The following is a 72089-nucleotide window of genomic DNA, read 5'->3' as shown; positions in this document are numbered from 1 at the left end:
ATATCACCCTCTCCAAAGCAACCAAACTCCTTTGACAAAAGCAGTAATTTTACCTTGCAGAGCACTGAAGTTGCTGGTCTGTCACTGCCTTCATCTGTTAGTTTGTTTGTGTTACTGTGTGACTTCTGTGTCTTAACAGGTTAATCTGGATTTACTTTTGTCATATGATAAAACAAACAAAATAACTGATGGAGGCAGGAACTTCTGTGATCTGCGAGGCAAAATTGCTAATTTCAAGAATGGAGTTTGGATGCTTGTGAGAGAGCAGTATTTGGCTTGTGTAATGGTGGCTTTCTGGAAGAAAAGGCTGTCTGATGGTAAAGTAAAGTGGTGAAAATATTTAGTAAATATAGTGAACAGATTTTGTGGTGTGGAACTTTCTTGGCGAGCATTTTCTTCAATGCTAGGATGTGTTTTGAATCCATCCTTCTGAGGATCCCGACAGGTCTTTCCGTCTTGATATAAATAGTTTAGAATATTTCTCACACTGCCTGAAAGGTGGTGTCACATTCAACACGTCATGTGTCATCAGTTTGGGACAAGACACATTTTTGCTGCTTTTCAAAAGCGGCATACGGCAGCACACACGCTGGTATTAATATATGTTGCCTCAAACAGTATCACTGCTCATGTGGATGTCTTCATTGTCAGAAAAGGAAAAAACTGAAAGCTTGTATTATGTTCCTACAACCTCCAAATCAAGGTCTTCCACAGGGACGCCTCCTTTGTATGACTGAACTTGAGATAATGCAGGGTGTCATGTAAAATGAAATTACATGCAGCACGCCGTTCTCTCCCCCTGCACAGAGCAGCGCGGCTTGTTCTCAGACTGTAACCTTCATATTGTAGGTGTGAGACGAAAGCTTAGCAAAGCATGGCCAATTCTCGGCGGTTACGCCTGTGGTTGGTGACTGTGCGAGCGAGGGTGTTTTTAAATTCAGTCCTCCCTGGCGTGCGCGGCTGTGTTTGTCGTAGACCTTTCAGGATTAGCCGTCCGCAAACACAAATCCTCCCAACAATGACTCACGCACGTCTCAATACGTCGTCAGGATGTGCCACAGAAACTCTGTTTAGCCTACATTTTTTACCCAACCTGTCTGTTCTGCAGCTAAAACTCTGAATGACACTGTTACGTAACGCCGCTCTGCTCTCCCAGTAATCTGACTGTGAGTCTTCTTCTGGCAAAAACTGCACCCACAGGAGTCCATGTCAGCGCTGTGATCCGCATTCGGATGTTTAAATGTCTGTTTAGATGCAAAATGTTTGAGGAAACAGCTGATCTCCAGGTTAGGCAGCAGTCATTCTTGCCAGAGTGCTCAGATTTTTGTTTTTACTCCGTTTTTTTGTCACTAGCAGCTCCAGTAATAACTTTCTTTACTTAAAGGGATAGTTCAGATTATTTGAAGTGAGATTGTTTGAGGTTGTTATCCATAGTTAGTATATTATCTACCCCAAAATCCTTTTTATATGTCTAAAAATCCAGAGTGCTATGAGGCCTGCCAGAAACAGTTTGTTTCCAAAATTAAAAAAATAAAATTACATATTTTTGCATGCAATAAGAAAAGTAAGAATCTACTTAGAACCTAATTATGTTAGCACGTTAATCACATGCATCCAGGGGCATTTCCAGATTTTTTTCGACCGGGGTGGCACAACTGGGGCATTTAGTTCTGCAGGGGTGGCATGGAGTATGTATCAGACTAGCATTCATTTACATTTGTCATATCTATTTTACTTACTAAATTAAAGGTTATTTTTTTATTTAAAAGATAAATAGTCCTAATAAATATTTATAGAATAAAGAAAAACAAATTGTACCTCCATCCTACCTCCATAGCAATACACTGAAAATTTTTAAGTTTTATTTAAATTATTTATCCATTTATTCACCCAACTGGTGTGTTTTTTTTTGCTTTTCTGAGTTGCATAACACAACTAACAACAACAAGTATGTGTCATAGATAAATCCATATCCAGTCCATACAATAAATTAACAGAGAGCCAATCATACTTGCAGATAATGGGGTGGCCAATCAGATTTCAGGGGTGGCTGGTGCCCCTCCAGGCCCTCCTTTCTAGAAACAGCCCTGCCTGTGTCATAAATACACATCTGACATTTGTAACAAATGGACTCACGCAATAGATTGAGGCAGTGTTAGACCAACAGCTCCCAAGTTATAGGAGGTTAAATGACTGATTTTGCCTATGGAGTTTGGTTAAGCAAGGACTATCTCTTTAGGCCAGTTACTCATGTTATTATTTTCTTAAAATTCCTCACAATACTTCCACTTCTCCACAATTACTTTCACGTTTTTCAGGAAGTCTCTATAAACAAGACTCGAATGAGGAAAATGGCAACTCGCAAGCAGCTTTTGGTGCAAACCAGAAAAAAGATAATCTATTCATTTTAAACATGTGTCACCCTCTGCGGTGGCTCACTGCTGTGTTATCCTGCGCTGCACTTTCCAGGAATCACCTGTCAATCAAACAGTGTAGGCGGCACTGTTTTGTCCTCTTACATACATTTTCTCTTGTTGACATTTGAGTTTTCTTAGCTGTATTTTTCTCTCAGCTAGCGGGGGCCATCACTGCTTATGCTAAGTACCCTGTTCTTCTTCTTCTGCTTACTCCAAACAAACTGAAAACACATCATGTTCCCGGGAAAGACTTGCCAGACACAGAGTGTTTGGACCGGCGAGTGGAAAAGCTTTCATGAACTTGCTATAGGCCGAGCTGCAGGCGGCGGACGGCAACAAATATTTGCACAAATCTGTTTTTGGGACAAACCGAGCCTCATACAAAGAAACCATGTGAAAATGTCACAGAGCAGGATTTCAAGTCGCAACAGTGATTCTGCCTGGAAATTTTTTTGCAGTATTTATCTAGTTTTTTTGTCTAGTGGTAGAAAGGTAGCAGTATTACTCATATGCAAGTAAAAATCCTGCATTAAAATTTTATTTGATGAAGGTAGAGAAGTATAATCAACAAAAAAAGATAGAAATGCTGTAAATATACTCATGACTTTCAGAGTTACATGATGATATATTGTATATACTGTTACACAAATTCAACACAGCCCTGTTTTCAGTTTTGTGAGGACATAATCCAGTTTATTTAGACTAAAAAGTCATTTTCTTAACCCAAATAATCTGGGATTATTACCCTGATGCATGGTCAAAGTGGTCAAAGTAGGTCTTATTTTAGTATCTGAGTATGTGTTGGGTAATTGAGTGTAAAAACTTGTACAAGAGCTGCATCAGAAATAAACATAGAGGGCAAAAACAGCTACATACTACACTGATCGGGCCCTGATGAATGAAATTCGATAGGGCAATATGATCTTCATCAGACTCTGTCAGGTCTAAGCACCACAGACGAGACACAAACACACTCAGGTGTTTGCAGTCGGCTTGATTAAGAATCAATCTGCTCAATCAGAGCAAAGCGGTCTGACGCTGTCTTAAGGTCAATGTGTGCTTCTGCAAAAAGGGCTATAATAGAGAAACAGAAGAAGAAAAACCCTTGAATGCACTAAATCACAAAAATGTATGCTGAGTCACGGAAATAATCTGAAAGAAAACAATTACCACACTTTTAATCTATAATAATGTCTTACTTTCTATGCTTGTGTGTAAAATCCTAATGTGCAAATAAACCGGGAACTATAGCTGGCAGATAAAGAGCAAAAACTACCATCGTAACCAGTGGAGGAAGAGGAGGAGTAGCAACACTGTACTGTAAAATTAGCAGGGGCGTAAATACAGACGGTGCAGACGGTGTGGTTGCACTGGGGTGGGGGGGCGGCCTATAGAGAGTGAGCACTCAAAATTATCGTTTTGGTTGGAGAACTGCCCCTTGCCCGTAGTCACCACTTCAGAAATAGACTTTTGTTCAAAGAAGAACTGATATTTAATTAAAAATGCTGATATATACCCTTGAAAAGGTGAGACTCTGTTGTGGTTTCAATTTCCGTTTGGTAAAATATTCAGAAGCAAACTACAACAAAGTTATCTTCATATTCTACATAAACTTTAAAACTATAAATAAACTATAAAAAATATTAATTATTTCACATTTTCTTGGTATTTTTGTCATATACAGACATGCAATGATGATTGCTATCGTCCAATACCAAGTCTAACCATGGTTCTGATAGCTTTCTCTTTGACCTCTCTACTTTTTGCAGTTTACTCTAAGTTTTGGGGATTGTTGTGGTCTAAAGTGCCAGCGGCTTTTCAAGAAAAAAAAAAAAGTGATCCACGTTGCAGTGTTTTTAATAATGAAATTGCAGGAGGGAAAAAAGTTGCAAATTTTTGCATATTTCATTAAAAATCAAAGGACATTTTGACATTTCAGGGAGAATAAAACCACACTAGATTCCGAGTGTTCTGAGTAACCTTACCGAAAAGCCTCAGGATAACAAAAATTTTAACAAAATATGTTTTATTTGTCAGTGAAGAAGTGCACCTGGAGGGTATTCCACAAAGAAGCAAAATCTTTTTGGAGCTCAAACAGTGTTGATAAATGTCAAAAAACAGTGCCAAACATTGTGTTCTTTTCAGCACCTGTGACAAAATAAAAATCCCAAAAAAATAGTACAAGGACCCTAGGAGATGCACATGTATGATGTTTGCGTAGAGGACTGCTATGATTGCTAGAATTTGTGGAAAGCTACAGTGATTGGTCAAATTTGTTGGAAAGTTGCGGTAATTGGACAAAATTGCATGATCTTGCAGAATTCACAGGGACTGGTTGAAATTGCGGGAATTGTTGCAAACTTCCTGGAAGGACTCGCCTTCTAAATACAGTAACCTAAGTAAGCCATTCGACTGTAATATCCAACCCACTGTTATACAATGTAGGCCTAATGGTGTGTGTGTAAGTGTGCTTCATAACAGCGTGTACTAGGGTCCATCATAACTACCGTACATCATCGAAAACTACTCCATTACAAGTAAAAAGTACAAAAACTAAAGCAAAAGTAAAGGAACGTAACACTGTGTAAGCAGCATTTTACTGTAACTTAGCTGTCAAATAAATGTAGTATAGTAGATATATACAGTAGCATCAAATGGAAATACTCACTGCAAGTACAAGTACCTCAAAATTGTACTCAGTGACCTTCCTCTGCTGGTTTTTGCATCTTGTTATTGTAATAATTTAATAAAGTTTGGCTGCTTTGTTTTGAAGAGAGCACCCATCTGATTCTAATGTCTGTTTCTCTCTTTGTCTCTTCCTCTTTCAGGAGAGCCACAGTCCCCTGGCAACACACACACACACACACACACACACACACACACACACATAGATACACACACACACTAAACTTTGGTCCTCCTATGACACCCCTCCTCCTTGTCCCCCATCCTCCCCCTGATGCACAACCTCTGGAGGTAAGGGCCTTAGCTTGTGCTTATATGTGTGTGTGTGTGTGTGTGTGTGTGTGTGTGTGTACGGTCTCTCTCCCCCAGCAAAAGCGGACACGCCGTCTCCCCAGCTTCCGTTTTCCTCTGCACGCCCGCTGCTGGAGTATTCACGCTCCAGGCTGTTTTCTTTGAGAGAGAGACGGAGTATAAAAATATGCAAATGCTATTGTTGAAGCGCAGAACGAAAGGAGGGGAGTGGGGTGGGGGGGTGGGGGGGCACTCCTTTTACACCCCCTCACCTCCCTGCTGCCGCCGCTACCACCCTTCCACCTCCATCCATCCATCCTCTACATGGAGAGAGGTCTGACCACGGAGAGAGGAAGAGACAACAGGGGCAGGATATTAAAAATATGCTGAAAGGCCACCATTGTCTGTTTCAGCTGAGGCCTTTTTCTCTGGACCCAATGTCAGAATACACACACACACACACGCACGCACGACGACAGAGACATGCAGCTATTGAAATAATGAAATCCATCACACAAACCACAAGGCCAGACGTACAAATGTCCCTAAGAGAGGCAGAGAGAGCAAGGCAGAGGCCTTTATTATGGACTGTATCCTGTATATAAATGAGCATTTACATCTCTGCTGACATATTTTAAAGGGATATTTCAGATTATCTTAAGTGGAGTTGTATGAGGTACTTATCCATAGTCACAGTATTGCCTAATGTAGATGGTGGTTTGCACACCAACAGGTTCTAGAAGCAACAGGAGTACCTTAAAACCTCAACAATTAATATCAGTTTACACGTACACTATCTTAAGCCACTTTACCTTGCTGTCAGACAGCCTTTTTAGGCAAGAAACAGCTGTTACATATGGCAAATATCACTCTGTCCAATCCAACCAAACTCCATTTAAAAAATCAGTAATTTTACCTCACAGAGCACAGGAGTTGCTGGTCTACTGCTGCCTTGATTGGTTAGTTAGTTTGTGTTATTCTGTGACTTTGGTGAACCCAAACTAACAACCAGCGACTCCCATATTCTGTGAGGTAAAATGACTGTTTTTGCCAATGGAAAGGTTGAGTGAGAGAGAGAAATTTTTGACTTATACAACGGCAGTTTCCGGGCAGAAAAGGCTGTGGTGAAAATATTCAAAATATAGTACTATTAATTTTTTTTTTTTTCACAGTAGCCACACTGAAATGAAATAGTGATGTAAACATAAGTGTTACTAATTACATAATTGAGGTCCCGTTCCATTTAGTGCAGCAGAACATGTGAAAAAGGTCTATAATTAGCCAAATTTAATGTAAGTATCAAAAATAATAATTATTTTCCACCACTGGCTGAGAAGTTGTCTAGACTTCTAACTATAGGTGTACTAGGAAAAAGTCAGTATACAAGTAGTAAACAAAAAGTGTTGCTTGATGTACGCGGCTGTTCCACAATCCAGAGGACACAACTGTCCCTTCATGCAGGAGTTTTGTCCTGCTGTTGTTTCTGTACACCAACTGTAGTATATACTGTATTCAATTAGTATGTTATATGGAACTAGAACTCAGCAACAAGCAGAGATATAAACAAAAATCCACAAAGAGAAACGAGTCTGTTAGCTGTGCAATGTAATGCACACCTTTAACACATATCTTAAGATGACAGGGTACACAAGTTCACTGTAAACTTGTTGTGAGGCTGATTCCAGTTCCTGAATTTTGCGCATCGACCAATACCGAGCATCTATCTGATACCGGTGCGTTAGAAAACCCTAGTTCAGTGATTTCCAAAATGTGGGGCGCGGCCCACTGGTGGGCCATGAAGGCCGCGCAGGTGGGCCTTGAGAGATCATGAGAAATAAATAAGTTTTTATAATATTAAAATTACCAAAGTGATCAGAACTAATAAATCAAAGCCATGGGATTTAAATTATGTGTTACTCTTCAACAGGTCATACAGCATATTTGGTGACCTCTCGTCAGTAGTGATTGTGATTAAAGGTGTGGGCGGGCTGCAGAGGATTTTCAGATTTCAACTTGGCCGTGGCATTTTTAAGTTTGGGAATGGCTGCCTTAGTTCATAACTATTTCCTATCTAGCAATGGTCTGATACAAATTTTCCCTCCAGATACTGCTAAAGATACCTGAACCTTGTGTACTTTGCCATATTGAGTTAAAAAAATATTAATAGCGTTCTAAAATTTGGCGTACAGGACACTGCTGGGAAGTAGCAAAGTCCCATCTTATGAAGGTCTTATGAATTATATGATATCAGATCGGTGCACTCGTACACTCGCTCATTCCTAATCCAGCATTTTAGGCTGCATCAGAGGCATTTCCAACAATCTGTATTCTATGGATCAGTATTTCATCTACAGAAAACACGAGAAAATAAATGAGACAATAAGACACGTATACAAAAGTAGAAACTTAGACATAGAGACAGACACGCTCACTCAGAGAATAAGAGTGTAGGCCTGTGATAGTGGGAAGCCCATTTGTAAAGCCCTCACGCTCTCAGGAAGACTTTTTGAAGTGATTATGAAGACAGTTCAGATCAAAGGATTTGACAAGTCTGAGTGCGCGCCAAATATGAGGCCGGGTAATCACACTCAAGCCCCTCCATACAAGATGGCAGTGGTCCCCCCAGCTGCTTTGCAAATGTAATGTGACACTTACGGATAAACAGATTATCAAGGAATGGGAAGGGTGGGGTTGGGTGAAGGGACCAAAAAAAAAGGAGGAAAAAAAAAATCTCCACAACTTGTAGAAATTAGAGAGGCAGATATAGTTTATTTAATGAACTCTGGGGACGGGCAGCGTCAGAGAAACGATGATTAATTCTCCGGCGCAGATACAGGTCTAAACGATATAATTTGGGAATATTAGTGGGAACATTAGATGATGAGGCAGTATTTCTTGTGGTAGACTCGGGGGCTTGGGAGACTGTTTTTTCCCTTCCTTTCTCTTTTCCTTCACTAGTTATTATAGATTAATCCATAATCCTCACCACCTAAAGACATTTTTGTCAGTGAAGCTCAGGGATAGAGCCGGTAGAATTTCTTCTTCTTCTTTTTTTTTTTTTTTTTGAATATATCTCTGCTCGTGCTCATTTCCCCTCAGCATGATGTCACATTGTCACGTCTCCTACTGAAAATACTCCATCGCTTGCTCCTCTCAGATATACTGTTTCATAAGGTATTTTGGCAGCGCTGAGGTGGGACTTATGAGTTTATGTAACTGGAAATTTTTCACATCATGTACACCATTTTTTTTTTTAACCTTTATGCCATGTAAAATATGATGTTCAGTGCTCATACAAGGACAAAAATGTGTTGATATAAATGATTTTTTTTAGTGTTTTTATGAACGGATTCAAGCAGAAGAGAGCTATACTTTGCTATCAAGCTAAATGTCAAGTTTTGCTACCGTGTCGCAATCTAAAATAACACACTTGTAGTGTAAAGTGTCAAGAGTTTTCATTCAAAACTCCATTGAGAAATGTATGATTTTTATCGCTGTTTTTTAGGATTATAGCTAAACACCAAATTCTGCATAAAAAAGTGCACTCTTGTGCAGCAGATGTTGCAAGACAATCGAAATTTGGTTATTTTTGACTTTTCCACGTCATGTATGCCATTTTTACAACCTTATGCCATGTAAAAATGCCCATAATATGTTGATATGAATGACTTTTAGCGTTTTTGTGAATGGATGCAAGTAGAAGACTGTCTTTCTTTTTGTGACTGTATCATCATGCATTTAAAGGAATTTCTTGTGCCTGAAATGCGTACGGGTATTTAATTCAAAACTCTATTGAAAAAAGCATAATTTTTACTGCTGTTTTGATCTGTCTGTAGAGCATTAGTACACCAAACTCTGAATAAAGTAAAAGCAGTCTCCTGTGCAGCAGATGTCACAAGACAATTTGACGTGTTTTATGCTGATTTTAGAGTTTTTTATGTCATGAATGCCATTTTTATAACCTTAACCCATATAAACGTGATGTCCAGCGCTCATAAGAGGATAAAAATGCCTATGATGTGTTGGTATATATGATTTTTAGTGCTTCTATGAATAAAAATCAATGCCATGGTAAATGTCAAGTTTTGCAACGGTGTCATAATGTAATATAACACTTGTACTGCATTTGATGGAGTTTCTCGTGTCTGACGTGTAGAGCTTTCTAATTCAAAACTCCATTGAGAAAAGTATGACTTTTATTGCTGCTTTGTTTTGTATGTATTGAGTATTTTACGACAATAGCTACACCGACTCTGAATAAAGTAAAAGTGGTTTCTTGTGCAGCAGATGTTGCAAGACAATCGGATATATTACAGGCTGTCACTGAATGAATTTTTCTGATACATTTAAGGTTCCTTCATGGATTGAGAAAATTCGTCTCCTTTTTCACTCATGGAAGTATTTAAAAACCCTTCAAATTGTCAGAAAAATGCGTCATCACCAACATTACCATAAGACTAGTTACCAAACTAGCAAACAATGCTTCAAAAAAATAAACTAAAAAAACAAAACACTTAATGACAGACTAACTATTGCTTTTGAGGTTGCATACTGTCACCACTTTACTTTACCAGAGGCATTGTTGTGTCTACGAGTCATATTCGAGCAGGCTGTCAAAATAAAATTTCCCCAAGACTTTCATGCTTTTATTTGGGGGGGCAAATACACGTGTTCTAGATATTGAAGAGGATGTGTTTTTCTTAGCTCATGAAAAGTTCACATTTTGGAAATGCGTGGTTTTCACAGGATGAATGCAAGAATGCATTTTCTTGACATTCTCAGAAAAATAATGGACTCTTTAAAGACATGTCTCTGATCTGACTGCGAAACACCAAATACTGTATGTCCATGGCTGTGTCATTCATCTGTATATAATCTTAATAAAAGCAGAACAACAGAAGCTTTGCTCTACGTCTGATTTGTCCTCTAAGTGTTTCTACATCACACAGCTACGTCTTAAAAACAAAGTCCTCTACTTCCATTGTCCGAGGCGATTAAAGTGGTCCTGAAGTGCCTCTCTCAGAGTCTCCGAGTGTCCATTTGTCCAGTCAGAAGAGGGTGCGCTTCGTTCTTTCTTCATCTGTATGTGTGTGTGTGTTCTGAATGACCCTTGTGGCGGGACAAACGTCCCTTTGAGGGCACACGGACAGATGGACGGACGGGGCGACTCAGCGACAGACACAGAGGACTGAGGCTCTAGTGTGGCCACCGCCACGTGGCTTGAATCCCCTTTCATCTCTGCAACTTCCTGTCCCTAACCCGCCCGCACAAAACACACTGACCAAACCATGACACAGCGTGGGATGGATGGAGGGGTTTACAGGAAGAAGTGACATTAAGAGGTGTCACTACACTAACAATAAGGGTTCTAAAAAGGTTCTGAGATTCTACCCAGAAGCATTTGCTTCTGCAGAACCTTTTTTTCTTTGGAAAGAGGGTTTGTCAAGGTTTCTCTGTAAGAATACAGGTTCCATTAAGAAGGATTGTTTGAAAGCATGGTTGCTTCAAATGGTATTATTAAGTGTAGATGGATCTGGGCAGCCTACATTTCCCATCATGCCTCTGCTTGACTGAGTAGTTTAAGTTGGCTGTTTTATGTTCCAAAAAAGAAAAGTCCCTTTATGTTAGTGTTTGAAATATATATAATATATAATATTCAGAACATAGAACCCTAAAAAGACAAAAGGATTATAGGCAAAACCTTTGGAATATAACACGGTTCTGGGTAGAACCCCTTGGATGGGTTCTAGATGAAATCATTGGAATATAAAAGGGTTCTTGGTAGAACCCAGTGGGTGGCTTCTTTTTAGCACCTTCAGAATGTGGAAAGAGTCAGGAAAGAATACCCACGGTGGGTTCAGGGTGGAACTTTTCACAGATGTCTTAAGTTATAACCTTTTATTCTGGGTTCTTGGTAGAACCCCCAGGGCTGGTTCTAGATGATGAAAACTGTGGAAAAGGGTTTGTGGTAGAACCCAGAGGAGGGTCTTGTTAATCCCATTAGAAGGTTCTGGATAGGATGCTCAGAGAGGGTTCTGGATGGAACTATTACACCATGTAAGGATTCTCTGTGGAACCTTTAATAGTGGGCTCTGGGTGGAACCTTTCACAGATAGTTTCAGGAACACTTTTGTTGGGTTTTGAATGAAACCCTTGGAATATAAAAGGGTTCTCTTTAGATCCCCCTAAATGGGTTCTGGATGAAACCCCTGGTATATAAAAGGCTTCTCAGCAGAACCCTCTGGGTGGGTTCCCAGGTTCCCATCTGTTAGCACAGCTAAGTATAGAAACTCTTGGTGGAACCATTACACCATTGAAGGAATCTTTGTAGAAAATACCATAGGGGGTTCTGAGTGGAACCCTGTACAGATGGGTATAGGTACAACCCTTGTCAGGATCTAGGTAGAACCCTCTGATTGGCTTTTTCCACCAACATGGAAACCAAGCCAAATTCCACTGAACCGTTCTGAGCATTTCCACCAGAAATAAACTAGTTTGGAATTTGAAAAGTTCCCTGCTGGAACCCCAAAAGGTTCTCCTTAAGAGCCAAAGTGGGTGGGTCATATCCTACAGGTTGTGCATTGTGCAACGTCTTCTGTTGATGACAACCTTGAATGCAATAGTTCCACTCAAAACACTGGCTGGTTCCTTAGATAGCAACAACGTTCCAAGCATCTCAAACAGAACTGGTTCAAAAAAACACAGCTAATTTGGTAGAAAAGAGATGGAATTGCATGTTCTACCAGGAACCAAAAATGGGGGCAAGCCAAAGAACCCTGCATAGTTCTAGTTAGCAGCTTTATTTCTAAGAGTGTAGGTTGGGCTGTTTCCTCATGATGACTACTTTCAAACAGCTCCTGGCCTCATTTATACACAAATATTTTTGGTTTTGGTTTATTTGCAAAATACAAATGCCAAAAAAGCTGACAAGAGCACAGAGACAGAGAGGCAGAAATACAAACTGTGCAGTTGAGAGAAAGAAACCCCACGGAGCTGATAAAAATATCTCACCCCAAAAGAGAAAAGAGGGAGAAAAAAAACAACAAGTTCACCAGCAGAGACACAGGTGAATTTGTCACAGAGAGAAAATAGTGCCAAAAACTGATGGAGAGTGGCAGCGCAGAGTTTCTTTCTGCATCGTAATTATTTAAAAAAAAAAAACACCTTTTCTTCAAATTGGACATCTTGGATTTCTCATTTTAACAGAAAAACAACTCGATATACGCCAACATATTGGACATAATTCTTCTTTTTCCATTTTATTGCTCTTTAACCCTGCATAGAAACCCTGCCAATTAATCAATAATATTTTATTATCATCTGTAAATGCATCATAAAACAAGTGCAGCCACCTATTCATAAATGGACTCACAGCTGAACCTCCTTCTCCGCACTCTGGTTCGATGTGTCAACAAGAGATGTCAATTTGATTGGTCAGTGCTGAGGGCAGACGGCTATTGATTGGCCGGTCATTAGGAGAGAGCGGCCCGGCGGGAGTATCAGGGCTGACACCGTTAACACCGAGCGCCGCCGTGTCGACCGCTCTTTAACGAACGGCCATCAACCGACCAGGACCCGGCCATTGACCCACCGGCTCTCTGCAATCCCTTACTGCCAGGCTGGAGTGTGAGTAAAGGGCTGTGGTGTGTGGTGGTATTGATCCCTGGACGAGACACACTGGGGACGGAGGGGAAACTGTATTGGAGACAAGTTTACAATCAGGCCGAGAGCGATTTTTTTTAGCTCTGAGAGGAGAACCTGGTGCACGCTTCGAGGAAGACATTAAAACGGGCACATCTCGAACCGCTTGGTATCATTACAAGCTTTTTTTTTGTTCTGTCCATGAGTGTATATTTATATTTTACACTTTGTTTCACACCACTCCGATACTCTGGCTCCATTTGTTTGGAATCTGCAAAGATTTAAAGAAATAAAACACTTCCCCGAAATATGCTGCAGCAACTGTTGTGCTATTTGCAACCAAATGGAACGAGCATTGATGGAAATTTGGCCGGCCAAATTCTTCTCGCACAAATAGATCAAGAACAGGGAACAACTGGAAGAGATTTATGAAAATTGATTCCTGTAATAAACAGAATTTTGTGTCTGACAGATGTCTTTCAGTACAGGTGGGTGTTTTACATGAAGTAATGGAGGTGTGAGCATGAAATTAAAGTGAATAGGGGCTTAAATTTGCCTGCTGTACACTTAAACACCACACCACAGTCTTTACATCAGTCCCATAACTCATCCTTCTTTGTATTTTTAAATTAAATAACTCATTCATTTAACTTATTAACTAAATTAACTTAATACGAGGATTGGCACCAGGCCTATATGGCAGATAAATCAGATATTTTACTGCATTTAATAGCTGCAACTGTATTTTAGCTGTAAATGCTTTGCTTACATTTATAATTTATATTCATTTATACAAGATTAAACACAGCTGGAACCTCTTCCATCATGCAAACACTTAAATGTGGAATCATTCATTCAAACGTAAACCATAAACTGCTCCTTGCAGGGACAGAATGAATAGCATATTTGAGCTCTTCTGGTGTGTGTAGGCTAACATGCAACATCCCGAGCAACGGCTAAAGGACATTATAGAGCATTTACTAATTGGTATTAAAAGAAAGAAAATTTCCAGTGTGAATTAGTTTGTGATAGCGTGGTTACCACATGAAACTGATACGACTACAAGCTTTAAATGGGTAAAGTTAGAGTGCACATATTTACACAAAATTTGTCTGAATGTGGTACGTGCAAAAGTCCTTTTCATCTAACCCAGTACTCCCAGGAATTATGTCCATATTGGACACGTTTGCACAACCTGAAGTAGTCAGTCTTGGTATAGTATGCATATGTAGCAGTAGCTGGGTTAGCCATTAAACCACCAAAGACAATGGGTTGTTTGGAGCCAGTGTTATTTTTCTATACAACTGTTGGGTTATTTGCCCAAACTAAAACATGGTATGGGTGAGAAATTTTATAATGGCTAATAATATGTGTATCCTTTACAGCAGGCCTATTCAATTACTTTTTCAAAGTGCCAAGGGGCTGACTTGTAAAGTTAGGAATTGGAAAAGAAACATTATGTACAGAAGTGCAGGAAAAAACAATGTACCTTTTTAATCCTAACAAGTAGCTTGTTGTTTTTCATTCGGGTTGACTTTTTAAATTCTTATTAGAAATAAGTATCTCTCCCAATGAATGGGCTGATCAGCTTCGTAAATGAACGATCAGTCTGGTTTTCGCTGCAGATCAGACACATGAACCTTCCTGCAGTATTTGGTGAGACAGACACTATGCAATGGCATTTTATAATGCTAACGACAATGACATGATTAGCTAGCACTAGCTTAAATTGCTTCCTGGTTGCAGCTGCTAGTGCGAACGGATGTTAGCTCTGATGCGAGTGGTCACATTGATGAACGTGAACTGAAAGTTATTTCTCTATGGCTGTCTTAATAATGTGAATGACGCTGATGAATAGGAATAAATGAAAGGAAAATGCAACTCTCATTTGAAAAAGTACTTCTTTTCATATTTATAAATGATCAAAGGGATGGATTGAGGGTGTTAAAGGGCCGCACAGGCTGCCAATTGAATAGGCCTGCTTTATAGTTTTGAATGTCATATGTACATCATTGTGATATTCCATCTTGTGAATGGCTCACACGCAAGAAATATAAAGCAATTCTCTTTCATAAAACAATCCAAGGCCCACTAGGGTTTGTACAAAAATAAAATGCCTTGCAAAGAGCCCCTCACAAAGTGGAATAAGCACAGTGCACCTGAAGTATCCAAACAGCACCTGATTTAAACACATTTGTCACTATTTTAAGGTAAAACCTGAGCTTATTCTCTTTAATACTGGCTCAAAATAACCTTATTTTTTACTCTGAGTAAGTAACACAACAACGAGTAAAGTTAGCCTCATATTGCCTTGGTGCTATATTTTTTCACCCAGTTATATTTGTGTGAAGGGAATTTCGCCCAAATACAAACGTGCGATTAACTTTTATTACCCTAACTTTAATAAAAGTGATAGTTGCCTAAGAATAAGCAGACCTTAACTATAGATTACTGCCCTGACCATGATCTTTCCCTAACCTTAACTATACTGCAGTTACCACATGGATATGTGGGAATTTTAAATATATTAGTATTAGAGTATAAAAAGATGGTGTTATTGAATGTAACATGAGGTGTTGCAGGTTTGCATTAAAAAGCAATAAAAAAGGAAAGTCTGAAACTAACCTGCAAGCATACCTCCCTCTGCAAGCAGCTGAAGATGCTTTATCTGCTCATTTTTGTGTTGTTTTTTTGTCTCTTGTGTAACTTTAATATTTTGTCTCATGTTTCGTCAAAGTGCTGCAGCTTCTAACAATCCCAGCAGGCATTCTGCGGTTGAACAGGTGGGTTTTTTTTTTTTTTTGTATGGCCTGCGAGACATTTTATGAACCTGTAGCGGCTGCATGCGCTGCACTGTGAAATCAGGACCTAAATATCTTCATATCAGAGCACACGTTTTCCAAAGCTCCATATTTTTGGATCCCATGATGTCATATTGTTAAAATTAAGTTCTGCTTGACACCAAACTTGGCCGCTTTCTGCCCGTCTGTGCTGTTGCCTCTGATGTAAATGTACTCCAGAGTGAATAAACTCGTGCTCAGTATAGCATGCAGCATTAGCCGAATGCTTAAAATGTAAGTAAATGTATTACATGCTGTGTTTCTCAGGTATTTGACCATTTGGCTGATCAGACGTCTTCATAGTGAGAGTTGGCAGAGGTACAAGTCAACAAAAGCGGATTGGTTCAGCACTGCCGTGCCTTCTGGGGTGCCTGCACATAAATCTGTGTGTGTGCGGAGAAAGAGAGAGAAAGTGTGTGTGTGTGGAGAACGGGAAAAAGATGCGAGCTTGTGTGTGACAGCCCGTTTTGGCACAAGCTACTCTTTGAAATATCATTAGCTGTACTTATCAGATTAGTTTGAGAAAGGGATTAACATGATTGTGATACTGGCTGCCTGTATACTGGGTTTATTCAGCTACTTTAAGTCTGCTCAAAATATATAAAGATAATAGTTTTTCAGTATGTTTTGATCCCATGATAAAAGATGGCTGAAAAAAGTTGGTTGCACTTTATTTTACAGTAGACTACTAAGAGATAACAAGCCATACTTTGTATGAAATTAGCCAAAAACTAGAAATAAGTTTGTAATTAGACACATTATAACAGAACTGTACTGTAAACTTATCTAATTGTCTAATTTAATACAAAGTACAGCTTATGAGGTCTTATTAGTGCACTGTACAATAAAATGAGACCAACAAGTTTATTTATTTTTAATGAAATCCGGTGAGTAATGGCGATCAGAAACTGTCAAAGGTGTGGAAATATTTCATAACATCTAGGGCCGAAAATAGCAAGTAACGGCACAATGAAGGCAGCCTTGAATATCTGTGTGTGTGTGTGTGTGTGTGTGTGTGTCAGTTTGAGTGTGTGAGGGAGAGAGTGGCGGGCTGTGATCAGAAAGTGAATGAGCCGTTTCACTGGCTGCAGCTCTGTCTGTCTCTGTCTCTCTCTCTCTCTCTCTCTGAGGGGAAGCCCGGGCTGTGGACAGCAGTGGAAATGAGCTCGGCCGTGCAGTAAGTGTGGCGACCTCGTGGCTAACCCCGCACTGTTTCCACCGCTCTCCACACTAAATGATGCCTACTGTATCCTGCCCAGGAGGAGGAAGAGGAGGAGGAGGAGGAGGAGAAGGATGGAGCCTAAACTCCCCCAGCTCCCCCCACCTCCCAGTTTGCTGTCATTAGCCAATATGGAGGAGTAAAGGGGCAAAGATGTGTGCTAATTCTCTCTACAAGGGACATTTGTGACAGTAATATTGAATTTAGGAAAGAATCTCATTAAAAAGCATTAAAAATACATTTTGAATTAAAGGAGTACTTCGGATTGTTTAAAGTGGGGTATAGTGCACACTATATTTAGAATATTTTCACAGCTTTACTTTGCTGCAAGACACCCTTTTCTGATGGGAAATTACCGTTATATAAGCCAAATATAGCATTCTCTCACTCAACCAAACTCCATTGGCAAAATTAGTCATTTTACCTTGCACAACACAGGGGTTCCTGGGCTACCTCTGCCTCGATCTGTCAGTTTGTGTTTGTTATTGTGTGAATTCTGTGTTTTAAAAGGTTAGTTTGGATTCACCAAACTCACACAATAACACAAACAATCCAACAGATTAAGGCAGTGGTAGTCCAGGAACTCCTGTGTTCGGTTTAGTAAAATGACTGTTTTTGCCCATGGAGTTTGGTTGAGCAAGAGAGTGCTATATTTGACTTGTATAATGGTCGTTTCCAGTTGAAAGAGCTGCCTGACAGCAAGGTAAAGCGCTGAAAACATTCTAAATATAGTGTAAACTTGAACTGATACTGATTTTTTTAGGTGGCTACAACCCCACTTCAAATAATCCAGACTATCCCTTTGAAGGCCCTGAAAACTTACTGTCTCAATCAGCTCCTTAAAATTAAGTTTCGTTTATTCCACATAAGATATTTGTGAATTTTTTCTTTTTTCATTTTTCTGTGCTTCCCGCAGTGGGCAGGGCTAAACTGGGACAAGGTGATGTCACATTCCGTGCACCAATCATGATGCAGCAACATCATCGTATTCTCTGTGAGCATTTTTCTTTTGATAAGACATTTTTAAAAAAACCGGCTATGGTCACTGGTGATTATATTCAATATTGTTTAAAACAATTAACGTAAAAAAATTGAGTTTCATAGACTTATTTCCAAAATATTCTTTAACTGAGATGATGAGCTGAAGAAGAGCAGTTTAAGGTGAGTGAAAAAGCGAGTAAATGGACCTCTGAGCTCAGATTATTTTGATATCTGTATATTTTTAATAGTACTTAAACTGAAATTTGGCCGGGCATACAGTGTTCTGTAACTCTGAAAACTTTTTGGAGATTTTGAATTTAAATAAAGTTGTGTGGGTTTGAATAATGACTTCATGTATGAGTTTAGAATGATTAATGATGTGGCTCTCAAACTGTACAGCACTTTGGTAAACGCCTGCTGGGGTTGGATTGCTAACAAATGAAAATGTCAATAAAAAAAATGTAGCAAAATAGCCTAAATTAAAATCAGTTTCAGCTCATCGTTGGCCCGCTGGAGTTAAATTATCACATTTGCTTTAAGCATAGGCCAACTTCTTGCTCTTATAAATCTCTGTTTTCAAGGCCAGCACCCCTCCAAACAGTAGATCCTGTCAAATAAATGTTAATCTTTATCTAGATTAGATATATTAAATGTACATGTACAAACTGTGTCTGAGGATATACACAGTATGTGTATATATATTCCTGAAATTACCTTCTGGATGTCAAAGAATAATTTTTACTTAAGTTGTTGTCAACATGGTGGCCGGCTGGAGGGCCACAAGCCAAAAGCAAACACCGTTTGTTTTATGTTGTATCGCTAAGATGTAAAATGATGCTACGATCCCAAGTTTCTTTAATTGACTGACATTCAGATCCACCACATTTCTTTCACGACTGTCGGCTAGGACAGCTCAAATTTACACCACAGCCTTTAGGAGTACCGGAGAGGGTTTGGAAAAGTGAGATGAGGGGAGGGAGATGGATATATATAAAGAGAGAGGCAGGTGGGAAGAAGAGGGTGGCAAGATCTGGGAAGATAAAGAGTGAGAGCGGAGAGAGGAAGAACCACACCTGTAGAGAGAGCGAAGTGAGAAGGAATAAAGAGGATGTAAGTGGGGAAAGATGGGGAGCAGCAAACATCCAGCTCTGCTCTGAGCTCACCCTCCTCACAGGGGAGCCAGCTGGGCAGATTGCATGTGAAACAGAGGCTTTGATGGTTGCAGGTAGCAGCTTTTTTGCCCCCCCTTGCCCTCCCCATCCCCACCATCCACCCTAGCTCCCCCCTTCTCTCCTCCCCCGGCTCCTCTCTGCGGAGCAACAGCGCGAACCAGAGCGGCCCTTCAGCAGGCACAGGTGGTATTGCTCACTCCAATTTAGCTCAAACCCCGGACTTGAAATAGCGCGGCTGTCATAGGCAATCTGCGGCGCGAGATGGACCGCTGACTCCGGCGGAGGGGAGAAAGCGTTGAAGTAGGGAGCGGGAGGGATGGAGGGAACGGAGAGGGGAAGGAGGAGCCCCCCGCTGAGCTCTTCACATCCAGCAGCAGCACATGTTCACTGCGAGCTGGGCGCAGGCAGAGGTCAGAGTAGCCAGCAGTTTATTTATCGCAGGATTGGACTGCCTGCCATATGGGGGGTCCAATCTGTTAGCGTCCGTCCTGCTGTCCCCTGGAGGGGAAAAGGTGCTGCTGACACACGGGACAGCTGAGTGGAACAAACTTTTAGACCAGAACGCACTGAATATAATATTTGCCACTAATAATCCGGGTAGAGACCTCTCAGGTTATACAACACCCCCTCTGGCAGCCAAGGTGCAAGCTGTGAACAGCTTTATGAACTTACAGCTTCACTGGCATATCGGAGATAGAGTGGTTGTTTTGACAAGGTCTTGGTATAACATCACCTTGACAGTTAACCAAACATAGCAACTGGCTTCATTGGTTGCTCAACAACTGATGTTAAGAACTGCTTAATGCTGTTTTCCATTTACCCCAGACACCAGAAGTCAGACCTGGGAATGATACCACACCCAAACTGGCGAACAAACAACTGGGGACTAATGCTGAGTCACAATGTGGCTCAAGTAATGTCACAAGTCCGCACACGACTTTTACTTAAAAAAAGGCCCAAGTGAGCCAACAGTCCCGTGTCAGCCAATTCACCAGCTGAGGTTGGCCAGGGCAGCCTCCAAGACAGTGGCAAAGGCGTCACAACCCCAACTTCCCATTAGTTCTTCTAAGAAAGGTCATTCCATAGGGTGACACTGGATTTGACGCCCAAAACATACACCAAACACACCCTACTGATAGAAATGCTAGTCTCGGCATGTTTGCTCAGACAGGACCAAATCACTACTTGAAGAATTGACGCTTGGAGGTAGGACAGTTAATGCTGATGCATCAAGATGCTTCCAGTTTGTAGGCTTATACATAAAACAGGAAGTACACGGTTACATGAGACATCTTGACAACACGCTGCATGTGGAGTTTTATTTGTCCTAATGGAACATCAGGTGGAAAGATATTTTGCACATGGCCTAATTTAAGTTAACTCGCTTGCTGTAATGTATTTCTAATACAGACCAACTGATCCTCTGTTCCTCGCCACATTACTTGCTTACGTTGCAGACATTATATAATTCCACCCCGGATCAGGTCAGAAGCCTCTCAGAAGCAGAATTTCTAGACCAGTTCTTTAAAACCAAGTTCACAGCCACTGCGTCGAGGTGGTTTTCCACTTTGGGCTTCTGGAAAGAATCGCTACGACTGAAGATAGAAGTGCGCACCTGCCTCAAAAGACACAGCAAATTCTTCAAAAATGAGATAGCCAGGAAAGATGTGTGCGCGCTGCTGACTTTGCTGCAAAAGAGGTGCGATTGCAAGGTCCTGAAAATAAACCTCAAACCCAAAAGAGAGGTGAGGAAAACGGATTTTGGTTCAGAGGGGAATGAATCGCAGATCGTATTTTACGCGAAGGCATAGAAAGCTCCTCTTCCCTCTATTTTCCTATCATCCTCTCTCTTTCTGTGTCACTCTTTTCTCTTTGTCTCTCCCTCACACACACGCAGAAACACACAGCTACACACCCATCTGTGGTATAATTGTCTAAAGTGCAGATGCTCTCTTCAGAGGTGCATTAACTGGTAATGCCTGCTTCTGAGGATCCCTGGGTGCCTGATATCCAGCGAGCAGACACAGAGAGCACCCAGCAGTGTCGCACAGCTCGCAAACAGCAAGGGATTTACACACACACACACACACGCGTGCATACACACTCACACAGAGCAACAAAAACAGGAAGCACACGATTAGAATGAGCTCTGAGAGACTGAAAGCGTTTCTTCTTCGACAGGGTGCGTTTAAAGCCTTGTTGTTTTCGCCCGCAGCTACAGCCAGCTCAGATGATGTTGAGTTCCTTACAGAGGGTGCACTACTAGGCTGCTTTGGCTGCATGTTAATGTCGACTACAAATATCTGGAAAAGAAAAGGAAAACATGCAAGCTCACTCTCGCCGTGCAGAGTGTAATGCCAGCTTTGGTTAAATCAGCTAATTTTGTTGTTGTGCTCAGAAACCAAGGAATGCTTTATGAAACATGCAGAAAAGGAGCATCGTTTTAATTTGATGATATATATTCACGTTGGGGTGTTACCAAAGCGGCAGGATTTTTTGAGTTGTTTTCAAGGATTTGATAACACCTGAAATGTGTTGTTGTTCTACTTAGACACATTTTTAGCAACATGTTCCCCAATTACAACTGAACTGAGGTTTGAAAACACGTCACAAGACCTCATAACCTCGTGAACTCATCTGTTATTGGGGAGAATAAAAAGAAAAATAATCTTAACATGGAGAACAAGCGGCATCCAGATTAGAGGTCTCCACAGGTCCAAACATTTGAACCTGACACGTCACAGAAAAGAAGAAGAAGAAGAAACCTGATTGGAAAGGGGGCCATCAGAATCTGAACATGATCAGACCAGACTAAAAGTCACACACACAGCGTTCCTGCTGCAGCGCTGCTACTGCCAGCCATATCTTTCTACACTGAGTTTGGAGGAGAGTTGTGAAAGAGAAGAAAAGAGCTGTAACCAGAAAACAATCAGTTATTTTTTTCCTATACTCAGAGAGAGAAAAGGTAGAAGGAGATGTTTTCATGTCTAACATATTTTACAGATACAGACACTGAAACTGTTGCTAATATGATGCTGATATGACTAGAAACAGATAAATTCCAGTGTCTGTTTTGCTGAGGATCGCAGGCATCACATGACAAAAACAGGCGAGACGCCAGATCTGTCGGGGAAGTGTTGCTACAGCCGTGTGCCAACATAGCCACACTGCTAACGCAGGCTACGCGGCTGCTCTAACTTGTTAATATGGGCGCCTAAAGGAGAAGCAAGAGGTTCCACGACATGCATGCACACTTTTTGCTGCACTATAGCAAGAATTAAAGCGACAGTTCACTAAAAAATCCAAAATGCACAGTTTTTGTTGAGGAACTACTTTCTGTCTTCGTGAGAATCTACCAGAACTACATTCTTTCTGCAGCAGAATCCTACATGAAACTGCTCACAACAAAGCGTGTGAATTATCTTGGGTAACTGGGTCATGATTTCTGGAAAGAGACAGTGGTGTTGAGTTTTTCAAATGTATTTTTTGGCATCTGGTTCGGTTATATTAAAGAGATGCCCTTTTAAGCTCTTCTTATTAGAAAGAAACACATTATTTGTGAGGCCCCAAGAGAATATAGGTCATTTTGAGTGCTTGGCTAAATGATCAATGCGATTTTCTAGATTTGCTCCCTCAGCCAGAGCAGCGGCACTGCAGTGAAATGTGGTCAATGCGACTTTTATGAATGAAACAACTGTAGTGATTAACTCACATACAGTGTTAGCACTGGATCTGCATTAGTGCTGATTCCCCCAGTCTGACAGAGAGTGGGGGAATGTGGCTAAAACACACACATTTGTACCTACAGTACACACACACACACTCACACACTCTGTCTTGGGAGACCAAACTGAGTTCAGTGACACTCACATCTTCCCTCTCGGCCCAGAGCCCCATCAGGTCAATACTCTTTCATCTGAGGAAAAAACGGCAGCCTGTGCCTTTAATTAAAGAAGTGGCTGGCCACTGAGTTGTCCATCAGAGGCGTCAGAAGAGAGACAGTGAGAGAGAGTAAGAGCGACGGAGAGGGAGCAGGGACTTTCATCCTCTGGCTTCAAACGCTCTGCTGAAAATGGAGTTTTTAGCCACTCCGGCGCTAACGTAGCGGACGGCCCTCAGCGCGTGACGACTCGCACCCCGCGGCGTCAGCGGGGAGCCGCCTGCTCAAAAAGCACCACACACACACACGAGACAAAGACGAAAAATCAGAGTGCACAGGGACACACACTATACACGTGCAAACACACACACACAAGAGAGAGAGAGAGGAGGAACTAAGTAGTGAGTATGGAAGCTCCAGGAGCATAATGACTGCTTCTGAGAGAGAGACAGACACGCAAAAGAGCAGAACATTTCTCTCTGAAAACTGGACGCTTTTATGTAACAGCTCTTTATAGAGCCATAAACTAAAGCAACAAAACGTGTGTGCAAGTGAGAAAGGATGCAGTTAACTTTGGAGGACTCTGAGTCATCTTTCCACGTTGATGGCACGCTGTTCCTACCTGTCTCTTAAAAGTATGACGGTATAAAGCATTTCAGTAGCACTTAATTTTACATTACACTCATAAGACATAACAAACTGTTCTTTGCATAAAAATAGACAAAAAGTAGAAATAATACGCCCTTTATTAGACAGTATAAGACCCTTTATTAGACTTTTATTAGAGGGTAATTAGAGACAGTAAAACAGAACTGTACTGTAAACTAAAGTGGGTTATTTTCCACTTTTATTGCAGGGTAATTAGGAACAAATTACAATAGAATTGTCCTGTAAACTAAAGTGTATTATTCCCAACTGTTAGACCCTAATTAGACTTTATTAGAGGGTAATTATGGACACATTACAGCAGAACTGTACTGTAAACTAAAGAGTCATACCTCTTTTATTAAGAGTGGTTTCACTTTAGTTTGCAGTACAGTTCTGTTGCAATATATAATCTGTTTAATACTGTGCTGAACTAATAGAGAACATTTTATTTCTACTTTTTGTCTAATTTGATGCAAACTGTGGCTTGTTACACCTTATTGGTGTACTGTAAAATAAATTGCAACCTGCATTTCTGCATGGGTGTGTGTGTCTGGGTGCTTACCTTGAAACAGATATCCTGAGAACACCTACGTAAACTCTCATCTGTACTAAGGTGACAAATGAAATCGCGTCAGAGCGCGAGAGTTGAAGATAAATGGCACAACCCCGGCGTGGAGCAATTAAACCTCTTTCTATGCCCACATTATTCACTTCCTCCTCCTCCCCGCTCCTCCCTGCTCCTCTCTCCAGGGGGTCCCAGCCTCACTTTGTTTGTTTTAATTATTTTTCCGTATGCAAATGTGCCTTTCCTTCATAATTGCTGCATGAGCTCCTCGTCTCTGATTTGGAGAATTTGAGGTGGGGGTGGTGGAAAGTTTAGGGAGGGGGAGAGGGGAGCGGGAGAGAAAGAAAGAAAGAGCACTGGTTATCGATTCCAGGGGAGCCATCTTTGGAGAAGTCATCAGCTAGTAGCGGTAAGGTAATCAATCGTTCATGTACATCACGCCGCCCCCCTCCACCCTTTCCTCTGTGTACTAGCAGCGTGAGAAGTGTTAATGCTACCTCGCGACATCAATCACACACTGTGAGATGGGGCGGGGAGGTGGTAGGAAGCAGAGACGAGGGCGAGAGGAAGGAGGGCAGGCGAAGCAGAGGAAGAGAAACGCAGGCAGAACAAGGAGGGAGAGGAAGAAAGAAATATGTCAGCGCAGTGCGAATAGAAAGGAAGTGGCAGGTTGGGAGAAGAGACAAAGAGTTTGTGTTTGGGAGAAGCAGACGATCACTTTCAAAACTTCAGACATGGCTACTGACTTCAAGAATATCAGTTATATCTGCTCAGATCGTCATTCAGGCCAAGAAGCAGTGTGGTACTAAAACTGACAAGAAAAGACCACTGACATAAACACTGAAGAAATAGGACAACAAAGACTGATTTTTCTGCGGAGGTTAAACGTTTTTAACATCCACAAGATCCATCATGTCAGTTCTGACGTTCTCAGTGATTCATTTCCATCTGATGGAAACATGACATCCGGGTGGACAAGCTCATTTTTGGCCCGTTGCCTTTGTTGGACTCTTTCGCAACACTTGACGGTCTGTATTTACTGATGAAGTTTATACTCGAGCAGCTTGAAGGTGGATAAACATCTTACTTCCTATGATTTCATCATAAGAAAAAGCCCTGATCTAAAAGCTTTAATAGTGAAGCAGCAAAAGCAGGGAATGCTGAAACAGTAAAATGAAACAAACAGATTAAAGTACAAACAGCGACACAGGAGAGAATCTAAACTTCTAACCACAGAGATTCAGTTAGAAGCTGCAAAAGTACTGAGAGCTGAACAATTAAAAATGCCTTTCTGTCTGCTCTCCTGCATGGACATGAGCTGAGTTTCGGCTTTCCACCACACAGAAAAAAAAAACAAAGTCACATATATTTAGGCTGAGCAGGATTACAAAAACCCTGCATAGATGTGTTCATTTTTCTGGTTTTCTAGTTTTTGCAAGATAAAATGCATCCTTTCGGCATATTAATAATATTAAAGGTACGATCAATAGAATTGGTATGAGCTGTTCGTAAATGCACCAGAGAAATGCCAGGATGTCAGCAGCAACATTTTGGGTTGGTAAAGCATCATGATCACAGCAAAAGTAATGACAGAATAAGAAAATACAGACAGAGGGCAGGATTTCTGCAGATACAAACACCACACACTTCTAGTGGGTCATAAATGATCACTGAAATTGATCATTTTTATATCAGCAGTAGCAGGTTAAGTTGAGCAGCAGCCATGTAGTTTTAAACTTTTCTATCGGACAAAACACATCCCTCTTAAAGAATCTGTCCTCGTCTGTGGTAAAAGATACAAGTTTCAGAATATTAAATGTAACCATGTCAAATTAGTATTCATACAATGTGTACTTAGTACAAAATGTAAAGCATATTACCCTTATTTGATGCAGGCTTTCACCACATGCACTATATTACTTTTTTTGTAATGTAAGTTCCTCTATCTATTCTTGTGTTTTTATTGTTTTAGTGTTGCCTTTTAGCAGAAATGTCCTCTTTTGGGACAATAAAGATCTGAATTTAACATTTGAAAGTTGTGTTTGTAGTCAGGGTAACATCGTGGCTGTATGGTGGACGTTACATCCCAAAAATATATCTCTCCATCAGTTCTATTTCATGTCTTCATAAACCAAAGTCTGAAAAGTTCACTGCGCTTCTCTCAGTAAAGCCAAAAGAAAGAGCAAAAGCCTCTGTCAGAGCAGGAATCATGTGATTTTAACTCAAACAAAGACAAGCACTAACTACAATTTGTGCAAGATAGAGGCTACTAATCATCTTGACTGTGGCCTCATCTATTCTGGATAATTATCTGAAGGTATAAGCGTTAATTAGACAGTGATATATTGATGTTTGAAAATGCTACACATGGTACCTTTAATAAACACAACACAGACAAAACTATGTCATTCCTCACTGACAAAAACAGAGCTGAATAGCCCAAAGAAGAACCTAACTAACTTAAAAATACAACAGTATCACATTTTTGTGTGAAAATGCGAGAATGGAAAAAGGAAGATGGGTGTGAAAGTGGCAGAAAATAAATTTGTGAAACAGTATTCCCCCCTTTTTTGCATAAATAAATCACTACTTTGCAACCCCAAAGTAGTGGAATAGATGTTTTGGGGCAGGTGTGTGTGTTGGGATGCTGCAGAGCCTTAATGAGGCTTCCTATAAAAAAAAAAAAAAAAAAAAAACAGAGAAGGATGGAGACAAATATTGAGAGGGAGACGTGAAGATTTGGAGGGGAAGACGACGGGGAGGGGGAGAGGAAGAGTGTACAGTGAGTTGGCTGTGTGCTCAAAGACAAGAGAACAAACCCCTCAAAGTCATTCAGCTAATCCATCTCGACAACACTGAAGCCTCATCATATCGACCCCTCCCTCAGCTGTACACACAAACACACACATATACACACATTTCACTCCTTCCCTGACAGCCCCCGCCCTCCCCAACCACCACCAGCAGCAGCAGCAGCAGCAGCTCCTCTCCGACTGTTGAAAGGAGTGAGGGATGAAACGAGCAGGAGGTGGAGGAAGGTCAGGAGGGATAAAGGAGGGAGGAAGGAACAGCTGAGGTTCACCCCGTGGGCGATGCAGCGGCGGCGTGGACGGTGGGTGCCTGGACGCCTCACCCCCACCACCACCTGACTACTACAATAACTAGTAACCTCCTACGACTGATGGCTTCACTAACTGACCACCCACGTCCCACGTTTTCTCACCTCGCGAAGAGGAAAAGGGGAAACCTAACGAACCCTCGCTGCCATTTTTTTTTTTTAGCAGAAATTAAAAGATGACAGTTCTTCAGGTGCTCAGCAAGATTCATGACCTAACAGGAGGGAGGTGAAGGCGATTTTCCAGCTACAATATGCAGCTTTTTTTCGCCCCGGAGCCAGTGAGGTGTTTTTACTGGGCCTTACCTTCCGTCCTCCCCCTCATTTGGTCGAGTTCCCGCCCCTGCGCCTGCCACTCAACATGACGAGCTGTCAGCCTTGAGTCGGTGTCCAGCCTGAGGCCGAGGCAAACGGACGAGGGCGGCCGTTCTGCAATTAAATGTAAACAAAAATATGACTGAGTTCACCTTTTTTTCCAATGGCTCCTCTGAGCTGCATTTTCAATAACTGTACTTATGTTTTCACATTTTTAAACACCTTTAATTTACATTCCTGATGACAGCTTTTTGGGATTTGCTGTTTCCATACATTTTATCATCATACAACAAGAGATTTTTCAAAATAAAGGTCACTGATAGATGATAAAGCTGCCTTTTGTAGCTTTACAGGGAGAAGGTGTAACCTTTGAAAGAAGAGATAACACATTCTTCCTGATATAAAGGAAAAACTTTTTAAAAAAAAGTAAAATATACGTTGTCTTAGTTCAATACACTTCGCCTCACTTGGTCTGGTACGACCAGTAGCGGATGGTGGCTAATGTTAGCAAACTTTAGCTGGATATTATGGATATGGATAAACAGCAAGTATTTTAAAAACACATTCTTTGAAGAAATGTCCTTTTGTGTTGAAGGGGATAACATGCTATTAATTAATCAGCACTGATAAAGCTATTGATCTGGTATTATATTAAAGGACCAGTATGTAGGATTTAGGGGCATTTAGTTGGAAGATTGCAGACTGAAAACACCTTTTGCAGAAGTATCTGTAGTTAGTCTGAAAGGCAGATCCAAAAAACAGTTTTCGGACTAGAAATGAACCAAAATGTGATTCAAAGACCACCTCTTTCAGTTCAGACTGAATGAAGAAGGTGTGAAAAGGGGTTATAGTCTCACTTTAAAGCAGCAGCAAGGGAAACAAGGTGCAAAAATCTAATTAGCACCAAATAAGCTCTTAATTATGTATCATGTTGAAGTTTTATATACATAATGGTTGAACATACCTGCTTGTCCAGTGATCTTTAGAATGAAATGCAGAGGATGGCACTTGAAGATTCATCATCTTGCAGTAATTCTAGGAAAACAACATGCAGACAGTTACAAATTGCAAATTTTTGACATGTAATACTGTCCAGAAACTAGTATTTATCACATTTGGGTATGCATGATTTTGTAAACTTACTACAAAACTCAGGAAAATGTGATTACTGCTGCTAGTTATTTCCACAGCTCGAACATGTTTTTGGTGTAAAAGGAACCACACTAAACTGGTTAAAGTCCTATTTATTGGATTGATCTCAGTTTGTCCATGTCCAGTTTGTTTAACCATGAATCCTCTATGCAAGCCAAAGTTAGTCACGGAGTTCCACAAGGGTCCGTGCTCGGACCACTTCTATTCACCCTATACATGCTTCATGTGGGAAAAATTATCAGAAAACGCTCCATAAATGTTCATTGTTATGCATATGATACTCTATTATATCTATAAAATAAGCCGGACAAAGCCAGTTAGCTAGCTAGACTCCAAGCATGTATTAGGGACATAAAAATCTGGATGACCAGCAATTTTCTGCAGCTAAACTGCCCTTTTTCTTCTCTGTAACATCACTAAAATCAGGTGCAGAAATAACTATCCATGCCTTTGTCATTTCTAGACTATATTACTCTGATTCCTTACTACCAGGCCGCCCCAGTGAGTCTCTAAAGATTCTCTGGTTAGTCCAAAATGCTGCGACACTTGTACTGACAAGAAACAGGAAAAAAGATCATATTTCTCCTTTATTATCTTTCCTGCATTGGCTTGCTGTCAGAGAGTCTGTCGAAGCTGATGCTCACATGAACATTTTACCCCTCATCCAACTATAAGATTAAGATGACGATAAGCGAGAGCTTTTCATTGCTGTCGAAGAAAAGCTTCCAGATTAAGGCTTTTTCCCCAGAATCCTTGCTTGGCTTCTCACATTTGTGATATTTTCTTAATTCAAGCTAAAAGCGGCCAATTATATATTTTGAAAAGACATGCAGAAAATGAGCAGTCACAGGCTTAATGAACAGGTTTACACATTATTAATGGTTGTTGATCAAAATCACCATGGCGACCGGTAAGCAGCAGGCCACTGCGACATTCAGCCAACCGTTTTTTTTTTTTTCTGTCACTCTTCCTCCCCCCAGCAGCAGCAGCAGCAGCAGCATCCCCTCCTAAGAACTCAAATGGTGAAGCGCCGCCAGAAAAGTGAATTTTTCCTGTCCGACAGTGGATTGGCCGCCCGTGGAGAGGGGGATTGTGGGAAGGCAGGGCGCCGAGGCTCTGATGTTGTGTGGCCGTTGGCATCGTTCAGATGCTCTGCCCCCAGAACCGATGGCATTACTAAAGATTACCGCGCCATGCTTGGCAGCAGTGTGTGTGTGTTTTTTTTATTGTGTGTTTTTCCCGTGTTGAGTGTGTTTATGTGTCCGTGTGAGTGTCCGTGCGTGTGCGATCATTTATATGTCTGGATGTACATGTGAATAGACCTGTGTGTGTGTGAATTATCCAGCCTGCATGTGTGTGTGCGTGTGCGTCCCCTCTGGACAGCTGGCGTGCCAAAGCCTGTTGAGCTGTTTGTCACACTTCTCTCACTCAGGAGAGCTCAAACGGCGTGTAGAGGCCTTTCACGGCTGACATGCTGGAGACTGTACTGACACACACACACAGACAGATACACTTTCTTACTTTTTTTATTTTAAGCAGCAATTCTCACGCCGGAAAATTAAGGTGGCACTTTGGTATCTGACTCTTTTGGTTCTTAATAATTCTGATGATCCAGGAATCAAAGTTTATTCTGCAGCAGATGATCAGACGGGTTGTAAACAAACAGTCAGTGTAGCCAGATTTTCTACACCGCCTAATCCAAAATGAAACCAAAATGAAACCAGAAGTGAACAAGCTCAAGCTCAGAGCCGGTGAGTTCAATTCAAGTCTCAAGTCTTTAGTGCAAATTCAAGTCAACTTACAACTCTTTCAGGCCTTAATATTCAAGTCCTTTTTAAAGGTGCTATATGTAAGAACTGACCAACTGTCGAATTTACAGTCTAAACAAATAGGGAGCAGAACCTCACCAGATAATTAAGTTGCCATTAGCTGGTTAGCTCAGTTAGCTGTGCAGCTAGATTTTCACACTGCATATTCTTAGCTTAGTGGCTCAAGTCTTCGGTTTAGTTGATTTTCAGGAGATAACCCCCACAAATTTTGGGCTAACCCTGCTCTGGAGCAAAGGCCAGCTAAAGTCAGGCCCACTTTGGAATCTACAAGGACTGTGTTTACACCGGGTCAGTTTGATGACAGAGAATACAGTACCAAGGTGGTTTACAGCAGCTTTGACCAGGACTCTGAGGACGACAAAGACACAGTAGGTTCAGGTTGAGACGGGAGAGGCGTGAACCGGCAAATGCTTGAGAGGGAGGTCACGCCCACCTCCAGAGGCCTGAGTGGGGGTTACGGCAGGGTCAACCAAAACCCGACAAGAAAACCACCTGGTATTGTTTGCCTGAGGGCACACTGGACGCTAGAGGGACAAGACAGGACAGGCTGAAGCTAGCTGGTTAGTGTGCTAAATTCAGTAGGTATCTCTGCAACACAATACATAGACACCTTCATCAAAACTGTTGTCCACATTGGGTTGATAATTTTAATTATTAAATGTTTTAAAATACAGCTCTTACATATTGCACCTCAATGCACAAGCCTAATAAATGATCAATGTGTGTGACAGTGCAAGATCTGCCTGATGCTGTCTTGCCAAAATTTAAGACTTGAAGGTTTTTACTTTTAAGTCTCTAGCAAAGTAAAATGTGTTAACTCACATGTTGGGTGATAACTGTCTGAATTTTTTGCTGTATTCCCCGATCTAAGCAATTAAGCTGTATGGATGTTATCAAATTGAATAGGAATGACTGCTAAAAATAAAAAAAAGAAGACCCATGAGATTCTTCCTTTACATGTTATTGTCTTTTCTCACTAAGCTGGATGTCATTGTTGGATTCTCTCCATGCGTCTGCAGCTATTTGCTGTTCAGAGCTACATCCCTGAAATGTGACATACAGTATACTGTACTGGTAGAAAGCAAACACCGTAGGAGTCTGACATTTTACTGAAATCCTGCTGCAGTGTTCAGAAAACTGACACACTGCTCTCTTTCCCACATGTCAGATTGTATGAGAAGCAGTGTGGCAAGTAGTAGTTTGGTGTGTCTGCTCAGTTGCAGTCAGGATTGTAATGGAGAGAACACCCAAATCTCAGTGTGAGAGGATACAGCTCGCTTACATTTAGGCTGAAATAGAAATATCTGTAATTAAATTGTGTATATATTTGCATTCTGTGCAGAAATATGCTTAACTGAATGTGTCAGAGTGTGTGTGTGTGTGTTTGCATGTGTGCAACATTTGTGTGTGTGTGTGTGTGTGTGTGAATACATTTCTGCATGAACAATTCTCCAAGTATTAATTTGGAACTGCTAATCCTTTTACATTCCCCTCCTACTCCCTGATGCTGAAAGGCTCTCTGGCTGTGGATGGTACAGCAGGGACACACACACACACACACGTACACACACAGACGCACACACACTACGGTTCTTACTGCATGACAGACCAACACTGTCATGGTTTGAGTGGCCTTCCCTTCCCCCCCACGCCCAACCGTACACGCTGGGTATTGAAATTATTTGTGTTATAGCTCCTTTTGATTGGAATAATTAACAGTTCCACATTAAAATGAGGCTTTTTTGTATTTGAAATGATTTTTTCTGTTAGTATTCGCCTTAATATAGGCCTGGGGAGTAATGGATTACATGCAACAGGATTACATAACTGGTCTCAGTGAAACCAGCTAATTTACAGTCAATTCATTATCATGACCTGAAAAAATGCTTCTTCCGATGAAAATTTCAACATTATTTTGTTTTTAAATTAGAAAAGAGGAACAATATCATCAGGACCCTCAAAGAAATATATGGCTTTAAGTAAATGCTTCAATATTTGGCAAAAGTGTTGGAAAACGGAAGGAAAGGACAAACTTAATGAAGGAGGAGAAGAGAAGGAGACGGTCAAATCCACAGGGACAGATGGACGGAGAGAGAGGTATAAATGTAGAAAAACAGGAAGAAGGATGAGAGGCGGAATAAAGTAGAATATCATATAGAGAAGTAAAGTAAAGCAAAGGGAGAAAGAAATAGCGAGGAGACGAACAAAAGGTAGAGCTCTGTGAAGTGGGAGGAACTATTTCAGGCGAGTCCCATTCATATTCTCCATGGACAATTTTGGGTGACTCATACAGAAGTTGAACCACTTCTACGGCTTGATGTGCATGAAACTCTCCTGCTTGACTTATCAGTACAAAGAATGAACAACTGTGCTGGATAATATCTGGCTGCGTCCATAGAAACGATAGGTGTTAACTACGAGTCCCATGGTGCATTTTAGGAGGAAACATCCAATCACGGAGCTTAAAATTAAGCTATGGGAAGCTGAAGATGCTCTTGAGATAGTTTAAATAAATAATTTCCTCCTCTTCTACCAAGCAATGGCAGCCGGGGCTCATGGGTATTGCAGTACAGGAGGTCACAAACTTTTGAGGACGTCATATTGAGCTATTTTTCATCATTTTCAGACATTTTATGGAACAAACTTCTAATTGATCAATTGAGAAAATAATCAACCGATAAATTAACGGAAAGTAATCAAGTTACATTACTTTAATATTGAGATACTTAGATTATGTTACTGATTTTTTTTTTTTGTAGGTAATTCGTAACCATATCAGAATACCCCCCTAGTTATGGTTGCTAATCTCTGATTAGACGGTTGTGAATGGTCAATTGAGAGGAGGAAGGGGAAGATAAAGGGCAAGTAGAGAGGGATGAAAGAAAATAAAGGAGGGATTACATTTTTTTACACAGAAGTGACAAGGAGGGAATAAGAGAAATTTAAGGGAAGGAAAAGAAAATTGGATAAAACAGGGAGGAAAAAAGTAAGGAAGGGAGGAAGGATGGAAACCAAGGGCAGTCGTAAGGGGAGGAGGGATCAGAAGAGTGATGGAGGGAGAAATGGAAAGAAGAAAGGGAAAGAGGGGGAGAGTGAAAGAGAGAAGATGTCCTCACTCTGCCTTCACATCCATGAGCTCCAGAGCAGTAAATTTCTTGCCATTTCATGGCCGTCAGCCGGGGCCAGTAAAACGCTGCCGCCGCCGCCGAGAAGAAAGACCCCGGGGGGCCGAGGTGAGCCTGAAGGACGAGCTGTCCCTCACACACACACACACACACACACACACACACACACACACACACACACACACACACACACTTGCTCTTTTTCTCACCAACACACAATTTCTCTCCCTTTTTGTCATTCACACACACATTTCTTTCCTCCTCTCGTCTCACACCCAATTTCTCTCGTCAATTTTTTCCCGTTTTGCTCTTTTACTTTCACGCACACTCACATGCCATCCTTCCCGAAGAGGGGAGACCCCCTGGTGTCCCCGAGTCCGGAGGCGCCTACATATCCCAGGGAGCCTTGCTGTGGGACTGTGAGGGTCGTGGCCTCGGAGCCCAAAGTCCCATCCTTCATTTCCTCTCATTTTGGAAAGGACGGGCAGGAAATTCCCTGGGAAAAAAAAGAAAAAAAAAATTACAGGATCACGCAAATCAAGGGCAACTGAGTTAACACTGAGTGTGAGTGTGTGTGTGTGTGTGTCCACGATGCAGTGAGAGAAAGAGCAGAAGGAGGGAGTGTGAGAGATAAAGCGTATTAAGGGTGTTTGGGAAGATGAGTGTATGACCCATAAAGATATAAAGAGGCCGGCGGTGTGGGCTTTCCGCAGGCTTTATCCATTAAACTGAGTCCCATGGCTCAGAAGTGACAGATAATACACACTCGGACTGGTTGTGACAATTCCTCTGTCGGCCTCGACGGCCAGTCGGTCAGCACACATGTAGTGTTAAAACACTGGAGAGTGAAATTTAGAAAAGTGGGACAAAGACAGACAAAGAATGTGACACAAATGTTAAAAAGCAAGATAGAATTTAGATATTTGTTGCTATATTTGTAGATATATTGCATTGTCTTCATCAATTGTAGATATATTTGCATTTCTCAATGCTAATGTTGCTCATAAATGAGACTTTTGGTTATAATTTTATGACAACACATGAAATTATTCCAAATAATAGATACATGAGCACATTTCCACCAAAAGGACCTGGAACTTTTAGTGCCAGGAACTGCTTTCCTCAGGAAGTAAAAGGTTCTGAGTACACTGACATACAGCAATGAGTTGCTTTTCCGATGGGGTTTTTCCATCGTCACTTATAGCCACACTGGATCAAACCGTGCTGCATTAAATTGCATTCCCACTACCACTTCTAATGCGCCAAACTGTGCCGAGTCACTTCTGGCCTCTGAAGTGGGGCCAAAGCGAGCCTGACCTGCCTTCAAGTGGGACGCGATCACACTGTGTTAAGGCACCACTCATGAAAACCCACCATTTCCTGATTTAAACACTTGATAATAAAAGTTTTTAAATAACGTGGGACTTTTTAGAGAATTTACTTTTTTTTGTCTACCACTGTTGTATATACTGTTGCTTACACCTCTCTTATTTCTATTTTTTCTATATTGTCCATATAGTAGTATAATGCCCATATTTTTTTTACATGTTTAATTTCTATTCTCATATTTTCTATACACTTATATTCACTTCTATTCTTGAATGGGAGCATTTGTGCAAATCCTTGCTGTACAGGAAAGTAGAGCAATTTATATATGTTAAACATGTCTGGAAGTTATGTAATCAATGCCATCTAAAAGTATTGTATGTTTCATCTTGTTATGTCTTTCACAATCCTTTCTTCTTTTATTTGACTTGTTAAGTAATTTTTGGTCTTGTTATATCTTTTGTCATGTCTTTTATGTTGTTCTTCATCTTGTTGCATCTTTTTTTATGTCTTTTACGTCACTTCCTTATTGCACTTTATTGTTTTCATCTTGTTCCATCCATTGTGATGAAATACACTGATGGATACGCCAAGGAATCATCTTTTCTTTGTCTTGCTGCTGTACTCTGTCTTGATGTGGGGAAGTCACAATGATACAAAACAAAAATAATCAATAATTCACCTCAAATGCATTAAAACTGAAGAATGAGTCTGTTGTCAGAAAAATAAACACTCAAGTAAAGTGCAGATACCAGAAGACTCTACTGAAAACTGGAAAGACTGAACGGACATGACAAAACTTCTCACTTATCAATCATAAAGAGGAAATGAAGGTGGCGGTTAAGGATAAAAAGGAAGCTTTAATGAAAATGAGCTGAGTACATTAAAAAAAATACACTAATGTGTTTCTGCACACTTACCTTCCTCGGGCTGTCTTGACACAAACTGACCCCGAACAGATAAGTAGTCTAATTCCACACACCTGTGTAGGTGAACCCAGCACACGTCTGTACAACAGGTGAATCCAATTCCAAACACTCGCTTCAGCGGCGACACGCGGACGTACACGTCTAATTACAAATTCAAACCGGGGGACTCTGATTGATTTTTCACAGCAGGCAGTCTGACTTGTCAAACGCAGGTGTAACTAATAACATTAATGGATGCATTACAATAATTGCTGGACCAGAGTCGCCATTAATGCTGCTGGTTCCACCTGCGACGAGAAGTCGAAATGTCTGCCGTGATGAAGGTCTTGGATTCGTTTAGGAGGGATAAACAAACATGAGTGCTCTGGCGCTATTAAGACTGTCAAGATTCGGAGTGGGGAAGCAAAACGACATGTGAAGTGCTGCACAAGATGGACAAAGAGTTGATGGGGAGATTTTCACTGCTGCCTTGATTGGGCAAAGTTTTATCTTTACTTTTGCAGAATAGAAACATACAATAAACATGCATGAAAAGAAATACATCCTTGATTTGCTAAGAGGATGAATGTTTCTATTTGATGACTTTCAGGCAGATCTGGGGCTCGAACCGCATCCCAAGCACGCAAATATGAAGCAGGTGATGCTGTATGGATCAGAGGCGTGGAGAACTACAGAAGGCACGATTAGCAGGCTGCAAACTTTCATTAAGACGTGTCTCAGGAGAGCACTAAACATCTGGTGGAGAGACAAAGCGAGCAATGTGGACCAGTGGAAAAGAACAAGCCAAACAAGCAGCCAGCAATCAGCTCTTTGAAATCCCTCCTCTGCGTCTTCAAACTTGATGCCATCCTGAAATCTGTTCTGAAACTCCTCTCTTTCTCAATATTGGTTCTATGGTATGTCATTTTTGCCTCTTTTTTATTTAGCAAATGGAGCACCAGATCACATCTTTTTTTCGTGGTCCTTTTTAGTTTAGAAGACTAATAGTTTTATTTGCAAGATCATGTCGGACGTCCAAATTGTACCTCAGAAACATTCGCAATTTTGTTTATTCGTGCTGCTTCTGGCATGTAAAAGTCCATTTTTGATAGATGCTGCATCAATTAGCACAGAGCAGATCGAACGGGCAGGAAGTCAGATGCAGAAAAGGCAGAGTGAATCCAGTTAATTTTCAAAATAAAAGACCCCGTGCAGACTCACGATCACAAAGACAAGAAAAGAAACTATTTAACCACGTAGCCGGCTTATCTATGGTAGAAGCACAAAGAGCAAGGAAAGAAGACCTGAGCAAATAAACATAATCAGGTGGGCAAAACACTCTGCTGATGAAATGCGTATGAAACGCCGCTGGTGAGGCTTGCAGCCGTGCGGGGGACGGATCAGAACCGAGCCTCAGATGTGCCATGCTTGGTAATGATTACGTCAATTTCAAAAACAAAGTGGCTTTTTATTTCCAAGATTCTGATTCTTTATAGCGGACCAACTGCAAAAAGCGCAACAGAATCGACTTTTCCACTTTGTTTTGGACGGAAAAACAATTGATTCTGCTCAAAAAGGCGACTGGTGTTAAAAATACCTCTTTGTTTCTGCAGGACACCAAAGATATGTCCGATCGTTCCACAAACAGATGCAGCGCGGGGTGAACAGGTGCCCCACAGGAGGTAGAGGTCCTACAAAGAGATGTGTGTGTGTGTGTGTGTGCGTGTGTGTGTGTGTGTGTGTGTGTGTGTGCGTGTGTGTGCGTGTGTGTGTGCCAGCAGGGCAGCAGAGGGCCAGGCTGTCTGAATCCCCTGACAGCCACTTGTCACTCTCCCCTCAGACCATCTGGGCCCTTTCCTCTGTCTTATCTCCACACACACACACTTCACACACACACACACAGGGACGTACTGCACCAATGGGAGCTGGTGGTGACAGTGGTGATGGCGGGGGTTGGGAGGGCAACAGATGCCAGTTTCTCCACGTTTGTTTCCCTCCATGCTTTTCACCTTCCCACCTCTCTCCATCTATCTCTGTCTCCTTCTGTCCATCCATCCATCCTTTTCTTCCTCCTTTTTCTCCTCCTTCATCCCTCCCTCCTCTCTTTTTCATTCACTCCATCCTCTGTCTCTGTCATGTTTGGGCCAGCTGGCATCTCACACTCTTCACCACTCTTACCCTCACACACACACTCTCTCTCTCTCACACACACACACACACACACACACTCTGAGCCATATGCTGGAGCTGACCTCCACCGCTGCATTAGACCAGGGATGTAGTTTTTTTTATCTCTAGGCACTCACACTGGGAACTAAACGATTCTTTGGGGACCAGTAACTCCCATGATGCAATATGTGGCACAGTTGCTGCTCAGAAAAAGCTGAATGCACAGTGAGACGAGTCCAGTACAACTAAAGCCAACATCACTTCATAGCAAAAACCAAACCAATTCCAAAAAATTTAGGACAATGTGTAAAAATGAAATAAAAGCAGAATAACGCTGAAAGGCACATACAGATTTTGGAGTGACATATACTGCCAACAATTAGTGTCCTCAGTTCCTAAACGCTTACTGAAAGTTGTTAAAAGAAAAGGTGATGTATCACAGTGGTAAACATGATCCTGTCCAACTTTCTGCAGACTGAACTTTCATTTTTGGGTGAACTATCCCTTTAAATATCTTTGTACTGTATTCCATTGAATACAGGCTTTTGCAAATCATTACATTCTGTTTTTAATTTACATTTGGTATTAGTATTTGCAGTATATAATCAGAAATGCAGCCCAAATATAGTTGAATGGGACACCAAGATTCTTCCCATTCATGTCGACATTTTAAATTTCACGTTTATTTTTTTTTCTGCTCTTTCGAACGTGTGAGGGGAGAATTAAAGAGTCCTCTGAGCATCTAAAGACGATGTCAGCCACATCAGGGGAGAGAGTCTCATGGAATCCCAGAAAAAAAAAAGAAAAACAAATATTGATCGGAATATGATGAATGAAAGTATTGATGCGTGTGTCTGTGCATATGTATGTGCACTCCTGCCATTACTATTTTGCCTCTTAGGATGCTGCTAAAATTTGCATCTTGTATTATTTATTTATTTATAATTCTTCTTATTATTATTGTTTTTTATCTGTTGTTTTACTCCTTTGTGGGAAATGTACTGTCACGCAAGACAGAGTGGGACAGGGAGGCAGGTCAGGGATTATAAAGGACATGATTGATTGTAATTATTTTTTCTTTGTGTTAATAAAAGAAATAAATTAAGACACTGACTTCTGGAGGAGCACAGCTGCACACATACTGATCCAAACTACTCAGAAGTTCAGATTATACTTTACAACATGAAGTAGCAGTCCCACCATACTTGACATCATTCCCATCAACACTTTATCTCTCGTTCCACCTCATGACTACTTGGAGGTTTCTTGGGTCAAAGCAGAGCTAATTAACCTCTTCCTCCTCCTCCTGCTGTCTTTCCTCTCCTCTCTCTCTCCCTTTTACTTCCTCCTCATGCATCTCCCCTGCGTCCACTCCTCTTTGCTGTTTGGAGTGCTCACACACCTCTCCTCCACCTCCTGCGCTCCCTCTCCTTCTTCCCTTCAGGGAGGACGCCCCATCACCAGTCTAGACGCATAACCAGTCCCAGCCACAAGTGACAGCATCACACACACACACACACACACACACACACACAGAAACCCATGATCCATCCGTGCACACACACTCACTACTCTCCATCCGTCACATTTACATTTCAAACTGCCTGCGCTTCCACCAACACATCCATTATTTACCAGCCTCTGGCCAAAGAGGAGAGCACTGTATTCACACTCCCCAGGTAGTATGAGTGTGTGTGTGTGTGTGTGTGTGTGTGTGTGTGTGTGAGGTACAAGTACTCCAGTCTGCTGCACTTCCTCTCTGCTGCTTCCCTCAGCAGCCTGCAATTATATTTTCTAAACTTCATAAACTAAATTTTCCTTCCTTTTCTCATTTCGCTCCCCCTTCTTCCGCTTTCTCGCTCCTCAATCTTTTAAAAGTCGATTACAGCCTGTTTGGTGGCGACAGCCGTGTCAAAAAGACTGTACGTCACCTGAAGTCGACAAAAATGAAAACTCGCAGAGGGTTTTTGTTTTTTAAGAGACGTAGGAAGTTAGCAGTTTGATTCTGTGAGGTTCTGGGTGAGTTTGCAGTCTTTTTTCACTGATGAACATGAATGTTTTTAAAATCCATTTACAACATTTTGAGCCACATCTCTTTTAGCAGGCCCATTTCCACCAGTAAGAGAAACAAAGTCTTCTATGTCAAAATAATGAGATAAAAAGTGTAAATTATTGTAAAAGTTCAGAATTTTGAAATAAAATGTCAGAATATAAGATAAAGAATTTACATTATGAGATTAAAAAGCATAACGTAAAATATGCAGTTACAAGTCATAATTAGTTAGTAAAAAGGCAAAATCAAGACATGTAAGGTCATAATTGGGAAATAAAAAGTCACGATTATGACACAAAATTACCAGAATTATGTGATTAGAAGTCAAAATTATGAGATAAAAAGTCAGTTACGAGATTAAAAATCAAAATTATGAGCTAAATCGTCAGAATTATGACATAAAAAACTTAATTATGAGGTACAAGGTTCGAATTATGAAATAAAGTCTTAATTATGAGATAAAAAGTCAAAATTATGTGATAAAAAGTCAAATTTATACGCTAAAAGGTCAAAATTATGAGATAAAATTCAGATATGGGCTTACTGGTGTTTCCGGGGTGTGGACTTTTATTTTGGTAACTTAGTTTCAGGCTGTTTTTCCTGCTGCCTCAGCAGATGTGTCATTAAGAAAATAAAAATCTCAGCTCCGTCAGTCTCCCCCCTGCTCAATGCACAGATATATGCACGCGCTCACATGTGCGACTGTGTGGGTCTGCATGTATGTCCTCGCGCATCCACGTGTGATTCATGCCTCTTCACACCCTGACCGCTGCCTTTAAAGCGGCCACGCACACGTTCGTTCATACGGATTCACACCCCTCGCCACGTCGGAGCCGCCGAGGCAGGCAGACAGAAGAAGCGGCACATTCTGTCCATCTTGCACACACACCTCCTCCTTGCTGTTTTTCTAGCCTCTCTGCACCTCCTGATGCCTCCTCACACCTCCTCCATATGAGGTGAGAGCTCACAACGAGATGTTGACTCTCATTTGTAAATTGTTTGTGTAGGATACTACTGATTTATTGTCTCCAAATAGCATTCAATTTTTTCAAAAAATACATATTTCCTTATAAGTAACCGAGCAAACAACTGAATGAAGGATTGTGTCGACTCCAGAGTGTAAAAAAGGCCAGAAATACGCCTCACTTTGATCTGTTATATTAAGAGAAGAGAGGAGGAAAGCTACTGTGGGCTAGCGGCTATGTAAAAGGGTGCGAGGGTGGCCTAGTTAAAGCACTCATAATGGATTACATTATGCTATAAACACACTCTCCTCCTGCCAGTCGTCTGACTTCTCCGCCCGAGTCACCTAAACGAGCCAGTAAATGGATGGTTAGGAAGGTCCTTTTCTCTTCTGCTGAACCGCTGAGGTTTGACCTGCGAATGCTGCAGAGCCTTCTGGACTCGCAGTTTGCTTCTTCCGTGAACAAGCGCATAATTCATTTCTTTTTCAATTAAAAAAAAAAAAAAGAAAAGAAAGAAAGTAGGACGTCTGAGTTGTCACATTTTCTTTAAAGATAAGCTTTGTGATCTAACTACACTAAAATCACAATTGCAGTGTTCCTATTGCACTTTTCAAGCATCTTCAAGGTGCATTTTCAAGCTTTTCCAGCACCTTAATCAGATGTTATTGTGTTGTTATCAACCAATATTATGTAATAATATACAGACATATGTTTCAAAATGTGTCTTAGACTTGGTGTCCTATTAGAGTTGTGAAATTCTTTTCTTATTTCAAGTTTAACTTTAAGTTTCCTTATCCAATGAATGGCTCTGTCAGACAAAACAATGTCAAATACTATTGATTACTTATCAGTTGATACATGTTTAATCAGTTAAATTCTTATTTGGCAATGAATCAATTCCATACAATCTGGCTAAGCTTGGCTAATAATTTACTTTCTTTCTTTATCTAAAAAGTTAATTAAGTAATTCAGTCAGGCGGCAGTTTATTAAGAAAGTAATCTAATTACAGTTTCAAGCAGTTTTCAAACCTTGAAGACACTGCATTGAAATTCACGTGTTTTCAAGGATTTCTAGCAGACCTCAGAGCAGACGAAGTCTCGGGGACCCGCCGTGACTTCTGGCATCCCCCCTAAGAGGGGCCCGGACCCCAGGTTGGGAAACTGATTTAAGATGAGGGCGTATTTTACACAGAGACCTGGCGCTCTTTAAGTTCTGCAAATTGGAAATAGCTTATCACAGCGGTACAACTGCTCTGCATGAAGGGCAGCGGGACAGTTTCATATGTCAGGATTATCAACATGCAAAACATGTTTCTGTTAGGAATAGTCACTTAAAACCAGTTTTCTACATGTTTCTTCATTGCGCCTGTTTTAAAAGTAATTTTAAAAAATATATATAAGTATGGAACTGCCACAGATGGAACATGAAGAGCAGAGAGTATTGAGAGACAGACTAAAGCTAGGTTTATAAGTATCTTGTTTTGGGATTTGATGATAATTAGAGAACTACAGAACAATTTCAGCCTTAAAGGTGCAGAAAGACAGGCTGAGATTTTCTAAAAACAGAGCCAAGAGGAGGAGCAGAAGTCTAGTTTCCTCTCAGACCACTTGAATTGCATTATGCTTCAAGGTTATTATTGAGCTTTTGCCAAATAACACTAAAAATTAACTGTCTAACCCTTCAAATAACGCAGAAATGGAGGAAGAGCAGCTATAGGCTGGTGAAGACAGTAAAGAAAAGAAGCATCAAGTGATCTCAGCAGGGCTCAGTACAAAATGTGTGATGATTCCTCTGATTTATTTGATGTTTTATCAAAACAAACGCCACTCCGCCCTGAATTAATACAGATCCAAGAGCTCTCGCTATGGACTGGAGGCCCCTTCCTTCATCAGTGACACGCACCAAAGGATTGTGGGATTGCTGGCCAAGCGTCTTGGCATGCGCCCCTGTGGTTGGCTGCTGCCACGGCGATGAAGCGGTGTGATGTTCTCTCCAGCAGACCCCCGCGATCGCTGCGCCGGTAGACCACAACAACACACCTTGGCCGGCTTTCCTGGCTCCCATCCTGCCGAGCTTCGGAACACCAAAACAGCACGCTCCTCTTCCTCCTCTCTCCTCCGCTCTCCTCATCCTCCCTCCTTCCTCTCTCCGGCCTCGCTTCCTACCTTTACTTTCTCACCTAGCCAGATGAGCGAGCGCCGAAATAGCGAGCGGCGTGTATTTATACGTCTAAAACATCACAGGGATGTCACAACATTGGTGATGCTAAGTGTTAGACATCTCACGTTGCCTTTAAAACCGCCTCGAGCCTTACCACCCGTACTGTGGACAGCAGTCTGTTCCTTCACACCTCTGCAGCTCATATAAGGTGTGAGAATTTCTCAGTGCAAAACACCGATGAGTTTGTCCCGGCGGTCAACTTACCTGTTAACTTAAAAGCACAAATTCACCCGTGCGTACATCATGGTTAAAGGAAAAGTATTCCTTTGTAGTCCATCTCAGCTGTTACAATTACCTTCTTCCACTGCACCTTATGGATCCATTTTGTCCCTGCATGTGGGGACGGGAACTTTACGGGGAGATAGCAGGTCAACAGTATGTGCCACATGGAAGTGGTATACATCATCTGAAAGCTAGGAACATGAAGATTAATTTGAGATGTGTCAAGATTTTCTAAACATTTTCTTTTTTCTGAAGAAGCCAGTTCAAATTGTCATCAAGATTGCTCAACTCGTGGGCTGCAAAGGAAGGAAATAGTTGATCTTCACGACTTTATAACTAAGTTTTCATCTTTTACAATAAAAGCAGATATAAATGTAGTTTTCCGTTGAACCTGGACGAAGAATACTGAACAAAGCAATGACAAAAATCCCCTTCATGTGCAGAGGACAGCACCCATGCAGCCATAATTAATAACGCAATACATCCAAACTGGGACAACAAGAAGAAGTGCATCTGAACCTTCTGCATAAACCTGTAAACCTGTAGGTCAATGATGGACATGCATCCTGCTGTGCATTGGGTGTAATGTTACTGTCTACTGTCGCTCAAGTTTTAAGCACGAACTGTCGACTGTCTTTACTTGTCATTTCAACCATAAACAGCTGATACATAGCAAACACAAAACAATGGGTCTCACGCAAAAAATGCTTGCACGAACAGATTTGTATTTTGAATTTTCTTCCAGACCTGTCGTAGAGTCATGTGCAGTCAGTCTGCTGGTGCCCAAACCAAAGTTTTTCACCAATAACTGAGTATTTCATTAGTTTGAAGACACTCCATAATTATCCTTTGCTTTAGCAGGTCTTTTAGTTCCACTGCTGATGCTGATAAAATGACAGATTTTCCTTCATGGATCTCCGAAAGCAGGACGTCAAACTCCAAACTCCTGAGTTCTTTTTTTTTACTCTTTGATGCCATTTTCATGAATGAACGCTTCCTGACATATGGGGCAGGAAGCGCAGCCTTATATGGTATTATTAGGGAGTTAATAATGCTAATTTACAAGTCAAATACACACAGGTGGATGAGCCCTTCATATGAAAAAAGGAAGGGAAATTCAAGAGTATGAAAATGTTCTTGCATGAGGCCCACTCTTCTTCAGGGTGCTGCACAGACCTACAGAAGAGACTACACAGATCCAACTGAGATTACACAAAGCTAACAAGCCCACATGACAAACATAGACTGCAGCAGATAATGAAAGTTAATGGGTAAAACCACCAACAAGCCAATCATTCAAAACCTGACACATCACCTGACAGCATTCATGCTCCACTAAAACACACCTGGCTGCTCTCACCGAGCGAGGTCAGCCATTTTTCAACAGAGACAGCAGTTTAGCCGAGCTACCACCAAAGTCAAATAGTTTCCAGGAAAGTGGAACCACATGGAGTCAATTCAGATCTACTTTGTCTTCTGTGGAGAGGCCGTTTTGCGGAGAGAGTCCTGATCTGCCGCAACATGTGTGGGCCATACACTTGTTCTGTCTCTGTTTGGGACGTCCTCTTGGCACGGATACAGTCAGAGGTTCGCGTAGCACCTGTGCGTCCCTCTCCTGAGTGCGCGCCCGCGCGTGTGTGTGTGTGTGTGTGTCGATTCAAATTAAAAACCTGTGGCACCCGGTCATTTTTAAACGCACACAGCTGTTGTGTGAGAAAAAGAGGAAAAACAAACTGTTTGCGCGCATACGTTTGAGTTGCGTGTGCGTGTGTATACGGACTCACATCACACGCACATCTGCAGGACGGAGGCCCCCCGAGGACAACAAGGTGGCCCAGTTATCTTCACTTAAGTCTGATTTGCAACAAAGGATGACTTGCGGCACGGACGTGCTTCAAAGCTGACTGCCAGCTAAATAATACGCAACACAACACCTGTTACCTGTTTGTGCACACAACAGATCCAAGGTCATGGACTCGCCGTTTAGTCTGTGTGTGAATTAAGTGTTGTTCTTCACCAAAACACAGGACTTAATGGAGCTTTGCGCTGAGAAACAGTATTAACCAGGGCACACCAGTATAAGCACACTGCTTAACAAATCGACACACATCTTCATCTAAAAATGTTTTCTCTCTGTCAAGGCCACAATTTGAGCCCCATGAATCTTGGCAAAAAAATCCATTGATGTAAAAACCTGCTCACTCAGTATATTCAGGTTGTGAGCTGAACTGGACACATGACGTTGCTGAACCTCGACCTGAGCGACAGAAGCAGCCCCAGATCATAACACTGCCCCCACAGGCTTGTACAGTAGGCACTAGGCATGATGGGAGCATCACTTCATCTGCCTCTCTTCTTACCCTAATGCCCCCTTCACTCTGGAACAGGGTAAATCTGGACTCATCACACCACATGACCTTATTCCATTGCTCCACAGTCTTTAGTAGTTTCATCAATCTCCTTAATTGCTTTCTGTGTTTGATGCAGGTCAATAATTTGACCCTTCTGCAACAGAGTCGCATCTTTTTTTTATGTCTTGTAGCTGAATCATATGAATCACTGCAGTAATTATTCAGTGGAAGGATCTGAACTATTTGCTTGGTTAAATCCAGGTGGTGACTTTTGTTTTATGATCTGTAGTCAAATCAGTATTTTGCACTTGTTTAGTAGTCTGACAGCAGAAATGGAAATATATTTAAAACAGAGACACCTTGTTTCAGGTGCATTTGCAGTTTGAGCCCGCTGACAGTACATTACTTTATATTAGATTGCATAACTTCGTTATTAGAGGGTTGGTCAGCTAAATTTATCTGAATTATCAAAGTTAAAATGACCTCTGCTGCCACGTTATTTTTTTCGAGTGAACAGACTGTCAAACCAAACTCCTTTCTAAAAGCAGGTGTTTTATGGTCTGGCCTTATTTTTTACCATTAAAAGTAAAGTAGGAGAGACTTTTCAAGAGGTGGAGGAGGCGGGGAAATGTCAGATCCCAATTTTCCAGCTAATCCAAAGTTTTTAAAATAGTTTATTTAGCTTACGCAGAGGGAAAATTCACTCAACCAATAAAGAAGAAGGAGTATTGGAGTATTTGTCTTTGCACAGAAATGCATAGAATGGAAATACTTGAGTAAAGTACAAAAAAGTCAAATTTGTACTTAAGTACAGCATTTGCGTAAACGTACTTAACTCAGTGAAGCACGAATCCGCTGCATGTGAATCAGACTGCTCTACCTGTCAGTCAAAGTTTGAACAGATTCTCTGGAAGCGTGAAATGCTCACAGCCTTTCACATGGAGTGAATAAAAACTCATAACCTGTAAAACAAAAAAAGAGGTCTTTATATGCACATGAACTCTTCAGTTCTCCAACAGTCGAAAGGGTTTTTTAGGAAAGATTTTCAGCAGAGAAAAGGAGAAAAACTGTGCGGCTGGTGGTGAGTAATTGACTTGACCTTATATTATGATGTCTTCTTCACCTAAAATAGTTTCTGCACTCTGAATGGGTCCAGGAACTTCATGGCCTTCACGTAACTCGATAGTTTTCATCTGACAGAGGCCGCTGCCATGCATCTTCGACCCTTCTGCATGAAAATTATTTAAAAATTAAAAAAAAAACAGGAGCTAGAGTTGCAGAGAAATCAAAAGAGTAGCATGTGTCTGCAGAGGGAATGCAGCTGCTCAATGCTTTCAATTCAATGATTCTTTAGTTTCCAGATCTGTCGGAACTATTTTCTTTCAAACTTCACCTGCCAACCGTGTCACAGCGCAGACGGAGGCGTGCATCTACTCATGGAGGAGGTCAGACGCCTCAAATAAGGTCTGAGGCTAACAGGAGCTTCAGGAACGTTCACGTTCTGTTCTCCGACATAAAATACGTCAAATACCCCTCTTGTGAGTTTTGAAGTTTGTGAATTCAGCTCCTAACAAGGGGCAAAATGAGACAACAGAGGACGCATGTCGCTGCCAGTAGTCCCTGCTAGGGTGCCGATTGGCTGTGCCGCTTTTGGTGCGGACACAAACGGATAAGTTGAAGCCCGGCATGATGGAATCCAGCTGCCTGGCTGCAGCATTAACGTCCAGAGAAGCAAGTATTTCACCTTAACATATTTCCTTAATCTCTGATGGCACATCATGGTCATTTTATGGTTTATTATAGTAAATATTTTACAGATTCCTCCTTTAAAAAGTCGACCAACCAACAAAAGTAACCCAGAATCACTTTTGTGGAGTCCATCTGCTAAAATATGGAGTTAAAAGCTGAGGAGAAGTCAAAATATCTGTCATGTGATATAAGTTATTCATGTTGGATGCAGCTTTTTGTTTCTTTGTTAACTTTGTTAGCAGGTATGAACACCAGAGAGGCTAAATTATACAAGACAATAAATTATTCAACTTCTCTCACCTGGCAGGATGACATTGTCTAATTCTGTCATGTTCTTGAGTTCATGTTACTTTTTACAAGTCCTGGATCACTTGTAAATTGAGAAGTGTGAACTCGAACGAGCCAAATATCAGCAAAGTAAACTTTTTCCTCAGCGGTTCAGACCAAAGTCTGCAGGTGTGATTGCACCTTTCACTTCATTCAAATTTAATCCCATTTCCTAAAATCTGCAGCCCGTGATGAAAATCCACCGCGCGCCTCCAATTCACAGGGCTTTTGTCACATTAGTCAACAAGGCCCCCGCGACTACAGGCTGTTTACAAAGCGGAGCCTCTCTCCTCTCTGTCACGTCGCGCTACGACTGGAGGGGGAGCGCGCAAATCAAAGCTCGCCGAACACACGTCATCCTTTGAGGGGGTCTTTGAAATCTGGCCCTCATCCGCACGCGGGAGCGCATCACACAGCATTAGACAGTTTGTGGAATAAATATTTGACGGCCGGCAATATCACAAGACGCAGAGAAACCTCCTAGCATGCAGCTGTTCACCTCCCCCCCCCCCGCTCCCTATAACCGCCGCCCCCCCTCCCCTTTCTCCTGTGCTCCCCTCCCATCCTTTATCCTCCCCTCCTCGCAGCCCTCCGCCCTGCCTGCCTGGCTCCTGCAGACAGAGAGCTGGTTTAAAGCTCAATTGTGCATTTTGCAGATAAAGTAGCAAAACTACTAGAGGCGGTGTTGTGAGCGCTCGTTGCCAGGGCAACACTGGTAGGGAGACCTGGTTCTCCATTACTACTTAATTTAGGCGCTCTAATTGCATTCCACACAATCTGTGGCCACAATGTTATGCAGAGGAAGAGGAGGGAAAAGTTGGGGCGGGGGCGGAGGCGGGGGATAGGTCTTCAGTAAACCCCTGCCTAGGAGCAAAAATAAAATGCCTCACAAACCCAACGCGGGGCAAATGGCTTTGAAATTCTCTTTATTGCTGTTTGTGGTGATAAAATGTTTCGCTTAAAGATGAACCAAAACATTAAATTTCAATTTCGCACAATTCTCAAGAGCGCATTATCACGTTGTCTTTAATTTCAGGACAGACGGAGTCGCTGGAAATGTTGAATGTCATCAACTGCTCAGAAGTTAAATATATTGTCTGCTGAATGAAAGAAGAGGAGGGAGACTATACAGCATGGATCTTTGTTTGGTAAAGATTGTGTGTGTGTGTGTGTGTGTTAGAGAGAAAAGAGATAGCGGGAGGGAGTGAGAGTGGAGTAAAATTGCTCTAATTGTTCAAGCTTCTAGCCTCTGAGCTCTTCTTTCCCTTCAAAAGACTGCACACACACACAAACACACACAGACACACACAGGCCTCGCCGAGCCTCGCTGAGCCTCACTGTCCCTTTGAACCTCCACAGGCCGTGGCCCTGAGAGAAAGCTGGCCCACGATGCTTTTCTTCAGCCGGGGGTTTGAAATGATTGGTAACTGTTGAGCCAGTGTTTTCAGGTCCCTGACCCCCAGCACTGAAGTGCCACAGACACTAGATACAACATAGCCCCAATTATCCTGCACTCTCCCCAGCCACTTCACCAACCCAGCGGACACCCCGCCTCAACTACACTGCAAAAAAATACACTCCTCTAACAGCTGAGAGTGTCTGTGCGCTCAAAGTATTGATTTTGTTGAGGACAAATAAGTAAAACTGCAACAAGTTTTCCTGTAAATAAACATTTTTATGTTGCCAACCAATGCAACACAGTGGTAATTTGACCTACAGCTCCTTCATGAAAGCTTTTATGTCTTTACACACCCAAGAAGATTCATTTTATATCACTAGCGACCCAACAAGAATTTATGAATCCTACTATGGCAAAGACAGGACACAGGAGACAGGTCCTCTGATAGGCTTACTTATCCTAACCCTAACCAATCATCACTCCTCATATCTACAACTAACGTCCTCATGCCTAAACCTAACCAATCTGGCCAACTAAGGCAATGACTGCGAGCCAGACAGAGGCAAAGTATGGCAGGTCATGCCTTTGCCATAGCAGCTGTCATGGGCTAGCTGCTTCTAGGAGTTTTACTTACAAGTACTGGATATCGACTCTAACCTGGATTGTGCCAAAGAGGAAAACTGGACTGGTTTTCAAGAACAGAAAAACAGCCAGGAGGTGGGTTAGCTTACCGAGAGGCAGGCTAGAAATCAGCAGGTCCCTCGGATCAGGCCTCATCAGCTCTGGTCCTTGCTCTCGTGAGCGGTGAGCTCCATCTTGTTTTCTTCAGTTCAGTTTTAAGTTGGTGTTGGATGGATCCTGAAAGAAAAGAGCTGGCTGTCATACAAAAGTCTTTAAGCTGGCAGGTAGCGTAGTTCTAGATTGTCCTCAGTGGAGATTTCCAAAAACTGGTATCTCCTGAAGTTCGTCACATAATTAAGCACTTCATTAGATACATGACATCATTTCTGATCAGACACAGTGACCATAAAAGACAAAGATATCTTGTAGTCTGAACCTGGCACTAGACTTCTAGGTTCTCCAATTACAAGTCCATCATGGACCTGTGTTTCAAAACTGCTTGATGAAGTCGACCCATTGCAATGGGCATGAGCACTGCTACTGACTCAAGACTTTTCGTCTGAGATCGCATCACTGTATCAGGGACATGCAATCAGGACACAAGTCCAAGTCTGTGCAGAGGCTTTAAGGTTCAACAAGAAATACAAGGAAGAAGAGGTACTTCCCAGGCTTTAGTAATCCATTCTTTGCAGCAAGATGTGGAGAAGTCTAGTCAAGTCAATCTTAAGGGTTGTGACTAAAAAAAAAAAAGCTGAAAAATCAGTCATTTATTTGAAGTGACCTTTTTAATCCAAGCTACCTGCCTGAGAAACTGAATCTGACATGAATGACACTGCCGATTGTTGCTGAATGACTTTTTCAGTTCTTTCAAGACAAAAAGACGTCAATTAATCTTTTTACAAATTATTTTTCTCCTCTAGTGAACCATCACCATGCTGTCAGGACATTAGAAGGAAGATTGAGCATGTGCAGGTCACCACAAAATGAAAAGTTCATTCTGAAGCTCTGAAAAACCTTGTCAACTTTGAGCGTCCAGTGGAATGTCCAAGGACTTCTTGTTGGTTCAAATGGCAGTGCGTGCGTGTTTGTGGGGACGTCTATGTTTGATGGTGTTTTGGTGGATGTGGAGGGGGTGGCTGGCAGTTTTGACCCCTGCCACTTACTCCGACCTGTCCTTTGTCTCTTCTCACCCTGGTCCCCTCACCCCCCACCCCCTGTCCCCTCACCGCCACCAACAAAAGGACCTCTTGGATGAGGAAGGAGGAGGTGGGGGGGCAGCTCTTTTATGACTTCTTTGCCATTTTTTCTCCCCCTCCCTCCCATTCGGTTTTCAGGCCCATTCGTTCCTGCCTCGTCCTCGGGAGTCGGGGGCCACCATTTATATCGTTGCCTGGGAATTAAGGCCCCGTGGCCCCTTTTGTTGCGAGGTGGGCTGGGGCAGCGGTGGCTGGGGCAGGGGGCGAGGGGCAGGGGAGGGCTGCCCTTTGTTCCAGCCAGCAGAGTGGGCTTCAGTTCCCACAGACCTGGGAGCCGATAGGGGGGCCCAGGCCCCCGCAGCATGACAGCGATGAGGTAATGTTTACAGACCCACGGGCCCTCACACATGCAGCGTTCGTGCATTTATGGGGCCTGAATTCACACACAGACAAACATGGACACACACAGGTGTGAAAGGTGGATCAGACATATGCTCAGGTTTGAAGACCTTCTATTGACAAAAAAGTTTTCTGTGAAGGAAATAATGACCCTAAAACATTTAAAAAACATATCAAGATGGAATTTTAACCCCGAATAGACAACTGATTAAACTTTCTACAATAACAATGGACAGTTCTGACTTTGGTTATGTTCATAGTTTTATATCAAGAACATGCCAACCTTCAACTTAGGAAGCAAAAACAATTTCTACACCTAGTGTGTTTGTAAAATCCTTAAAAAGAAACAATGGGTCTTCACCAACTTTACCAATCACCAAAATTATTTATATTAGCTCCACTGGTTTTGTTTTGTTACATCTTTTACGTAGTTTATTTTTGTGTTTTTACTTCTTTTTCATCGTCAGTTTTTTTTCTTGTTACGTCTTTTTTTGTCTTATTACATATTTTATGTGGTTTTTCGTGTTGTTACTTGTTTTTGTCTTGTTATGTCATTTTTTTATCTTGTTACATCTTTTAGGTTGTTCTATGTATTGTTATGTATTTTTCATTTTATTATGTATTTTACTTTGTTTTGCTCTTGTTATGTCCTTTTGTGTCTTTTTTGTCTTTTTGTGTTGTTTTTTTTCCTGATATGTTTTTTCATCTGGTTACGTCTTTTAGGTTGTTTTCGTCTTGTTTCGTCTGTCGTGCTTGACAGGAACTGATGGATTCACCAAGGAATGGTCTTTTCTATGTGTAATTGTTCCATCTGTTTAGATTAAAGTTTAGATTTAAGTACAGTATTAGAAAACATTTGAACTAATTTACTTCCCACCTCTGCCATGTCGAACAGTCAATTAATACACTGTTTCTGAAATATGATGGAAAAAATGAAGGCTAGACGATCAGATACTGGAAGTTTTGGTCCAGGACAAGATTTCTCATTAGTCCCAAATATTTTGTCCATTTCCCACTTTATACCAAGTCATACTGAGACGAGGATATAAAGGAAACCAGAACAACAACCAGTCTGTTTAGATTCCCTGTTTAGACTGTCTGCAAATGTGCAACGTTGTGCTCATATTTAAATGATTATTACTAACACAACTGATTCGGGTAGCGTCTGTTGTCCAATAGTAATCTGATTTCTTCAACATCATGGAAATGAAGAACCCACAACCAAGTTTCTTTCCTTTTAAAATGTGCATGATAAACCTTCCCTGCAACAGCAGCGCAGCAGGATAAAGAAATCTGATCTCTGACTTTCTGCATGTGTAAATGGGTCTGAGAGTAACCAGGTTGTGTCCTCCAGGCTAAAGAGGAAAAGGACCATCCAGATGGTAACCAGTACTATCTTCAAAAGACAGCATCTGTGATGGTATCGGGGTGTGTTAGTGCCCATGGCATCGTGGGTACCTGTCACATCTGTGAAGGCCACATTAATGCTGAAAGGTACATACAGGTTTTGGAGCGACATATGCTGCCATCCAGACGTCTTGAAATGACTAAGACTCCTCCCTGTATCATGTTCAAATTAGTGGTGGAATGTAACTAGGAGCATTTACTTGAGTACTGTACTCAAGTACAAATTTGAGGTCTTTACTGGAGCATTTTCTTTTCATGCCAACAACACTTGACTTTTAAGTTTAGCCTTTACTTGACAGGTTCAGTTACTTACAGATTACATCAAGACTGCTTTATTTATATGGTACATTTCATATGATTAGATGTGCTTCAAAATAAAAGCAAAAATACAATAAAAGCAAAAATATGTCAAATGTTGTTCTGACTGATATACACAAGAAGAGCTGAAACAACTGGTTTATTAATCTATTAAACTATTGTGATAATAGTTTCATTTTTCATGTAAAGACACTGGTTCTAGCTTTGTAAATATGAACATTTTCAGATTTTCCTTTGCACTATTTTAGTACTTTTAATGCATTTTGTAATAATGTTGTAACTGTGATGATATTTTTCACTATTTTCTGAAATTGTAGAAACCAAAAAACAATTTTATTAACACAGAAGTCATAATAATCTAATGATCTAATGATATAATACACAATAGCAACAGGGGGAATTTTTCTGCATTTAGCACTTTTACTTGAAGTACATTTTTTAATTGTACTTTTTATTATTAATTGCTGTTAATCCTCTCACCCTCAACAGTCTCATGTTACCTTGTAAAAAAAGCTTGAATCAACCTGTTCACACCTGTTTGAAGACAACTGTCAAAAAACACAAAATGTAAAATCCCAACCTCAATTTAAACTGAAGAAGAAATCAAACATGAAGTCCTTCACTTGTCCAAAAAGTCCTCATTCTAGAAGCCTAAAACATTACATTATGAGTAAAAAAAACTGCTGTAATTATCTGTATCCAGCCACACACACACACACACACACACACACACACACACACACACACACACACACACACACACACACACACACACTAGTGTTCTCTCTGCTGCCACCCTCCTCCTTCTGCCTCCCCAAATATTTAGAAGCTGTTGAGCTGTTGATGCCCGCAGCTCTGACAAGCTACAGAGTTCATTCAGAGTGGCAAAAATTAGTACTGTACTAGTGTGTGTCTGTGTGCGTGTGTGTGTGTGTGTGTGTGTGTGAAGACAAGAGGGAAACAGAGAGAAGAAGATACACAAACACACACACACACACACATCCATATGACGGTGACAAACCCTGCTAACAGAGCAGAAACAAAACATACCGCCGCCTACACACACACACACACACACACACACACACACACACACGCACACGCACCAACAGATCAGTAGCTTTAGTCGTTTAATAAAAGTCACTGTATGGAGCTTTCTCAGTTTTTCTTTCTTTTTTATTTTTTCGGAGAAACCTTTCCTCTTATACACACAGAGTTCACATCACCACGAGTGTAAGAGCTGCAGGAAAGCTGCAGACTGTTGTCCATAGTTGCTGTGTTGGCGTTGTGGGACAGAGGATTTCATCCTCATCATCACCAGAGGACATTCATGACTTGTGTTAGTTTACTACAAATCTGATAAAAGTCACCAGGTTAATTTATAAGATTCAGCAGGGCAGAGTACTGAACATCAGTACTTTCCCTTTTCTGCTTGAATACTTTACTTTGGGCTACTTTACTTGAATATTTCCATCTTATTCTACTTCATATTTCTATGTCTCTCCATCCTATTGTCCTTTTTACTCCAGGTCATTTGTCTGGCAGCTTTAGTCCCCAGTTATTTTCTAAATTGCAATAGTTAACACCCTTCCTGCCCACTGAAAAACAAATTTGGTGACTTTAAATTGGAATGTTTGTGATAAACTGAAGAATGAACTGAAGAAAATTCTCTGACTTCTTCTAATCTATTTGAAACCTTCTTGGATAAGCTGACAAATGCATTGTCACAAAGCTGAAAACAAGGTGTTTAGTTTAATTTAGTTTAGTTTAGTTTAGTTTAGAAGTACACATGTTGAAAAAAATGCCAGAATTACACTGTAAAAATGAAAAAGTTGAGAAAACTTATCATTTCAAGCCAACTTACAGACTAATTTGTGCACATAAGAAATAATTAGTTGGTGAAAACACAGGGAATTCCTGCAGAAAGCAAAAACATGTTTGTGCTCAGCATAATACTACAACTTTTGTTGTAATAATGTCTTTTAATATTGAGCCCATATCTTAACAATTTCTTTACACTGTAAAAATAGAAAACTTGAGAAAATGCAAGGCTGGTTATTTCAATAGATTTGTGAGTTTTGAGCTCAACTTTTACAAACTAAATAGTTTTTTTAATACTTTGGGTATATCCGTCTCTTCCTCCTCCATCAGTTCTCTTTCTCTCACCCTCATCTTCCTCAGCCGCTCTTCTTCTCTCTCTGTCTTTTCCTCATTTATGGTGAAACAGTGACTTTGTGCAGCCTGCGAGCCTCTCCCAGTAATTACTGAAGGCAAACAGCTTGCAAAGGCTACTTTCAAACCCACCACCTGTTGTCTATGTGAATGTGATCTATAAAACAGCTTGGAGCTTTCTCTTCCAGTTACAGTTTTTACAAAGCTGATCACATATAAACAACTATCAGAAAGACACAAAGAAACAAATGCTGCATGTTTTCACTAATGCAAGATGCCCCTTGAATATGAAGAAATGTGAACTTGAAAGAATAAATCTCAGTCAAGACAACAAAAACTACACACAGCTCTTCAGGAGAGGATTAATAAGGAAAATTTTAAAAAATATTTAAGCAATAACAAACTAATTTGTGGCACTAAAGTGATTCATACTGTGTCCATAATCATGCAGCACTAGAACAGAGCTTTTCAGCGAATCATGTGGCTCGTTTCTTACAGTTGGATCAAGATGGTAGCTTGATCTTGGTAGAGTCAGTAGGATTCGTCTGAGCTGTACCTGAACGCACCACGTTCTGGGCTGGTGAAACAGCAAAACAAAGAGGAAAAAAATGAGGAAATGCAGGCAGAAAGCAGAGTCTCTGCATTTAAAGACACCACCACACACTTCTAGTCGGTCATAAGGGACGACCAAATATTGCAGGTTATACCTTTAAGTAAAAGAAAGTTTAAGTTTTTTAATAGTAAGTAATATTTTAGATGCTGATTTACTTTTTCCTAGTTTTTCTGACTAACAATCATCTGCATGAGCTGCTGCAGTTGTTACTTTTACTTTTGGGTAAAGCCAATAATTAAGTTTGAAAATTTTAAGTTGACCTGCGTTAAAGGGACAATCCGCCCAAAGGTCAGGTTTAGTTTTTTAGTGGAAAAAAACACAGCTGGAGTTTCACAGGAAAACAGCGCTGGAGAATTTCCCAATCAATGGAAGCGAAAGGTGACCACTTTATTTTTTTTGCCCTCTTAAATTGTTCAGGAAATTCTGCAATGCCATCTTCCTGTGGAACACCAGCAGTGTTTTTATTTTTTTGGACTGAAAATCTAATCCCAACCTTCAATTTGCACAAAGGTGAGGAGATAATGACTGAATTTTCATTTGTGGGTGAACTATTAACTATTAAACTTATGTTGCATTAATGTAAACTTTTGATTTGAAAGCAATCACACTAAGTACAGTTTTGTTCAAATAACTTTTTAACTTAATTCAAAAATTAATTTGTCTGTTACCAATTGAAGTAAGTAATTCTCTTGTTTTCAGTCCAGTTTTCAATAAAATTTTGTGTCAGGGATGAATTGGGGTTTATGCTTTTGTTTATTTTTTGTCTAACTAACACTGTTTTAAATTAAATTAAAGAACGCAATTATACACTGATTATTAATGTGCAATAAAACCAGGAAGATCCTTTACCTTTAATAAAGCCTCACAGTTGTTTTCATGGACAGTCTGATAAGGCAGGAGGGCACAGAAATGTGTAAAGAACCTTTTTCCATTAGTTTTAATTAACATGTTTTATATCAGAAAAATGCTGCATGATGACTTTGCCACAAATAATAAAATAGAAACACAACTATAAGTGTAATATGTTTTTTAAAGGGAGAGTTTGTGCTATATTGCTGCTTGGTGACTGAGAGCTTCACTGTCCTACAAGTGAGGATTGTCTTCAGCCCCTCATGTGGGAGATGCTTGATAGCAGCTTCCACAATGGCGGCTATTGTCGAGTCTAATCCATAACACTGATATGATGCTAATGAAGGGATGTGTAATCATTATCCATGGCCTGGCTCGTGTTTTTGCACTTTGAGAGGATTTGTGCGCGGATCCTGCGATCGGGGTTAATCTTGTTTCAGTTTCAGGTCAACTTTGCCACAGTGCTGCTGTTTAGTTGGACTGTTCGGTGTGTGTGCGGTGTGAGCTTTGTGTCTCTCGCGGCGTGTGTGTGAGTGCTGAAGGGCAAATGTGGATGTTATTTGAACATTTGGGAGTGTTTTAATGTATTTTCAAGTGTGGATTTGTTTCTGTCAGGTCAGGATTTCAGATCCGTTTCCTGACTCCTCAAAGGCAGCATTTGCAAATAAAAGCAGAGTAGAAAACTGTATAGAAAACTGTGTGTGTGTGTGTGTGTGTGAGAGAGAGAGAGAGAGACAGAGAGAGAGAGAATATCGTCTGAAAATACTCACAAACAGCCAAGATTTTCTCTCTCATCTGATTCACGACCTTTTACCTGATCCACGCTGAACTGGCTAAATCTAAAAATGCTTAAAATATGATCACAGTGGTGTTTCCTGGTCATTTTCTGAAACTTGTTACAACACACTCTTAGAAATAAAGGTTCTAACTAGAACCATTAGAGGCTCTTTAGCTTGTCCCCATAGGAGAACTTTTTTTTGCTCTTGGTAGGACCCTTTATTAAGGTTCGAACCCTTTCAGAAAATTCTACCCAGAATCAAACATAAAAGAGTTATACTAAGAACCATCTGTGAAAGGTTTTACCCAGAACCCCTTGTGAGAGGTTTTACAGGAGAACCCTTCTATGGTGTGATGGTTCCACAAAAAGCCCTCTCTGGGGGTTCTATCTAGAACTTTTCCACCTTCTAAGGTTGCTAACATGAACCGACCAAGACCGTTCATTGAGAACCTTCTGAAAGTCTTTTACTTAGAACACACCCAGGGAGCTTCTGCTCAGAACCTGTGTATGTCGCAAGGATTTCAATGTGGAACCCACCAAGGGGGTTCTGACAAGAACCTTTTCACATTCCAAGGGACACATTTAAAAGGCTCTATTGAGAACATTTTTTGTATTCAAAGAGTTTTATTCAGAAGACACTATGTTGGTTCTACTGATAACTGTTTTATATTCCTCAAGTTTTATCTAGAAGAAACTGAGGGGGTTCTACTGATAACCTTTTGATAGAGCCTATCAAGGGGTTCTCTACTAAGAACCTCTTTGTATTCCAAGGGTTTTATACAGAACAGAGTCAGGAGCTGTACAGAGAACCTTTTTTATATTCCAAGGATTTTATTCAGAACCTCCCCACCAGGGGGTTCTCTAGAAAACTGTTTAAGATGGAAAAAGAATGCTTGAGGAACCCATTAAAAATCAGTTCTTCAAGGATTTCAACCATCCTTGAACTCATTCTTTCAAAATGTTTTTTTTTTTTTTTTGGATTAAAACAGTTCTTAACAGAACCCTAAGTCTTATATATATAAAAAAACATTAACAAATCCTTTCAAAAAAAAGTTTTTCAGAAACAAACGGTTCTCAGCAGAACCTCTGCCCATCAGGAGGAACCCTTATTTCTGAGAGTATAGGAAGATGGTTAAACCTCTTCTTCTTCATCTTATTTCGGTCAACAAACAACAAAATAATGCATCACGGCCCTCTTGTTGAGGAATAGGACTAACGCCTCCATCAAAACTCACACTGTGTTTTATTACAGCTGAACCCACAATCGAGTGATTCTCATTTACATATTTTTCTGGGGGGTTTTTTGTGTCAAACACCTGAACAAACACTAACACCTCTGCTGCTTCACTGAGACGTCGTCAAATCAGTTTTCGTGATGGCAAAGTCACCTGAAGTTTAGATGCATCAGAAAGCTCCACTTTTTTTTGGTGTGAAAAACGCTGAAGAAGTGTGAACTGAAGGTCAAAACAGAGAGAACAAGATGCATTTTCAAATCTGAGCAACTTAGTGGTTATCCAAAAATTACCAGCTGCTTTACGTTAATGTGTTAAAGCTGCAGATTTAAGGTCTTTGGATGAAGTGGAATTAAAAGGAACCAGACAAATCCTGGTGACACAGTGGCCAAACTGGCTGGTGGAGCAGAAAAACTTGTGGCTTCAGACTGGGTGGCACACGTGGTGCACTGGTTAACAACGTGGCCTCACACCAACAAAGTTCTGATGTTTGACTGTCTCTATAGCTCTGTTTCCACTACAGGAACCTTCTCCAAGAACTAGGAACCATTTGGAGGAACTAAATGGTTCTAAACAGGGTTTAGACTAAGATCCTAACGCAACATTTTAACACCCAGGAAATCTCTGCTCAGTTAGTTCCCAGAACTTCAAGTTCCAGGAACTATTTCTCAAGGAATTAAAAGTTTTCTTCAGTCTGTTGTTGTCTCTGTTTACACCTGCAAAGAATAGGCAAATTAGTCTGATGATATATGAAAAGGTGACAGCTGGTTTTTTGTCAGTTTTGCATGCAACTATATACCCAGATCCCTGCAGTGGAAATGCACTAAGTTTGTCCAATGGTTCCTGCTCCCAAGGGAAAGATCTTGTAGTGGAAACGCAGCTGTACTTTGTTTGGGGATTGGGCTTGCAGCGCTCAACATTTCTTAATAGTCAAACACCCAGAGCATTTTATTTCAGCCATGATTTTTAAAAAATTTAGTGGCAAACCACTTTGTTTTTTGTTCTGTGTACTTTGATACATTTTTATTTGATTTGACCAAGCTGCAGTATTTGAGTTGTTGGAAGTAGAACGGGCCGTTTGGGTGGAAACGTGACTCATGTATCAGGCCTGTGACCGACTAGCGACCTACTATACTCTACCATAATGCAATAACACTTTGTTCCATGCAGGCTTTTCAAACAAAGTCTCGAATCTTCTCACTACAGCAAATCAATAGCCTACAGCAGACAGAGGAGAAAAAAGACGGGGTGCAAAATGATTCAGCAAGCAAACGCTTTAAGCTTTATATCAGCAGGTCAAGTATAGTCATGTCAAGCTTTTTTGGTATACAGCATTTTAAAGACAGCTTTGTCACAGAGAACAAAAGACAACACAGCTGATAAGAAGGAGAGATCATAGAAAGAGGCTACAGTGAAGAAAAGAACAGGTGGAAAATCTATAAAAATACAGAAAAGAGGGTCAGAGTTTATGTCTATGTGCGCTGGCCTTTCCAATCCAAAAACCACGACTACTAGATATGAAAAAAACTATAAGTAAAGACATTTCAATTAGATATTCACAGTCACAAAGGATAAATCTGAGACGCTCTCTGCAGCCACATTAAACAGTCAAACAGAGAGAAATTTCTACTCCCACAGCAGCAGAAAATAGATCATAATACAGGTGGGTTTTCTCTTTCAGGTCAGCACATATTACCTTTTACCTTCTTACAAAACCCTGTCAAAACACCTCCATGAAATCCTCCTGTGGCTCGGCCTCTGCTTATTAGCAGCCCGACGCACTTGCAGTTACAAAAGGACAATTGCGGCAATTTCCTCTTTCCCTTAATCATCTCCTTTTTTATGATAAGGATGTAACTAACTGCGGAGGTGAAGTTACATTCTAATAAAGTCAGCCGGTTAATAATGTAATCTTAAATTACGCCGTAATTACCGCCTCTTAGTCACCGGGGGATGCTCTGTAATTCAATCACTGGCCCCTGCGATACTGTACAACAAAAAAAAGCAGCGTTATCGGGGCTATTTTACCGTGGAAATGAATAGCCCTACCCACCGCTGCTCCCGCTTGGGGTAATTAGACAGCATAGTCTCCGGCTGCACACAAGCCCAGACGCTCAGTTATCAGTGAGGAGGCCTTATCCATCAGGGCTTTAGAACCTGCATGTCTGCAGGGAGGTGTGTGTGTGTGTGTGTCAGTGTTTATATGTGTGTGTCTATGGACGTCTGTGTTTGTCGGTGTATATAAGTATGTAACAAAAAGGCTGAACTCATTTTTAAATCTGATAAAATTCAGATTTAAAAATATCTTAAGATTTAGTTTTTACACTAAACCTAGATTAAATTTAAGTCTTTAGTCCTTCTCCTTAAAAGTTTATAAAATGTGATCCAATATTAACGTAAAACCTACAATTTAGGAGCAGTAACTTTTAAAATGGCAGACTTTTTGAGATGGATTGTACAAAATAGTTTCTTGAGAAAAGTTAAGGGAGGGACTATTATAATGCTCGGGTTAATCTGTTGAAACAGTCTGCCAGTTGCTAGCATTGCCAGCTAATGTTAACTTTTTAGCCATCTAGTAAATAATACAATGTTTTTTTTTTTGTTTTTTTTTTATCTAGCAAGTAATGTAACATTTTGGTAACTTTGGAGTGTCATGTTTCAGTAACATTTTAGCTATCTAGCAAACAATGCAAAGTTTTGTTAACTTTTTAGATAACTAGCAAACAATGTAATATTGTTACAATACTTAGTAAGTCCTGAAAGCATGCACATTATGTTTTATTTATTTTTATTTGGGTAGGCAAGCATCTTTTGATTTCACTTTACATCAATACACGTGGTTTTACTAAACTGAGATTAATGTTTAACTGTGGCTTAATTTTAAATCTGTATTTCCTCATTTTAAACCTTTTTTTTTGTTCAAGTCTGATTATAACTAATTTTTGATGTAATTATCTTTGCAGCCCTGTCTTTATGTGCATATTTACAGGCCTGTGGGTATAGTTCTTTGTGAATAAGGTATGTGTGGGAATTCATGTGTAAACTGCAGATCTGCCAAAGCTGCAGCTTCTTTCTAACTCTGTAAATCTCTCCCTGGAGTCCTCCTTAACCCCCAAACCTCCTCAGATGAGAATAAAAAGTTCTAAACTCAGCGGACACACAGGTGCAAATGTGTGGGAATTGTTTTCTACCTTCATCTGGCTGGGTCAGGGTTCGCACACTGTATAGAGCGCGTGCACACACACACACAAAAAAAAAAAAACAGGCCGACGCGCACGCATAAACGCCACAGGACCTAAACCCAATTTGTCGTTTATTTTCAAGAGGGTGATTTCTTTAGAGGCACTGCTTGCTTGATATTATGTGGCAGGGAAAATCTAATGCCCCTCAATAGGTTTTCCCCAGGAAAAGGGGAGAAATTAGATTTGCGAACTGGGAACTTCATTTGGCAGGACTGGCTCCGACTCGGAGAGCGTGGGGAGGAGGAGGAACCTGCGAAGGGAGCGTAGAGGGGGGGGGAAATGAAAATCCATACTGCAGTGCTGAATCAGCAGCCCCTCGTGTCCCTCCGTCTCTTCTTCCCCGACTCCCTTGTTCTACTATCCCTCCCTCCCCTCCTTTCTTCTCTTCCTCCTCATCAGCACAGCGGATTCCCTCGCCATTGCCAAGAAGGAGACAGTGTTGTGTTGTCAGCCCCTTCCCTTCTTTTTCCTTAACACCTAGACAAACGTGCTCAAAGTAAAGTCGCACAAGGCACCAGCGGGAGCAAATAGGCTCCTGTCGAAGCTGGAGGTAAACAGCGAAGGCGCCGCCGTGCACTCCAAGCCCTTTGACCCTACCCCCCACATGCTGGGACCGCTGAAGAAGAGCTAGATAAAACAGATGACAGGCCCCAGCAGAGGGGCCAGGTGCAAGGGCACGCCAAGAGGAGAAGAAGGAGGTGGTGGAAGAGTGCGGGGGACTCCAATTTGTTGGGGGTAGAAGGTGTAGAAGATGAGGTTTGGATGGAGTTTCGGTTCCAGGGGTCGCCGCCACCCCCTTACCCCAAATGGTCTCCTCTTTACAACATAAAAACAAATAGATTTTCATGTCACGCTGTCAGTGAGCTGACAAGAATATACACACCTCCCTAACACCTCCACCCCAACCTCAAACACATCTGTGCATGGGTAGTCACGACGACAACACGCCCAGGGTTCATGGGAGAAATAGGCGACATGGTGGAGGCATGATAAATCTGACACGGGCGCTCTCATTTTCTACGCTGACAGGAAACAGTCACCCAGGTGTCAATGCCTGATTAGATGGATGGAGACGGCGAAGTGTGACTCGCCAAACAGGCGGGCGGGAGCGCGCCGTACGCAAACACAGACAGGTGTAGAGGTAATCATACAGGAGGACGGGCTGATCCAGATGCACACATGTCACACTGTAAACACACAGAGCCGCTGATGGGCGTTGAACCCGCCGCCGCACAGTCTCAACAATGATGTGAAATGAGCACGCACTCGGAAGCGCAGATTATGTGTGGTGGATGCGGATAATGTGAAGATTACATTCCTGCACCATGAGAGGATTATGTGACAACAGCATGGATTGGACACACCGTTTTCACGTGTTTGCCACATGGAAAGATTTGATCATGGTTATCAAGTACAACTTAATGTTGTAGTCAGGTTCAGGCAACTTTAGCGATTTGAATTACCCTGGACTTTACCCTTTGCAACAAGATATGTTTATCCAAAAATGTCCTTTGGGATGCACTTTTTCTTATTTCATAATTTCTGAATGTTTCAACAGTGCAATGCAAAGATTATTCAAAGAAACACGGACTGTGTTTCTGACAATAAATGCTGGTTTTCTTAAGGGACCCTGGTCTGCACCAGAGAAAAGTAAACATGCAAACTGGAAGCAAGGGCTGCCAAAGAAGCATTTTCTACCAAACCATCAAAAAAGGTTCTCTGAGGCACCATAAATAGTAACAAATAATAGTCTGTTACACAGAACCATCTGGGACGTCGTCACTAGAAACTTTTTGGAAAAGGGCAGGCACTTTCAAAAATTAGTATCAAATTAGTTGCTGAATCTGAACGAAGCAAAGACCGGGATCTTCCCCATTTCTATTAACCCCATAAACATGGCATACAGAACCAGAAACCTTTGCTTGGCTGGGTTCTTTCAAAGCACACATACTGTATATTGGCAGACTTTCTATCTGCAGGGTTCCAGGGTTGTTGCAGTAGATGTCTGGCAACTCAGCATTAAAGGAAGGCACCTGCCCTCTGTAGTTTTCTGTCTCTATGATGACTCAGCAGCGCTCAAGAAATGACAAAGGTGAAGTCTCATCAGGCAGTCTGCCGGTGACCCAACTCTAGTCCACATACATGGACATAAAAGCACTTAACTTTGCTGACCAACAGCTTGCCACAGTAGTCCACAATACTCGTATAGTGAGCGTGACAGAGGGCTATGAAAATCTGTGCCTATGTTTGTGTGTATAAGTGTATCATAGTTGGAATCAATTCCTCTTTGATACTTGGCACGTTTGAGATTAAACTGGAATGTCAGGCCTCCTAATAACAACACAGCCTTAATTTTAGTTGCTTTATAGGTGAGATAAAAGTAGAATATCATCAACTGATGGTTCTGGCGCATGTAGAGGTTAACGTGCCAATTGGTGGATGCTTTTATCCAAAACATACAATCTCATTACTGTCTACATTTGCAGCATTGGTGGCCCCAGTGGGAACTAAACCCCTGAGTGCTGTATTTTTAATATTTTTCTTCCATGCTTGCCTGAAAAGCATTTTGGGACCCCTAATTCTGGCAGTGTTTTGTTTCTTTTCCATGCAGGTTAAACTGTGGAAATGTGTCTTGTTCTGTGTTGGACGAGGCTCCTCTGCAGCTGTACGCCAGCAGCCCGTGTGTTTAGATTGGAGGATTAAACTTGGTCTAGTCTTTCAGACCCTGACCACAGTCTAGTCTTAGGCCAAGACCCACATTTAAATTTGCTTCTCAAGAGCTACTCACAAATGTCTGACAAATGCACAGATGCTATAAATCAGTAAGACCAACAGAGTAGTTGATAGATTTTTTCCAGTTTCAGTCATTTCTGTCATGTTCTAACTTTTCGAGTTCCAACAAACATGAGCAACAAACTGTGTTAAAGTGGGGTGGGCAGTTTATTTTGGGTGGTAGTGGGCAAACTTCCACAATAACCTTTCATCATAGTCTAATTCAAGTGGTCTGAGAGAAACTAGACTTCTGTACTTCCTCTTTGCTCTGTTTTAAGGCTTTGGACAATCTACTCCATGACATTAGACATTTGCCATTGTTGAGACTGTTGAGTCTCATTCCCAGGCTGTCTAATTGAGACTAAACAATCAGCTGTCTTCAAGCCACCAAACTTGGGTATGTGCCAAGCACACATGGGAAAATTTAGCTTTCAGGAGAAATGGTTTTCTGGCAGAAAAGCTTTAGGGAGGAGGTGACATGGTATAAAGAGCAACAAAGTCCACACCAAGAACATGTTGTGGTGGATGAATGGGTTGAGCCAGGACTTTCCACCCATGGAACTGGTGTTTAACTCACCAATTTTAAATTTGTTTGTTGACTTATTTTTTCGACTGACCTATTAACTTCTTTTTTAAAAAAAATAAGTTTTCTGTAGCAGTTTGGTTCGGTTTAGGCAACAAAAGTACCGTTTACCACATGTAGGAAGGGGCTGTCTGTCAGAAACTCCTGAAGGTTAACTTCTAACATGTGCAATGTAAACTATCTTTCTCCAGAATTGCTTGCTGCACCTTTAGGACCCACAACAGACCTTACAAACTATACTGGACCGGACTAAATAATTTATTGGTTGAATTAGAAACACCTGCAAATGGGAGAAATTATTACTATTACTATTACTACTACTATTTTATCTCATAACCTAATCTTTGTTCAATGAAACCTATCCAAGAAAGACTTTCTGGCAGAAAGCCTTGAAGGCTAACTTCTCCCAACAGTAAAACACATGCATTTCCAGTCTTGGAGAGAAGTTTTCTTTAATTTTGTTAACCATAGCTCCTGGAAGTAAATTCTCTTCCCTTCTGAATCCCTCCGACCCAAGAAATTAAATCATGATGTCATCGTATTTAAGGGAAATTAAGGGCAATGCTTTATGTTTAGAAAGATCATCTCATAGTTGCAAGTTTAAAGGTTAAAGTCTAACAAAAACTATTTTTATTAGCCATTGAATACAGTTAGTTAAACTGTAAAATTAAACAACAACAGTAAGCAGACAAACATTCAGTTAGTACACTTTTCTGTGATTGACAGCTGGACTGATGTGATAAATCCTGCATGTCAGGTTCAGCAGTGTGAAACAAAACAGCGTTTGACCCACGTCTGCTTTATATAGTGTTCACACATGTCAGCCTAATAGTATAAAACAGGATTGACTCTCTGTCTTGATGAGAATCGCTTGTTTTATGGCCTCTGCTGCCGTTGCTTCTGGTGCTGAAACCATCACAGTTAAAACCACGACTGCATCATTCTCCCTTGCCGCTATTATACCACGAACACACACACACAGACACACACACACATCGTAAAGCATCCAAATCAATTTGTTTTAAAAACGTGTTTCTCACAACCTTATTGGGTGGGTTTAAGAGATATATGATGCACCTTCAGCTGCAAAAAAGGAAAAATCACCAGCGCCCAGCGAGCCCATTTGTCTGGCTTGATGATGCGGTGGCCCTGTCACCGTCGCCGCCATTAAAGGTAAAAAAAAAAAAAATAGGGGGCTCTGGGTGACCTCACCCCTACATCTCACCAGCCCAGTGGTCCACAGACCGCCTGCCACGCCGTGCACGCCACGACCAGCACCGAGCTCAGAGGGCATAAATCAAGATAATTCTCTGCACGCCTTGAACTCTGACCCCGCCACAATTCACACCAACATCAGGAGAGGAGGGGGGAGACGAGGAGCTGATGCAGTGGGGGTAGATGGGTAAAAAAAAGGGGGAGATGGTACACTCTTAGAAAGAGAGGTTCCAAAAGGGTTCTGCCTAAAGGGTTGAGGTTCTATACAGAACTATTTGCTGCTGGAGATCACTTTATTGAAGAAAGAGTTTGTTAAGAGTTCTTTGTACAATTATGTGTTCCATTAAGAACCCTTTTCATCCAAAGGACCCTTGTTAGAAGAAAGAATTGTTGAAATCCATAAGAACTCTTCAAATGGGTTCTCAGTGGGAGACCCTGGAATATTAACAGGGTTCCTGGTAGGACCCCACATGTGGGTTCCTGTTAGCACTCTTAAAAGGTGGAAAGATTCTGAATAGATCCCTCAGACAGGGCTCTGGGTGGAACCATTGCACCATATAAGGGTTCTCTGTTGAACGTCTAATAGTGGGTTCAGGGTAGAACCTGCTATAGATGGTCCTAAGTATAACCCTTTTTGTTGGGTTCTTGGTAGAGCTACCTGGATGGGTTCTAGAAGAAACCCTTGAGTACAAAAGGGTTCTTGGTAAAACCAAGAGGCTAGGTTAGAACCATTACACCATAGAAGGATTCTCTGTAGAACCTCTAATAGACGGTTCTGGGTTAAATCTTTCACAGATGGTTCTAGGTATAACCCTTTATGCTATGTTCTTGGTAGAATCCCCTTGGTGGATTCTGGATGAAATTGTTGGAATACAAAAGGGTTCTCTGAGGAACCCCCTGGGTGGCATTTAGATGAAAGCCTTGCAATTTCAGAAAGTTCTCAGTAGAACTGAGTTCTTATTAGCACCTTTAGAAGGTGGAAAGATTCTGGATATAACCCCAAGAGAGGGTGGAACCTTGGACAGATGGTTCCTGGTATAACCCTTTATGTCAGGTTGAACTCTTTGAAAGGGTTTGAAGGGGATCCTTAATAAAAGTTTCTACCAGAAACAAAAAAACAGTTCTCCAATGGGGACAAGCTGAAGAACCCTTCATGGTTCTAGTTAGCTCCTTTATTTGGTGAGGGTAGGAGCTTTGTATGTGTATGTGTGTGTGTATATGCATGTTTATGTGTGCGTTAGCGAGCACGTGCGTGCGTCCGTTGCGATTAGTCACCGCTGTCCAGATTGAGGCGGCCGTCCCATCTAAACGCTCTGTCTTTATGAGCCATTAATCTTCGACTCAGGCCATTTTCATTACCGCCAAACCTCGCTTTGGAGCCACCAGCTGCATGATACTGCATAGTGGAAATTAATAACCCACCCATCTCTGCCTTACAATCGCCCCTCCACCACCCCTACTCCCCGCGCGCACACCTCTCCATCAAGGCCCCACCCGCTCAGGGCCTCGCACATGATGGAAGACGCGAGAAGACGAGTTTCCACGCCACTTTTTTGTTGCCATTTGCGTCCCCGCATCCCTGGCAAGCTCTCAGTTTTGCACACACCCTTTTGCCTCCACTCCTGCTGCCGTTTGAGCCCTCCGCCTAAGACAAACAATTTATCCTGAGCATTTAAAATTCTCCAGGTGGACTGACGCCGTGATGCAGCTGCAAGCGGGTAAGAAGAGATAGAAATGAAGAGGGAGAAAAGGCCTGAGAGAAGCGGAGGTGACAGAGGAAGAGGGAGAGGAGAGGAGGGTGAGTTTATATTAATTCCTCTGTCTTGGTTTTTCTAAGTGAACTGAAAGAGAAAGAGTGAGAAATGACCCCCTGGGTGCCTTTAAGACCGCGAGGTTCCTGCTCATGTGGTTGTTAGTGAGGACAGGGACTGAACATTATTAAATACTGTACGTGCTTCAGCAACCTGCAGGGAGGGAGAGGAGGAAAACAGATGAGATGGAGGGAGAGAGATGAGGAGGAACGCTGGGTGGAGGAAGAAAAGGATGAGGGGGTTCAATATGGCCTCTCCCTGAAGCTCGGAAGATAAAAGGGTTCTCGCTAGAACGCCCTGGCATACCCAGGGCATTCTACCGAGAACCTCCTTCTACATAAAAGGATTTTCGGTAGTACCCCCTGGTTGGCTTCTCAATGAAACCACTGGAATTTAAAAAGGTTCTCAAGAAAAACTCATGGGTAGGTTCTAGGTAAAAACCATGGAATATAAAAGGGTTCCCAATAGAACCCCCTGGGTGGGTTCAAGATGAAACCCTTGGAATTTAAAAAGGTTGTCAGTAGAAACCCGTGGGTAGGTTCAAGATAAAACCATTGGAATATAAAAGGGTTCCCAAAGGAACTTCCTAGGTGGGTTCTACATAAAACCAAAAAATAGCATAGTGTTCCTTGGGAACCATTATGCAACGCCCTCTGCTGAGGACACCCTTGATTATGAAGGTTCCACTCAAAACTGATGAAAATCCAGGCTGGTTCTCTGGATAGCACCAAGGTTCAAAGAATCTTGAGTGGAACCGGAGCTAATTTTGGTGGAAAACAGACCGTCTCTTCTTTAAGAGCAAGAGGACTGATTATAATTATTAAATACTGTACGTGCTTTGGCAACCTGCGTGGAGGGAGAGGAGGAGGAGGAGGAGGAAAACAGATGCGACAGAAGAGCAGAGATGGAAAGGGACAGGGGGGTCGGAGGAATAAAAGGATGAAGGGTCTCAATATGGCCTCTCCCTGAAGCTCCGCCAGCAGGGAGACCCAGGGAGCTGGTGGAGTGGCGGCGGAGGATCCGGCTGAGATATGGCGTGATATGACAGCACTGACACCCAATAAAGAGGAACAGCATTACAGCAAATTAATAGCCCTCATCGGTGAATGGGCGGCAGAGGAAATTAGCAAGGTGCTGGTCATTGCCGCTAACTCACAATGATAAAGCACGAGGAGCGTAAAAAAAAAAAAAGGAGCCAATACACAGCGGAGTGACATAAGTTGACGTCTGCAGCGGCCGCTCTTGATGTCTGTTTATGAAACACATTCATTACGAGTCCCCACATGAGTCGCCTGCAGGAACGACCAGTAAAGTAACGGGAGTGACACTGTGACAAAATTGAAAAGTTGGAAATTGTTTTTTTCCGCTGCGGCGTGCCATCGGAGGGGAGCCTTTCTCATTTCCTGTTGAGAAGTGCAGTGCATTGTGGGCAAAATATATAGGAGGCTTTGTGATATGAATCGCCGCTGGTCATCCATCACCGCACACAACAGACAAAACAGTCAGAAACTTAAGAAGAAACAACTTTCTTGGACAAAGTTTGGAGTTATTGTGTCTTTCTGTCCTCTGTTAACTGTCTAAAATTGCATTTCAGATTCTTATTCCACTGATTCATCACCTTTTTGGTTTATGAGCAATACTAAGAAAAGAAGACAGTTCTCTTAAAATGAACAACCAACTGGTTTCCTTTTTAGAAAAAAAAACTTGACCAATTCTAAATGCTGTTCTACCGTTTTTCAAATTAAGTTACTCCTCTCTGGTTGCCAGTTTTGCGAATAGTAATTTAACTACTAATGTTCGTTTTTGTTGTTTTTTTAAGAATGATATTCCTTTTTATTTACAATGAAAATAGGACATGAACATTTTGAGTATCTGTTTCTCTTCCCACATGTTGTGCAATACACACAGTACAGCTGTCAATAGTACCAGTTATGTTAATTTGATTTGAGCAACTGAAAATAATAAATATGTAGAATGCATTTTATTTGAACTCAAAATATTTTGAGATGTTTAAAGAGAAAAATAAAGAATATTTGTGGATTTCTTCAGTATATATGCAATACTATATATGCAATAATTCAGATTAGAATAGTTTTTATATTAATGCAATGGATCATGTTACTAATTGCAAAAATTGTCATGTAATTTGCATTCAGTTACTGATTACATTACTGATTTCAGCAGGAGTACTTCTGTGTGAAGCTCAGACATGTAAGACATGGACAGCTGTGGATAAGATCAGTAATAAATTTATATAAATTATTTTATCCACCTAAATGATATTTAGAATATTTTCACTGCTTGATCTTGCCGTCAGCTTCCGCCATTATATAAGCCAAGTATCGCTCTTTCCAAAGCCACTGGACTACTTTGGCAAAAACAGTCATTTTACCTCGCAGGATACGGGAGCTGCTGGTCTACCACTAGTTCAGCATTTTAAAGGGTTAGTTCAGACCCAACAAAGTCATACAATAACACAAACAAACCAGCCAATCGAGGCAGCGGTAGACCAGCAACTCCTGTCAGCGCAGTAATTTTGATATTAGTGATATTACAAGTGATATAACTTTAGTTTCTCAACGGCAAGGTTAAGCTAGTCTTGTGATGCCAGACGATCACAGACCTAGCCACCTACCAATCATTTAGGGATTTGTAAATTTGCAAACCAGTTGCTTTAATCTCCTACACACGTACTCCAAACTGGGGGTGTGCTGACCGCCATCTACTGTAATCCACTGACTATGGATAAGTACCTCGTACAACCCCACTTCAAAGAATCTGAACAATCCCTTTTAAATTCCAGCATGCTATAAACATTTTGATATTTGCATATCTTCTCTCCAGTCAAGCTAATATTCTGCTCTCTGAGTCGCCAAAGGACTAGGATGCAGAAAGCAGAACTTTTCTCTAAAGAGAAATATAATCAATATAATATAAAGTTTGAAATGGACAGTGCCTCACTTGACCTCAGTTTCATCCTCAGCCTTCAAAGCATCAGGATCCCTCTAAACATAAATCAATACAAACAATGTTCAGACATATAAGAGACTCTAAATGAACTCCACAGATTATGCTATTCCACGGCCTCTTGCATCCCTCAGCCGCTTTGCATAATGAGATAAACAGCGTATACAAGCCCCGGCGACCCGTGCGTTGCCTCGGCCAGCCTGTGATTGTGTAGGAGAAGAGGTAAAGTCGGGCGTTTTGACCTGCCTCTGTTTTCAACCTGATAGACGAGCTGCGGTCTCTTGAGACATGTATCGGTTTGTTTATTCCACGGAACATGAAATATTCTGCTTAACACATCACTTCTGTG

The sequence above is a fragment of the Lutjanus erythropterus genome, chromosome 24 (assembly GCF_056507025.1).
Source record: "Lutjanus erythropterus isolate fLutEry1 chromosome 24, fLutEry1.hap2, whole genome shotgun sequence".
Classification (NCBI taxonomy): domain Eukaryota; kingdom Metazoa; phylum Chordata; class Actinopteri; order Lutjaniformes; family Lutjanidae; genus Lutjanus; species Lutjanus erythropterus.
Note: the sequence above shows the minus strand (reverse complement) of the source record.